The 72,089-nt window shown below is 35.9% G+C and overlaps 2 protein-coding genes, 1 long non-coding RNA gene and 1 other non-coding gene across 4 annotated transcripts; 3 read left to right on the plus strand and 1 right to left on the minus strand.

Annotated features, from left to right (window-relative positions):
• Positions 1-3,408: 3,408 nt before the first annotated feature.
• LOC133807879 (small nucleolar RNA R71) lies at positions 3,409-3,515 on the minus strand. Its single transcript, XR_009879765.1, has one exon. It is a non-coding gene; the product is annotated as a small nucleolar RNA R71 (small nucleolar RNA).
• Positions 3,516-17,401: 13,886 nt separating this feature from the next.
• LOC133805432 (dol-P-Man:Man(7)GlcNAc(2)-PP-Dol alpha-1,6-mannosyltransferase) lies at positions 17,402-33,507 on the plus strand. Its single transcript, XM_062243615.1, has 19 exons — positions 17,402-17,580; positions 18,797-18,838; positions 18,937-18,982; positions 19,367-19,453; positions 20,030-20,085; positions 20,478-20,595; positions 20,753-20,811; positions 21,132-21,203; positions 21,670-21,733; positions 21,828-21,931; positions 22,041-22,112; positions 22,811-22,897; positions 22,980-23,047; positions 24,251-24,319; positions 24,395-24,477; positions 26,542-26,641; positions 29,073-29,138; positions 32,848-32,941; positions 33,024-33,507. The coding sequence occupies exons 1-19, from the start codon at positions 17,458-17,460 to the stop codon at positions 33,105-33,107; spliced, it is 1,494 nt and encodes a 497-aa protein (XP_062099599.1). The 5' UTR covers positions 17,402-17,457; the 3' UTR covers positions 33,108-33,507.
• An 89-nt stretch (positions 33,508-33,596) lies between these two features.
• LOC133805433 (uncharacterized) lies at positions 33,597-34,468 on the plus strand. The gene has a single exon (XM_062243616.1). The coding sequence runs from the start codon at positions 33,774-33,776 to the stop codon at positions 34,356-34,358; it is 585 nt and encodes a 194-aa protein (XP_062099600.1). The 5' UTR covers positions 33,597-33,773; the 3' UTR covers positions 34,359-34,468.
• Positions 34,469-57,561: 23,093 nt separating this feature from the next.
• LOC133807157 (uncharacterized) lies at positions 57,562-58,106 on the plus strand. The gene is made up of 3 exons (XR_009879211.1): positions 57,562-57,700; positions 57,782-57,886; positions 57,973-58,106. It is a non-coding gene; the product is annotated as an uncharacterized LOC133807157 (long non-coding RNA).
• The last annotated feature ends 13,983 nt before the right edge of the window (positions 58,107-72,089 follow it).

The following is a 72,089-nucleotide window of genomic DNA, read 5'->3' on the forward strand; positions in this document are numbered from 1 at the left end:
TTGAAGTAGCTTATCAGATAGAACGTACGTTAGAAAAACCTCTCGTTCTCCCTTTCGTCAGTTCGTTTTACCGTTTGAGCATTTTCAAAGAAATCTCGAGTTTTAGGAGTCGGAATCAAGCGAGGATCGAGGCATAGCGATCCTAGGAAAGATTAGAAGCTTCTTAACCGAAGGATTTGACGGAAAGTACCCCAATTAAAGTAATCGAAGTTTAAGTTTTGAGTTTTTCGAGTTTCTAAGCTTTGAATTAGATTTTGTAAATTGTTAAGTTTTCAGTTCGTTCGAACCTTGGGTTTTGAGGGATTTGGAGCATTGGTAAGCTTGAGAACTTTGAATTGATGATTGGGGAATGTTTAGGTATGAATTTGGAGGCTTTGGAGAGTTAAAAACGTGTTTGGGAATGGCCTAGAGTTGGGGACCACGACCCTGTTCTTGGGGTGCCGCGACCCTGACTTGAAGAAGCAGGTGGGGCTCTTTGTGCCTGCTGGGCGCCGCGGCCCTTGCTTCAGGAAGTTCTGGGGGCCGCGGCCCAAGGTGCTAGGGCCACAGCCCTTGCCCAGTTTTCACCCCGTTTGCATGTTTTGACCCCGGGAACTTAGTTATAGGCCTCAGGAGTGTTCTTACTACTTGGGTTAGTTTGGATTGATGTCCCGGAGGCTAGATATTGGTTTGGAAACCTATGTTGATCATTATTATTAATGATGTCCCGTGTTTGGTTATGATTAGGTGACCGCTAAAGGACTAAAGGTTGATCGTTCTCAAGGGTCGTTCTTTTAATCTTTCTAGCTCGAATATATGACACGCGTGATTGTAATTGAGGCATGTTGGTTGATAAATGTGGACATGGATTGCCTATTAAATGCTAGCGAATGTTGTATACTTGTATATGTACTGACTAGTCAGGGATACTGACCTAAGAGTCAGAAATGACATAGCGTCATGAACGCAAGGCCAAATGAAGATTAGATCTAATCGATATCAGCGTTGAATGGCTCTAAGGCATTAACGCTGGACCGACCCTAAGGTCGACGAACTTATAAGCGCTTGGCTAGTCTGAGACTAGTTACTAGAGCTAGGGCCAATGGCCCAGGTGACTGTTTGTCACATGGCTAGGGAACGATGTTCCATAGTTATGACTCTAGAGTCATGAGGAAGGTTATGTTGGTGACTAATCACCATGCACCTATCCTATTTAAGCTATGAAAGGTTCACTTATCTGTTAAGCCCTGGTGACCCTATCGTCACATGGCTAGAGGGGGTTGTACCCACTTTTGTGACTTTTGCGACTGTCACCTATCTGTGTTTGGACTGATGGTCCTGAATGATTATTATGGTCATTGTTGATATTATATCATGCCATATTGTGTTTTCTTGCTGTGCCTTGGCTCATGGGTGCTATGTGATGAGTCTGTTTTTAGCTTAGTTTTAACATGTGTTTAGGATAAGTTTGAGTCATTTTTGGTGGAGTATGTTGCGGTATTACGCTTGTTTGGGTATGTTTTCAGGAAATAGGAGAGGAAATCGTGAAGTTTGGCAAATGACTGAAAAATCAGTTGAAATTGAGCAATTTGTGCTAAAAGTTGATAAGAAGGGAGCTGAAGACTCATTCGCGGAGAGAATTGGTGGAATTGCAATTTGGAATTGAGATTTTGGAAGAATTTTAGGGGCCGCGGCGCTTGAATGGAGAGCTGCGGCGCAAGGGAGAAACAGAAAGTGCCTAAATCCTGGAATTTTGAAGGGTCGCGGCGCCTGGGGGACGCGCCGCGGCGCTTGCTGAAGTCAGAGAGGGTCCGCGGGATAGAGGATGCGCGCCGCGGCGCCCGAATGCAAGGGCCGCGGCGCGTGTGGCTGCACGTGAATTTCGTCTTTGTTATGTTTTTTTTTAGGGTTTTGGTTTAAAAGGACGTTTTTAGAGTTAATTAGAGATTATGCAGAATTAGAGAGAAACAAGTCATTGGAGGCAGAAGAAAAACATTGAGACCTAAAGTTTGAATTCTTATTCTCTTATGTAATCTCTCTACTCATGTTTATGTTTATATTTAATTTGATTGATGTTAGTATGTCTGCTTTGAACTAATCTTTTTATTAGGGTTTTAGTGGATTCTTCTTGAAACTATGATTTCTTAATGAAATTTTTCTGAATTTCTTTCTTCTGCTGTGGATTATTTATCGTACACTTAATGCTTGTGAATGTTTGATCGTCATTTACATGTCCATATGATTTTAACCTAATCTCTGAAAAGAAAAGGATAATTATGCTATAGATAAATAATCACAATTTCATATTAGACGAAAGTACTTTTATGAGTTGTGTAGTTTAGGGATTATGTGCTTAAAGCCTGCAATATATTGATTACCACAGAGATGAAGGGCATAGTATATTGTAGAGAATTATAGATCCTAATAAGACTATAATATATAATTATAATCTGCTACTACAACAGAATTAAGATATCTTGAGAATTGAGTAGAAATCATAAGTGGAAAGTTGATGAAACTAAAGCCCTAACTTTTGCATCTATTAAATTAAATCAACTCTTATTACTGCATTTATTTAAGTGTTAGTAGTTTCCTAATTTTTAGTAGTAAGTATTTTAATTGTAATCTGAAATTATTAAGTAAATCAATTAGAATTAGAGATTAATTGTTGGTGATTAATATCAGTCTTCGTGGGATCGACACTTAACTTATCATATATTACTTGATTAGACCACGTATACTTGCGTGTTACATTTTTGCGATCAAGTTTTTGGCGCCGTTGCTGGGGACTGTTTTTATTAATATCAATAAGTTAATTTTTGTTCTAAATTGATTTTTTTTTAACATTTAATCCGGATCAAGGTTCTCTTGTGTTTCAGGACTAGTTGGTATATGCGAAGTAATAGACAAAAACAGGTTATACCAATAGACCGGGAAATTGAAAGAACGTGCAGGCAGAACCGGAAAATAAAAAGGAAATTGGAATTCACCATGGCTGATAATCTGGGAAATGGTGCTAATAATGGTCAAGGGACTACTGAGGGTCCAAGGGAGCAAGGAGCACGAACACTGAGAGATTATGTACTTCCTACTGTTACAGGAGTGCATTCATGCATCCGACCTCCAACCATTGCTGCAAACAACTTTGAGATTAAGCCAGCCATTCTTCAGATGGTTCAAACAACTGTTCAGTTTGGAGGTATGCCGACGGAGGACCCTAATTTACACATAGCTAATTTCCTGGAGTTATGTGCTACGTTCAAGATGAATGGGGTGAGTGATGATGCTATAAGACTGGGGCTATTCCCATTTTCATTGAGGGATAGGGCGAAAAGTTGGCTGATTTCCTTACAAGCGAATTCGATTACTACATGGGAGGAGTTAGCTCAGAAATTCCTTGCCAAGTTCTTTCCTCCAGCAAAGGCTGCAAAGTTAAGGGGTGAGATTAATAATTTTTATCAGTTGGATGGAGAGTCATTGTATGATTCTTGGGAGCGCTTTAAGGAGTTGCTAAGGAAGTGTCCGCACCATGGAATAGAAAAGTGGATGTTGGTGCATAATTTTTATAATGGTTTGAACGGGACGACAAGAACAATTATAGATGCTGCGACGGGAGGTGCCTTTATGAGCAAAAGTGCTAATGAGGCATATGAGCTATTAGAGGAGATGGCGATGAACAATTACCAATGGCCAAATGAAAGGGGGCAGCCAAAGAAGGTGGCTGGAATGATGGAAGTGGATGCCATAACCATGCTTACCGCTCAAGTAGCAACCTTGACAAAGCAATTGCAAAAGACCACACTCCCCTCTCAAGCTATGCAAGTTCAAAACTCATGTGAAGTGTGTGGTACAGCCCATCAACCAAACCAATGCCCTGCTACAGACATGAATAATATGCCCATGGAAGAAGTCCAAGCCATAGGAAATTACCCAAGACAGCCTAACAATCCCAATTCCATGACTTACAACCCAGCTTGGAAGAACCATCCCAATTTTTCCTGGTCTAACAACCAAAACACTCTCCAACCTTATCCTCAACCTCAGCCACCTTATATACCTACCCAAAATAGGCCACCCTATCCACAACAATATGCACACCAAAATCCTCCACCGGGCTACTATCAACCACAAAATAGGCCACCTCCACCCATGCAAATGAAACCAGCTAAATCCCAACCTGATGTGCTTAACCAATTCATGACTGAGACTAGGGCATCCATAAGAAGTTTGGAGACTCAAATAGGGCAATTGGCTACTTTAATGACTAATAGAGCTCAAGGAAATTTGCCTAGCACTACAGAAGTTAATCCTAAAGAACAGTGCCAAGCTATTACCTTGAGGAGTGGAGCGAAATTTGAAGGGCCAAAGAAGAGCCAGTCAGTAGAAGATGAGAAGAAGTTGGATAATAAAAAGGTTACTGAAGACCTTAAGGAAGAAGAGGAGAACCCACCTGTAACTATTGAGCATCATGTTAGAGTGCCATATCCACAAAGACTTCGCAAGCATAATTTGGATAAGCAGTTTGCAAAGTTTTTAGAGGTGTTCAAGAAGTTACACATAAATATACCATTTGCGGAAGCATTAGAACAAATGCCAAGCTATGTAAAGTTCATGAAGGAGATTCTCTCAAATAAGAGAAAAATGGGTGATTATGAAACAGTGGCATTAACAGAAGAATGCAGCGCAATTTTGCAACGGAAGCTTCCTCAAAAGTTGAGAGATCCTGGGAGCTTTACCATTCCATGCACTATTGGGGAGTTCGAATGTATGCATGCCCTATGTGATTTGGGGGCGAGTATTAATTTAATGCCTTTGTCTGTATTCCGAAGGCTTGGTTTGGGGGAAGCTAGGCCAACTACAGTAACATTACAGCTGGCTGATAGATCTGTGAAGCATCCTCGTGGTACTATAGAAGATGTGTTGGTAAAGGTGGATAAGTTTATTTTTCTGGCTGATTTTATAGTACTTGATATGGAGGAGGATGAGAATGTTCCAATTATTTTGGGGAGACCATTTTTAGCAACTGGGCAAGCATTGATTGATGTGAAAAAGGGAGAGTTGAAGCTGAGAGTTCAAGGGGAGGAAGTAGTATTTAATGTGTTTAAGGCTATGACTTATCCTAAAACAAGTGATAGTTGTTTCTCTGTTGATGTGGTCGAAGAAGTAGTGGAAAGGAAAACATTAAGGGGGGATCCTCTTGAGTTGAGTCTCACAGTTGATGATGTAGATGGTGAGGAGAATGAAGAGGTGATGAGTTACTTAACTTGGATAAAATCAGCTGAGCCTTGGAAACATAAGAAATTTGAAGAGTTGGGGGCAGGACCAGACAGACCAGTACCATCGATTCAGAAGCCACCTGTATTAGAGTTAAAGGTTTTACCAGACCACCTTCGTTATGCTTATCTTGGGGAGAAAGAGACTCTTCCAGTTATAGTCTCATCATTTCTTTCGGAGGTAGAGGAGGAGAAATTGTTGAGGGTGTTACGGGCTCATAAAATTGCTATAGGGTGGACTTTGGCTGATATAAGAGGAATTAGTCCATCAACAGTCATGCATAGAATTCTGATGGAAGATGAGGCGAAACCGACTATCGACGCTCAAAGAAGGCTTAACCCAACAATGAAAGAAGTGGTGAGGAAAGAGATTTTGAAGTGGTTGGATGCTGGGATGATTTACCCAATTTCTGATAGTGCTTGGGTAAGCCCAGTGCAAGTGGTACCGAAAAAAGGGGGTATGACGGTGATAAAGGATGAAAGCAATGAATTGATTCCAACTAGGACAGTGACGGGGTGGAGGATATGTATTGATTATCGGAAATTGAATAAGGCAACGAGGAAAGATCATTTTCCTTTGCCTTTCATTGATCAAATGTTGGATAGATTGGCGGGGCATAATTACTATTGTTTTTTAGATGGGTACTCGGGCTATCACCAGATCGTAATTGCACCGGAGGACCAAGAAAAGACAACTTTTACGTGTCCTTATGGGACTTTTTCTTTTCGGAAGATGCCATTCGGGTTGTGTAATGCACCAGCCACGTTTCAACGGTGCATGATGGCAATATTCTCTGACATGGTTGAGAAAGGGATTGAAATTTTTATGGATGATTTTTCGGTTTATGGGTCCTCTTTTGACATGTGTTTGATGAATTTGGAGATGGTGTTGAGAAGGTGTGAGGAGTCGCATTTGGTGCTTAATTGGGAAAAGTGCCATTTTATGGTTAGTGAAGGCATTGTATTGGGGCACAAAATTTCTAAGAAAGGAATTGAAGTGGATCGTGCCAAGATTTCCACCATAGAGAATTTGCCACCGCCAATTTCAGTTAAAGGAGTGAGGAGTTTCTTGGGCCATGCGGGGTTTTATCGGAGATTTATCAAAGACTTCTCTAAGATCTCAAAGCCGCTGTCTAACTTGTTGATGAATGGGGTTCTGTTTGATTTTAATGATGATTGTTTGGCTGCTTTCAAGACTCTCAAGGAGAAGCTCATTTCAGCGCCGATAGTATGTACTCCTAATTGGGAACTTCCATTTGAGCTTATGTGCGATGCTAGTGATTATGCGGTTGGAGCGGTTCTTGGGCAGCGAGTGGATAAGGTATTTCGAACTATATACTATGCTAGTCGGACTTTAAATGATGCTCAACTGAATTATGCAACAACGGAAAAAGAACTTCTAGCCATAGTTTATGCCTTCGACAAGTTCCGTCCATATTTGATTGGAAACAAGGTGGTAGTCTATACGGATCATTCGGCAATAAAGTATCTCATGACTAAGAAAGATTCCAAGCCTCGTCTTATTCGGTGGATTTTGCTATTACAAGAATTTGATGTGGAAATTAAGGATAAGAAGGGTACTGAGAACTTGGTGGCTGATCATCTGTCTCGTTTAGAAGTAGGGGTAAATTCTCTTAATAAAGAAGTTCAGATTAATGATGCTTTTCCGGATGAGCAGTTGTTCGAAGTGAATGTTGGTAAGGAGGTTCCATGGTTTGCGGACTATGTAAATTATTTGGCTGCCAAGGTTATACCCCCTGAAATGACAAGGCAACAATTAAAGAAGTTTTATTCGGAGGTGAAGCATTATTATTGGGAGGAGCCTATTCTGTACAAGCATTGCCCGGATCAAGTTATTCGTAGATGTGTTCCTGAGGAGGAAATGTTATCAATCTTAACTCACTGTCATAGTTTGCATTGTGGTGGTCATTTTGGCGGAACAAGAACAGCTGCGAAAGTTTTGCAAAGTGGGTTTTACTGGCCTACATTATTTAAGGATGCTAATGATTTTGTCAAAAGTTGTGACCGTTATCAACGGACTGGGAACATATCAAGAAGAGATCAAATGCCGATGACCGGTATTTTGGAAGTTGAGCTATTTGACGTATGGGGGATCGACTTTATGGGACCCTTCCCATCATCGTATAATAACAAGTATATTTTGCTTGCGGTTGATTATGTTTCTAAATGGGTAGAAGCTGCAGCAACTCCTACTTGTGATGGGAAGGAAGTTATTAAATTCCTTCATAAAAATATCTTCACTCGATTTGGTACTCCAAGAGCTATTATTAGTGATCGGGGAAGTCATTTTTGCAATAAGTGGTTTACCGCTCTTTGTGCTCGTTATGGTGTTCATCATCGCAAGGCATTATTTTATCACCCAATTGCAAATGGCCAAGCTGAAGTATCGAATAGAGAAATAAAAGGTATCTTGGAAAAGACGGTAAATACTTCGAGGAAGGATTGGTCGAAAAAGCTCGATGATTCACTTTGGGCTTATCGCACGGCATTTAAAACTCCGATTGGAATGTCACCATATCGATTGGTGTTTGGTAAGGCTTGTCATCTACCAGTGGAATTGGAGCATAGAGCCTTTTGGGCTGTGAAAAAGTTGAATGTTGATCTCTTCGTGGCGGGGCAGAATAGGCTTATGGAGTTAAATGAACTTGAGGAATTCCGAAATGAAGCTTATGAGAATGCGAAGATATATAAGGAGAAATCGAAGGCTTTTCATGATAAGAAAATATTGAGGAAGGATTTTCAACCAGGTGATAAAGTTTTGCTCTTTAATTCCAGGCTTAAACTTTTTCCTGGAAAACTGAAGTCAAGATGGTATGGACCGTATACGGTAGTATTTTCACTTCCTTATGGAGCAGTACAAGTTCATAGTGAAAAGACGGGAGATTTTAAGGTGAACGGACAGAGATTGAAGCATTACTTGGAGGGACCGGTAGAGACATGTAGGACCGTGGTCGAGTTGGAATTTATTTGATCTGAAGACTAAAGCAGCGTCCGGCTAAATGACGTTAACGACAGCGCTCGTAGGAGGCATTCCTATGTTTGTTTTTAATTTTTAGTTCAGTTAGTATGTAAAAAGCATGAACAGTTTTTAGTTTAGTTGTGGTTGTATTTATTATTTTGTTTAGTTTTTAGTTTTCCTTTAAATGTAATAGAACTGTGGAAATCGTGAAAACTATAAAAAATTAAAAAAATAATTCTTTTTTTTAAGATTTGGAATTGGGAAGATAGGGCCGCGGCGCCAGCAACAAGAGCCGCGGCCCTTGGCGAAGTCAGAGAAGGGAGGCTCGGTACTGAGGAGAGCGCCGCGGCGCCTATGGGAAGGGCCGCGGCGCTTGGCGAATTCCAGAGAGCCCAGAAGATATGCGCGCCGCAGCGCTTGAAGGGGCGCGCCGCGGCGCGCATGCGGTTCCGAAAATTAAAAAGAGGTTTCCCTCTTATTTTTTTTTCCATTCTCCCCATTTTAAAAAAATCCATAACTCCTTTCTCCTCATTTTCTCTCTAGATTTCTTCATTCTACCCAGAAATTTTTCCCTTTTCTCTTCAATCCACATATTAATTCAGCCACAAATTTCTTCTTCTTCTCATTCCCTAATCTGAGTTTGAAATCCCTAAATCCCCAAATTTTCTTCAAGCCCTAATTTTTCAATTTCTATCAATTGGAGTGGTGATTTCATGCTTATTTGGTGCAATTGGAGAGTTCAAGAGGAGATTATCACTGTCAAGTAAGTGTTTCTTCCAATATTCAGATTTTTTGTTGGTAATTTCTTATAAAGAAGGGATTTTTGATTGAAGAGTATAGTGGGGATTGTGTAGTATTGGTAGTGCATTGATTTGAATCTGTTTGAAAGTTATTTGGAATTGGGGAATATTGCAAAAACAGGGGAGGTGCTGTCCAAATTTTCATAGCATATTATGGGACCTAAGAGAAACCCCACTAGGGCATCCTCTTCTAGGAACACCAATAGACCATCTTCTTCAAGGCCATCCACTTCTAAGGAACCCGAACCACCCCCAGATTATGATGTCACCAAATTTGTAAGTAAGGCCGCTTTTGAGCGTTATACAAGGATTCGTAAGAGGAAGGTAATCAGTGAGCGGGGATTTGAGTATACGGAATCACCAAATGAACTCTCAACTTATGAAGAAATTAGGGGGGAAATTCAAAGAAGGGGTTGGGCTATGTTTGCTTCAGAGGATATTACCCATGCCAACTTGTCAGTGGTTTTGGAATTTTATGCAAACTATGTGGAGATGAAGAATGTAGGCGTATTTGTTAGAGGTGTTCAAGTTCCGGTTGGTATAGATACAATTGCTGAATTATATGATATGCCGACATATGAACGGGAGGATGATGAATATCATCAATGGGCTCATGGAGATGATATTGATTGGGTTCATGTGGCGGAAACTTTGAGTATACCGGGAGCTCGGTTTACTGTTGTTGGTGGGGTCCCAAAATACTTGTGGCGCTATCAATTAAATCATGTGGCGCGGGCTTGGGTGCACTTTGTGAGTGCAAGGCTAATGCCGACAACTCACATGTCAAATATCAACAAGGAGAGGCTGTTGTTGGTTTATGCCATTATGACTGGTATGAAAATTGATGTAGGCCGAGTGATTAGGAAGAGTATGAAGGATATCAGTATGTTGACCACTACGGGAGGATTAGGTCATGCTTCCTTAATCACTGATTTATGCCGAACTTATGGAGTGGTTATGTTTGGAAGTGATGTAGTTCGGAAACCCATGTCGGCAATTTCTGCGAATAGGGTGATGGGGTATGAATTACCGACCTTAGTAGCACCACCACCTCGGCAACGTGCTGTTGATAAAAGGCCCCGAGTAGATGAAGTAGACGAAGAGGATATTGAAGCAGGTATGGAGGGTACAATTCCGGAGGAGTTTGTGCAAGAAGTACCGATTGAACAGCCGCCTATTCCACCTGCGGCGGGTAATTTTGATCCCTACATGCATCTAATACAGAATCAGTTTCAGTATTTGGTTCAGCAGAACAACTATCAGATTGCACAGCAGCAACATATGCAGCAATACATGGCGCAGCAAAGTGAGTATCAAATTGCTCATGTGAACCAGCTAAATGCTTTGGTCAATCGGTGGTCTATCCGAAACGAGGAAGATGTGGCTCCATTTCCTGTTCCATCTCCGTTTTTACCGTATCCACCACCACCGCCGCCTCCACCATTTTAAATGTTTCTGGTAAGTCTCTTTTCCTTACACTTTTGTTTTATTTTCTTTTGTTTGCAAACATTGGGGACAATGTTTAGGTTTAGTTTGGGGGAAGAGATTTATTGTTGTCTGAGTCGTGTTTGTGTTGTTTTGGTTTTTCTGTAGTTTTGTTTTGGTTTTAATCGTGTTAGTCATGTTTTGTTAGGGTGTGAGTTGAATCAAGTTACCAATGATTAGCCAATGATACTATGATTGAATGATGAACTGTGTAAATTGAATGGGAATAAAGCTAAAATCAAATCCGTGTGCTTGGTTGAATATTTTGTTCTATTTTTATCAAACACGTAAATAATTGAGAGCTTAATCATGATTTTGATAAATTGTATGTGACGGAATAAAATTTATGCTTGCTAAGTTTGAAATAGGAAAGGAGGATTGGACTGGTTTATCTTAGAACTTGTTTGCTTGTTTTTTTGAGGCGAAATCTTAGATCATGCATGCTTGGAAAAATGATTTAGGCAAATTTTTGGACCGTTTGAGCCTTTCTAGCCAACCTTGATATGTTTAATCCTTAGTTACCCATTGTTGAGCCTAAAGTGACCTTTTATTGATTGACATTTGCCTTGAGCTAATTAATTGAAAACCTGACTATTATTTTGTCTTTCCCTTGTGTATACCATGAACATATGAATGATAATTGGGATTGATTTGTAATGGGGGGTTATGTATGGCGAGGGTTGTTAACAATGAAAAAAAAATACATTTTGAGAGAATTTTAAGAAGAAAAAGAAAGAAGAAGAAAAAATATATATATTTCAATGATGAGATAACATTACACTCCAAATAGTATTATCAAGGAATAAGTTTGGGGGAGTGTAATGTTAAATAAAAGAAAGAAAAAAAAAATTTGTTTATGTAAGTTCTCTCAAAATGATAAGATATTGGGAACAGTGGGATTGGATTTGTGATTTGTATTTAATGTAGCGTTGGTTGGTTAGTGTTCATGGTATATGTTGAGCTTAAATGACTTTCTCATCCACCTTTGCCTAAGCCATTCAGTTATAAACTTAAAAAGACCTACTGATTTCTGAGCATGTTTGGTCTGCATTAGTGGAGATTAGCAAGTATAGCAAGCTTATGGGATTTTATTTGGTTGTGGATTGGAATGGAAACTCAGTGAGCATAAAGGAATTCAATTACATATTATTTGTTAATCATGATTTTGAAAGCTATTATTTTTGTTGTTTGATTGAATGGAATATTTGTTTCAACTGAAATTCTGGATTTTAAGTTGAGTTCCTTGAAGATTATATAAGTAAGTTATTTGTCATAGCTTGAGGCTTAGTATTGTTGTTGGCTTGATTCAAAAATGTGTGATTATGTGTTTGTTTTGGTTTACTCGAGGACGAGTAAAAGTCAAGTTTGGGGGAATTTGATGAGTCTGTTTTTAGCTTAGTTTTAACATGTGTTTAGGATAAGTTTGAGTCATTTTTGGTGGAGTGTGTTGCGGTATTACGCTTGTTTGGGTATGTTTTCAGGAAATAGGAGAGGAAATCGTGAAGTTTGGCAAATGACTGAAAAATCAATTGAAATTGAGCAATTTGTGCTAAAAGTTGATAAGAAGGGAGCTGAAGACTCATTCGCGGAGAGAATTGGTGGAATTGCAGTTTGGAATTGAGATTTTGGAAGAATTTTAGGGGCCGCGGCGCTTGAATGGAGAGCTGCGGCGCAAGGGAGAAACAGAAAGTGCCTAAATCCTGGAATTTTGAAGGGCCGCGGCGCCTGGGGGACGCGCCGCGGCGCTTGCTGAAGTCAGAGAGGGTCCGCGGGATAGAGGATGCGCGCCGCGGCGCCCGAATGCAAGGGCCGCGGCGCGTGTGGCTGCACGTGAATTTCGTCTTTGTTATGTTTTTTTTTAGGGTTTTGGTTTAAAAGGACGTTTTTAGAGTTAATTAGAGATTATGCAGAATTAGAGAGAAACAAGTCATTGGAGGCAGAAGAAAAACATTGAGACCTAAAGTTTGAATTCTTATTCTCTTATGTAATCTCTCTACTCATGTTTATGTTTATATTTAATTTGATTGATGTTAGTATGTCTGCTTTGAACTAATCTTTTTATTAGGGTTTTAGTGGATTCTTCTTGAAACTATGATTTCTTAATGAAATTTTTCTGAATTTCTTTCTTCTGCTGTGGATTATTTATCGTACACTTAATGCTTGTGAATGTTTGATCGTCATTTACATGTCCATATGATTTTAACCTAATCTCTGAAAAGAAAAGGATAATTATGCTATAGATAAATAATCACAATTTCATATTAGACGAAAGTACTTTTATGAGTTGTGTAGTTTAGGGATTATGTGCTTAAAGCCTGCAATATATTGATTACCACAGAGATGTAGGGCATAGTATATTGTAGAGAATTATAGATCCTAATAAGACTATAATATATAATTATAATCTGCTACTACAATAGAATTAAGATATCTTGAGAATTGAGTAGAAATCATAAGTGGAAAGTTGATGAAACTAAAGCCCTAACTTTTGCATCTATTAAATTAAATCAACTCTTATTACTGCATTTATTTAAGTGTTAGTAGTTTCCTAATTTTTAGTAGTAAGTATTTTAATTGTAATCTGAAATTATTAAGCAAATCAATTAGAATTAGAGATTAATTGTTGGTGATTAATATCAGTCTTCGTGGGATCGACACTTAACTTATCATATATTATTTGATTAGACCACGTATACTTGCGTGTTACATTTTTGCGATCACTATGTGGTGCAGGTAAAGGAAGAGAAAAGCTCACCCAGCCTTGAGTGGAGAGCTTAGGTGGTTATGTGTACATATGCGGCCGCTTGACCATCACAGCCAAGACGTTCTCGAAGGAACTAGGGGGTTTACCCTATTTTTGCCACTTAGGTCGGCGGGATTGTAAATTTGAAACAGTAATGACCATTTTGTATCGAGAACAACTTGTGAATGTTTTGATTAGCTCTGCAGAGCAGTTTGAAATGAAAAAATATCCTTTCCTTTTTATTGGTTTTTCCACCTTAACCTGTTAATCACATTTAGAGCACGTTTTTAACCAAAGGACTCAGGTAGCAGGTCAAATTTTTGGTTCACCGTAATTGTTCTGGAGTAACCAGGGCGGTACAAGAGATCCAACTCTTCTTGAAGGATACACTGACACAAGCTGGATATCTAACATCCAAGACTCGAAAGGTACTAGTGGATATGTGTTCACTCTTGGTGGCGCAACTGTTTCATGGAAATCCTCGAAACAAACTATAATCACTAGATCCACGATGGAATTCGAGTTTGTAGCTCTAGATAAATGTAGTGAAGAAGAAAAACGGCTGTGTAATTTCTTGGAGGATATTCCAATATGGCCTAAACATGTGCCTGCAATATGTATATATTGTGATAACCAAGCAACAATTGGTCGGGCACAAAATGTTTTGTATAACGGTAAGTCGACGACATAATACTGTTAGACAACTGATCTAAACTGGAGTTATCTCGATTGATTATGTGAAGTCAAAAGATAACATTGCGGATCCGCTAACCAAAGGGTTAAACAAAGATCAAGTTGAAAAGACATCAGAAGGAATTAGACTTAAGTCCAAAGGAAATTAAGGTCGATATAATGGAAACCCAACCTAGTTGACTGGAGATCCCAAGATCTAGGTTCAATGGAACAACCTAGTTATTGAGACCGAATAGGATCACTATGGGGGATTACCCCTACCCGTTCCAATGGTGAAACAGTGATGCCCGTTGTAAAAGAGGTTAAGCTCAAGTTTTTAATGACCCTTACGCATCGGAAGTTCAAGCAGAGTTATGTGGGATTGCTCTTAGATAAGAGATCACCTATGTGAGAGTGAAGTGGGGCTGCTTCGAAGGAGAATTTTGGAGGCTCAATTCTCTAAAACCTCTTACAGAGCCAGGCAGATGTTCACGGCCAAAATGAACACAACCATGAGAACCGAAACTATGCCGGAAAGATATCTGTGTGAGATATATCATTGTTTACACAAATGACAGAACAGTTCAAAGGCATTGCGTCTACTAATCATTTAGTAAAGTAAATAAATTCTCACGATGGAATGTTCAAAGGCTAACACCCACCTATCCTACACAGGTATTAATCATAGAACTCCATCACCTTGTTGTGTCGAGTTGTGTTGGGTCATTGTTTCTTAATGTTGAGCAATTTCATTCATGTGGGGGATTGTAGGAAAAAATTGAGTGAATGAGAAATTGATGCCTAAAATGGTAATGTTTCGGCAAATCACTTTGATTAAAGATGATATTATCTGAATATTGTGTGATTTATTCTGATTGATTTTGGCGAATCACTTTTGTCAAATTTGAGATATCAGAATATTGTGTGATTAATTCTAATTGATTGTCAGAAAATTACTTTGGGCAACAACTGATATTATCAGAATAGCTGTGATTAATTCTGATTGATTATCAGAAAATCACTTTGGGTAACTGCTGATATTATCATAATAAGTGTGATTAATTCTGATTGATTTTCAGAAATTAAGATTCCAAATTTGTTGGATATTTAGGCATTAATGCACTTGATTCACACACATTTTCAACTCTCCATGAAGCCTATAAAAGGAGGCTTCTCCTCTCATTCTAGGACACACAAATACAGAGTATCACACACTTTGTCTCTTTCTCTCTTCAGTCTTTGTAGTATTTTCTGGTGATAAAAGGAAAGTTTGTTTCGAGTTCGCCTAAGCAGACACAGTGGTGCTTTCGTCTTGCTTGATAGTGGCTGTATCCTGGGAAGTGGTTGCTCACAAATCCTCTAGCACTGTTCAGATAGAGGGGAAAAATCTGCTTTAAAGAAAGCGCATTTTGCGTGCCTCGACTTTGGTTTATTCTTTGAACAGTTTTTTTTTTGTATTTCCATTCTTCAATTAAGTATATTAATATATATATATATATATGTTTTGTTCTTCTCCACTATATTATTTATAACAACTGCACCATCATCATAACAACTAAAAGATAAATTTTGCCTAAGAATTTGAAGTAGAATAAATATTTTTTAATACATTAGCAATCAAATTTCTAAAGACTAACATTATTGCATCATTAGCAGCTACAAAATAAAACTGAAATAAAGAAAATGAGCTTAATTGATACCTTATTCAAGAGAAAGAATCAAGTACACCGTTTTGTTGTGATGGCAGTGGCTCGCGATGCTGGAGTGGTGAGAAGTTCAGAGTTGGCTGAGTTTTGATGTGGAGGATGATGAGTCAGGGGAGGACGTTGCTGTGATCAACGGTGGCTAGCGACATCGTTGCTATGATTAGTGGTGGCTTGCGATGCTGGAGTGGTGGAGAAGCATTGGTTGGGTTGTGAAGTGGAAGATGACTGGTCAGGGAGGACTTTATTGTATGTGAATAGCTATGTTTGGAATTGAGTGAGAGAAAGTATGATTGAAGGGTATACTTTGTAGATTCAATTAAATATTGGGTATAAAATTAACAGTGTTAAAAGGTGGCTAAAAATTAAAGAACCCTTATGAAACTGGGTATTCCACCTAATTTTTACATAATAGATTGCCTTTTAAAAATCTAATTATCAAGCCAGTATTCCACAATTGATTTGGCAACACCAACGAAAGGTCTAAGACCTAAACTGATCTAAAATAAGAGAAAAAATCATAACACATTAGCACAAGTTAAAGTCTTTGAGGACAAGGTGATAGGCAACCATTATTCAATAACAAGTTAAAAAAAAAACAAGCAGAAAGATCAAAACAAAGACACAAAACACACAAGCAAATCGACTATAGCAACAAAACACCCATCCCGAGCAGCACCCCCTTTGGAAGCACAACACCCATGCCATCCACCTCTACTCAAGCACTCATGTCTCGAGCCACCACCCCACTACCAAAGAAAAGCAAGGTCCCCAGCCACACACCCATATATATTGTAAAACGAACCCCAGCCCCCAAAGTGACACCGGAGAGGAAGCCTAGCTACCGTTAGAGGCGGACCACAATGCCCAAACAACGAAAGACAAGCCAAAGAGCCACTCCACCAAATTCGAGCAACTAGCACACCAAGGCCATATATTTAATTTATTTATTTTTAATCCTAAATTTAGTGTAATTTCCCTTAAATTTAAGAGTATAGTTTATCAGGAAAATACCAGTTTGGTCATTGTGTTTTTCTCAAATACGTGTTTGACCCTTATGTTTTGTTAAATGACAATTCAGACTATGTGTTTTACAAAATTGATCAAAATAGTACACTAGACACGATTTTGGTCAAAATATTTTCAATTATAAGGTTAATTAATTCTTGGGTTGTTGGTAATGCAACGAGTTCATAGAAGCGGAGAAGGTGGTCGAGGAGCCAAGAACACAAGATTGTATTTGAAAATATTTAAACTAAAATTGGGTCTAGGATACTATTTTGACCCATTTTATAAAACACATGATTCGAATTATCATTTAAAACTGATTGCGTATTTTAAAAAAATATGGGGGCCAAAATGGTATTTCTCCTAGTTTATTTTGTTATATTTTGGAAAATGTAAAGTTTGGTTTATAAATTTTTTAAATTGACTTAAAATTAGTATAAATTTTAAATTATTTGAATAATCTTCACAAAAAAATTGTAGCAGAGTGTGTTTAGCAATGATATGCCAAGAAATTATATAAAAAACATTGCAATACATTAGTCTGTTTATGTAAATTAAGTAAAAAATATGTGGTTTACTCATATTACACAAACTGTGGATCACTGACATGTAGATTTTAGAAAAACACTACGAATAAAATAATAAAATGTAAAAATCAATTAGAAAGTGGTACAAATAAAAAGTGATATAAATCGTTAAGTGTAAGTTAAAAGTAGCATCAAATAGAAGGCCGAAACATAGCCCATCACCAAGAGCCTTCTTCTACTTCTTTTTCAGTCCTTCACTTTCTTCTCCCTCGTCCTGTGCTCTTGCAATGGCTGTCAGCTTGTCAAAGTTTCTGAAATCCTACGGCTATGATCTGCTCTTGGGTTCTATTGCTGCATTTTATGTCTTCACAGTGCCATACACTAAGGTTGAAGAAAGCTTCAACGTTCAGGTAGATTTCATTTGCTCATACTTCTCCATTCATGTTTGGTCAGCAAGAGCCTGTAGGAAAATGAAAGATTTTAGGAATTGAAGTGTTGGGATTGCTTATTTTTTAAGTAGTAACGATTAGCTACTGTGATATCTGAAGTAAGGCTCTATTTATGCTGGTGCCCATGGAAACGTTTGTTGAGGAAAAAAAGAGAGGATTTTCTGGGTTTTCTTTTTATGTGAAATAAATTCATTGGAAATTTACGTTAACTAGATTTTATAATTATACAAATTACAAAGGAATTTCCTTTATGGACGAATCAATTGATGTCATTTGCTTTCCTGTTGAATAATGAGAAAATACAGGAATTGAAAAGTTTTAATTTGGTTGTGGGGTTTTATGTGGTGATGATATGTGATCACATCAATAATTTCACTCAAATAGATTTACTTTCGACGAAATGGCTTAATTGATCAATGTGTTAGTAATATTGAAAGATTATGGCTAGTTTGTTGTTGCCTTGACTCTGAATAGTTGCTATGTAAAAGCTGGGAGAATTCACAGCTTCACATGAAAGGAAGAAAAGGAATGCCAGTAGTTTGATTTAAAATATAGTTCATATCAGCTAATGAAATAATTGAACATGGTGTATTGTATAGTGTGCACGGTTTCGGATTAGTCTGGATATTTTGCCATGTGAGACAGAGAGAGTGACAATAAAACTTGCTTAAAGAGGAGGCAACTAGAGAAGAAAAATGGCATAGTGTGATCATGACATTAAATGGTGGATTTGCAAAAACTAGACTAGAACTGAAAGAAAAGGAAGCAAAAAAAAAAACTTTAGTAATTTGGGTGTTTTAATGCCTGGGTTAAAACTATTACTCATTGCCTGGGTTAAAATTATTACTCATTGCCTGGGCTGGAAAAGAGATAGCCAGCACTTAGTGGAACTCTGGCATAGCATCACTCTTGTACATTGTTATATAACCTTTTGACATTTCATAATCAAGAGAAACAAGAAGTAATAGAATTTAATTCCATTTTCCTTGTCTGCTGCTCCATTTTTCAACTATTGCTCAGAGAAATAAATCAAAAGAAGTGATTGTTTTGAGATTCGATTTGTAGTGAAAAGGAAGCGTGACATTTTGCTATTTTTTATTGTTGACTCATATTTCAGTTTCTCGGCATCCGTAATTTCTTCACTTGCTAACTTTTCTAAATCATTTCTTTTTTCAAGGCAATGCATGACATTCTATATCATCGGCATCACATAGATAAAGTAAGTTGTTTTTCTGTCTTTACAGAACTTTCTAAATTGTAGTTGGCTGTAAGACATCGGAATTCTGGTTTACTTTTGAATTTTTCTCATTATTACAGTATGATCATTTGGAGTTTCCTGGAGTGGTTCCTCGCACTTTTCTTGGTACGCATGCAATGTAACTATTCTTTTGCTTACGAAATGTTGAAAACTGAAAAGGATACCCTGCATGTTGTATATAATTATTATTGTTCCTTAAAGGCTTTAACTGCATGGTCTATTTATGGTGTCTTATTCTGTACCCAAGTGACATAAGGCCCCTTTTTTTGGTTCCTTGTGCTATCTCAATTCTCAAGTGCTCTTTGTTCATCATTGAGAAAGTCCATCTGTATATGTCTACATATATATGTATATATGTGTGTGTGTGTCCAACAAGATACGTATATATACTCCTTTTGTAACTGAAGTATTCTGAAAAAAAAAAGTTTTGAGATTAGTTTCCTTATTAAACTTCTAATTTACCAAGCAATGTAATCTATATTCCTGTAGGTGCATTGCTTGTATCTACCTTGGCATCTCCAGTCATATTGATGATAAACTTGCTGCACTTCCCAAAGCTTTATGCTCTCTTTGCAGGTACTTCAGACGCAAATATGAAATATTTGTTTGTTAAGATACTTGGAAAAGTGATTGGTTAATATCTTGAACTTTTTTTCCTGTCTTTTGGGTGAAAAGTGAAAATTTCCACTATACATCATGTTGTATCTTTAATGAAGTGATTACTGCAAGTTTGAGAGAGCAAGTGTAATGGGTAATAAGTTGATGTATGCTACAGTTTTCGCATGAATGGTAAAAGGTACTGAGTGAGGAAAAGCAGGTCAAAGTGGGTACTGATAATCTTAAATGCTGGAATAGGGTGTAGTTCCGATGGTGACATTATGTTGGAGTGGTGGCCCATGGCTTTAGTTGATTGGGAGAGGAAAAGGCAGTAAAGAGCTTTTTCCCTCTAGCATTATATGATTTGGCTATGTAAACTCGTATTCATGCACATAAGATAAGCAATTGAAATCAGTAATTATATATGTAATACTATACTGTGACAAGCTTTTTTAAGGAAGAAAGTCGTATTGTAGTTGTTGAAGTTCTAGGATTTGCAATATGGCAAAGAAGGAAATTTAATCTACTCTAATTGTATACTTTTCTGTTATCCAGTTCGCATGGCTTTAGGTTGCATTGTACTATCTACTTTACGCTTTTTCCGTCTTCAGGTATGTTCTTACTATATTTTTATTTGCATACTCTTTATATGTTCTGAGGTTGTCCAGTTTGGCTAGTTATGTATGATGTATCTTGTGAGTTTTGTGGTACTTTAAGTTATAAATATACAAGAGGCACCATTGTTTAACCATTTAGTTTAATACAAGACTCACAAGCACTAAAGAAACTTTGATGCATGTGCTTTAGATATGCTTGATAACTTCCCATGAAGCTGGTAGTTTATGGTACCTGGAAGAGCAATGCTGCATTGATGTCATTTGATCTACCGTTTAACTTTCACTGATGCTCCAAGTTGCCTTGCCCTGCAATCTTGTTATATTTATTTCACTAATTTAAGTAGACAAGTATGAGTGCAATGAGTATTTTGAATTTACGTTATCAGGTCAGAGATAAGTTTGGACAACAAGTAGAAGCGTTCTTTGTAATATTAACGACACTTCAGTTCCATTTGCTGTTCTACTGTTCCCGTCCTCTTCCTAATATATTTGCTTTGGGAGTAGGTAATTACTTCTTGCACTTTAGTTCTTATTTTTAGTCTTTTGTCTGGCTGCTGGTTGGTGATGATTTTAAAGTATTTGTTCCTGAAAAAAAGTGAAGATGCCTAATGTCACAGTATCTTCTACTAATTTAATCTTTATGTTTCATTTTATATTGTAGTCAACTTGGCTTACGCATTTTGGCTCAAGGGGAAGTTTTATTCCGCTTTAAACTCTCTGGTATGTTTCTACTGTAGATATGATTTTTTGTGTGTGTGTGTGTAGCAATGAACATATGGACGTTTTAATTACACTTCATGACACAATTTACAAGTCTCATTTTATTCCTTTTCTAATACCTAACATGCCGTCATTTTGTTCTTAAGGTCATGATATTTGGTTTGAATGTAATGTTTGCATATAATATCTCTATTCTCTTGTCAAATATTTTTGGTGATTTGATTGGTTGGCTTTTTTGCTACTTAAAAAATTTCTTATCTGGGTTATTTTTATTTACCTTTATGTTTTTTTTCTTACAGTTCTTTGTTTTATATGATCAGATTTTTGCTACAGTTGTCTTTAGATGCGATATCCTATTACTTATTTGTCCCCTTGGCTTGGAGCTATTGTTGGTAGGTTCTGTTTCAGACCTGATTTATGTTTTTATTTTCTTTCTTTTTTCCCTGTTTATGCTGTAAAGACATAGTTTCCAGTGAAAATGCTACTGTCCCAGAACACTTTTCGAGGTTCTTTTCCTGCAACTGTTGCTTGTTGTTGGTTGGGTCAAATCATTAGGATATGTGTAGTATTTTACTTATGGAATCTCATGCCCTCATCGTATCTATCGAGTATTCATAGACTTTGCTGCCTTCAACTTTCTTGTTGTCACAGAAATTATCATTGTATCCACAAGGACTTTATTCAGGCAGTATAGTGGTGGGTTGGGGCTGTGATAGATCTAAATAAGAGCCTACCAATTAAATATGAATGCAATAGTATTCCTATTGTTTAGGATGATCTATTATTTCTAATATTTTCATATATTATATCGACATTCGTGACTTCAGACCTGATATTTTTATTTTTGTTCTTTGTTAGACTAAATCAATTTCAATATGGGATACACTGAAATACTGCGTCTGGTTTGCTCTGGTTTGCATAGGTTGGTGTACTAATTTAAGTGTTTCCCGAACATGTCAATTTGCATACTAGACATCCTAAATCAATCACATGGTTTTGAATTCTACACAGTGCAGGTCTTACCATATTGATTGATTCAATTTTGTGGAGAAGGTTATTGTGGCCTGAATTTGAAGTTTTTTGGTTCAACTCTGTTCTGAATCGAAGCTCTGAGTGGGGTGTATCCTTCTAAATGATATTCTTGCACTTTTTTTCCTATTTTTGTACAGTTTTATATTTTTCTATAATTTTCATTGCTATTAGTTTTCCTTTATATTGTTTCCCGTCAGACACATCCATTCCACTGGTACTTCACTTCAGCACTTCCCCGCTCATTGCTAGCTGCATACCCTCTTTTTCTGGTCAGTCTATATTACTTAAAACTTAGTTTCTTAGTGTAGCAATTTGTTATAATTCTATGGTATGCTCAATATTATATCTATGTTTACCCCAAAAACATTGGGCTGATTAATTGATTTTTTCTTGATGTGCATGTTATGTTTTTTTCCTCCATACTGATACATGGACCCTGTAATGTTTATTCTAGCAATGAAGTAGTGAAGCAACTCTTGGCATTTGTCAGAATTTTTTTTAAGCATATTTCATTAACCTTTATACATCTTCATTCATACGAAATCTTTATTTATTCATTTATCTTTCAATTGAAATCATTGATTTCTGGTAGTTGTGTATCATTCATACTTCTTAATATTTTGGCAGTCTTTCTTGATAGTAAGAATTGACCTTGGCTATTTTGTTTTTGGCATGATAACTAATATGAGTAAATTTTAGTTTTATTTCTCATGCATATAAGAAGTGCTTTCAAGTAGCAGACATTGTTTTTGTTTCAAAACAAAGCTGTGCCATAAAATTTACTGGTTTCTTGAAACTTCAAGATGTCCATCTGTCTCTTAATTGAACAAAATGAATAGATTTTATGCTGATTATAAAGCAAGTCAATTTGGGTTTTTATGCTCATTTATATTCATCCTGAGTTATTTTCTTTCTTCTTCCGTACTCCATTTTTTTCTTCCATAAATTGACACGCATTGTCTTGCAGCTTGGGGTCTTCCTTGATAGAAGGGTTCCATTATTCATTCTTCCTGTTTTCTCTTTTGTTTTACTTTACTCCAAGCTTCCTCACAAGGTATAACGCTTATGAATTTGTGAGCTTATTAGTATTTTTATTTAGTTGGAGAGTTGTTAACGGGGTAAATTTTGTGACCCAGGAGCTCCGTTTTATTATTAGCTCAGTTCCAATCTTCAACTTATCTTCTGCAATCGCTGCTAATAGAATGTACGTGGTATCTGTTTTAAATTGATTGCTATATTTTGATATCTTTGCACTAATGATCATTTTGCCTAGTTAGTTGTGTTTTGTTTATTTACAAACTGCTTTATGGTGATGTGTTTTATTTGTAATGTAATAATTTTATAAATCATTTTGTATTTTCCAAGGATCTACACTTTTCTGGCTTTCTGGGCTTGGTTATGCCTTTTTGTTTGCTTAGGTATTGTGGTCATCGGGGGTGGGCGGTGGGGAAGTAAAAGAAGAGATAATATGAGTACTGATCCATAGGTTACGAGAGCAGTTAAGGATGCTGCTGTTTTCTGCAAAAGATCCTTAACATGGGTGCGATTGATTTAGTTGGTGTGTTTTGTTGTAAAGGGGGGTTGAATCTCACAGTCATCTGTTTCTGTTATGTGATTTGGCTCAATCGTTATGGTCAAGAGTGTGGGGTGAGTTTGGCTTGAGTTGGTGCCTTCCGGGTTCCTGCTGTCAGCTGCTTTGTTGTGGTTTAGTGGGGGATAAGCAGTTGAATAAGCTTTGGAGGTCTACGATGTTGGCTTGTTTTTGGGCAATTTGGTTAAAGCGAAATAGCAGAATTTTGACAATAAGTCATCTTTGTGTGATCTTATTTGGGAGAGGGTTAAGTTCTAGGTTGCCACTTGGGTGTATCGTACAAAGGGTTTTGAGGGGTTATCTTTCTTGGACCTCACTAGGGAGTGGAGTAGATTTTTGTTTGTGTAGTTGGGATGTATAGTTGTATGTTTTTTCTGGCCTATCTATATATGCGAGAGGGGGTTAGTCTAAGACAAAGGCCTCTTTATCTTTTTTTTTTTTTTTTTAAAAAAAATTATATGAGAGAACATGTATTTGTTTCCAAATTTTCTTCTTTCCCTCATATTTTATTCCCTTTTTCATTCACCCTTAGGTTTTTTTTTTTTTTTTTGCTTTTGGTTCTGGTTAGCCAGATAACAGCTAGTATTCATGCAATTTTACATGCTAATGTGTGATACAGAAGATTCTTATAATAATGAAAAAAATGAACAAAATTCAAGACTTGTGAAGAGCATTTTGCTCATGGCTTTGTAGTGGAATTCAGTAGCTGGTCGCGGATGCAAATTACAGTAAATGATATTAATAAATATATATTTGTTCAATGCATTTAACACATACTACAGCTAACAAAAAGATGAATTCCTCCACTTCTTGCAGCTATAACAATAGGGAAAAAAGTTTTTGGAAGTTGCTCTATTTTATGATGCTCGGGTTACTTTTAGTCAGGTATGAAGTGATTCTGTCCAATTTATGGAGTAATAGTTTGCATCCTTCTCATGTACTTATTTCTCATTTTTGTAGTCTAGGATGCACTGCTATAACCTTCATGGCATCCTATGAGAATTACCCCAGTGGTCATGCTTTGAGAAATTTGCATCAAATTGGTATGCCCTCTTCTCTCACTGATACTGCCATTGTCTTGTTGAGGTTTCAGAGATGTTGAGCCCGTGGTTTTCCATTTGCAACTTCTCTATTTCCCTCCCTTTTTTTCTCGTTATCTGAAACTTTCATGCTCTTGTGCTCATTTATAAGACTTTGAGCACATGATTAATGATTTTGACATATAGTTTTCTCTACATGGTTAATAAATTTTCTTTCGTTTTGATTGCATTAGTTTCCACAAAAAGAAAAATAATTAGATATTTCTGATATTCTCACTGAAAGAGTAGAATATATTTTTAAGTTTTAACTGTTGTTTTGTGGCAAGCCTTGTAGTTCAGTAGCGAACCAATTTTTTATTTATTTAATTGTTTATTTTATAGAAATGTGTTTATTGTGAATATTTAAATGATTGTTTTATTTTATTATTTTATTAAATTGTTAATTTGAATGTGCGACAATAATTGATTTTTTTTTTCTTGATATTGTGTGTGCATGTGTGTTGTGTGCATGATGGTGTGCGTGTGGGTGCATGGCAAGAAGAGTGAAGAAGGGCTTGTACTTAGACTAGATCATGAAAATAGGGAGTTTTCCTTGTTTAGAAAATTCTACCAAAAAGAGCTAGGGCTTGTACCTAGACTAGATCATGCTAGGTGTGTTTCCTCAAGTCCAAAGAGCAGGAAGTATTAAGAATACTTCCAAAACCATAATGAGAAAACACACCTAGCATGTTTCTATAATAGCACAAAACCATATTCCATACTCATATGCAAATTAAAGAATCTAAACCCTAATTTCATGTCTTTAAAAACAAAAAAAACAAATCCAAGATCTCCTATTTTACGTTATCTCATAAACACAAGAAAAAATTAACACAATACCTATCATGCATAATCTATAGAGAAGAAGATGAATAGAGAATCCAGATCACAATCAAACACCACATCATATACAATCAAACATGAAATCAACACCACAACCCCTAACATGCTTTCATATGAGAGAAGGATGAGAGGAAAAACAACACACTTCTCTTACCTCTTGTAGGGTCATTGAGAATCAAACCTAGAGCACTAGAGAGCCTTCCCTTGGTGAGATTCTAACCCTATGCCAAACATTAGTCAAGATTATCTTAGAGTCAAGAAGAAAAGTAAAACACAATCAAAAGTCAAAGACATTTCCTTAGTGTTCTTCTTCCCTTCTCTCAATCCTCAATTTTCGAAGCTCTCTCTATGTGGGCGGCCAGGGCTTCGAAAATGAGAGAAAGAGGCTTCAGGACCCATTTTGATTACTAGGTCAAGGAAATTAGAATTGGATTTTTCGTAACCTAAACAACCTGTGACTTGAGACCTGATTACACAACGATTTTGGAAAAATGATTTTTCTAGAAAGTTGTAGATAATTGAATTAGCTTTCCAACGATACCAAGATTGCCCAAATCAGATTTCTACAGCTCCAGTTATGTCGATTTTACTACAGCTGGGTCTAAGGTTACGAGAATTTCAAATATGACAACTCCCTTTTCCTTTCTCACCACTCTTCACTTTCTCCTTGTGTTCTCTTTTCTTTTTAATGTGAACACAAACTATCAAAACAATTAAAAGGGATTTTATTCTCTTATTGGTAGAATTTTCTAAACAAGGAAAACTCCCAATTTCCATGTTCTAGTCTAGGTACAAGCCCTTCTTCATGCATGCACACTCTTCTTGCCATGCACGCACACCATCATGCATACAACACACATGCACACACAATATCAACAAAATAAAATCAATTATTCTCACATATTCAAATTGACAATTTAATAAAATAAAACAAAACAATCATTTGAATAAACACATTTCTATAAAATAAACAATTAAATAAAAAAAAAATTGGTTCGCTACAAGTTCAATACTAAGCAGGTATTATATTTTTTCTTGCTCACACCTTCATGTCTTTGGTTTCCGATGGTCATTCTCTTTGATCTCAAACTGTGGTCTGTTTATTTCTTTAAATTTTCCCCTAATAAATGTTCTTTATTGCTTCTTTAAATTGAGCTTCCTTTTGCTGAATAAGACTTCTGGCAGGTCATCTTGCTAACCATACAAAGGAAAAATGGGTACATATTGATACATATTCAGCAATGAATGGAATATCTCGTTTTTGTGAAAATGACTTTCCATGGAGGTATATATGATTCTGGCGTAGTTTAATATTAATGATGATGTTAGTCAATTAAATATTAACTTCTTTTCCAAGCACCTGCAATTCGAATTCAAACTGGAGAATACTTTAATTAGCCAAGAGTTTAAGCATAGATAACCATACACAGTACCATTTTCTTTTCTTCTTTTTTTTTTTTTTAAAAATAAAAAATAAAATTAACAAATTGGGTGTCACACAAGTACTTATCCTTTGTGAGCTTGCTGATTACGCTGGGTGGGACTGTACACAATAGCACAAACCAATTTTGACTTGTTGCAGAAAACCTTAATGAATATTTATTTAACTTAAATTTGTCCAGATAGTTTCCTTTTAGCATACTGATAATTATTTTTGCTATATGCACTTTCAAAACATTAAAGGTGATATTTTTTCCCCTTAAAAAAGAATGGCTTTTAATAAATTTAGCAATTTTACCATGTTTGCATGATTTGATAATGTGTGATGCTGATTTTCAATGAACTGTTTGAGTGACTATGAGAACTGAATTCTGTTAGAAAAGTGAAGTAATATTTAGGTAATTCTTTATTTAGAAAATTCTTAATCTAGTAAAACTAAATTACAGAATGGTTTATGTTAATTGTTAATTATAGGATAGCCAAAATTTTTGTGGTTGATACGTTTTAGAAACTTATAAATTAAGGCATTGTTTTCTCTTCAAGATCAACCCATTTCAGAAAATAACTTTATTTTCTCTTTTATATGTTCCTCGTTTGAGAGAGAATTGTATTTTCTTCTGAGCTAGTGAAATCTTTTCTTCATTATTTCCAATTTTAACTTTAAATTGTCAAACATTCCAATTCTCTAAGCTATAGGTTGCAGGTTATTGTTCACGGAGAATAAGGAAGCCAGTTCAAGTTAGAAATAGATCATAGTCAACAAAATGGTAACAAAGTTTGAAATTGAGAAGTTCAATGAGAATAATTTCTCATTATGGAAAATGAAGATGAAGACAATCATAGGGAAAGATAATTGTTTGGTGGCAATTGAAGAAAGACTAAAGGAGATCATCAAGGATTCAAAGAGGAGGTTGATGGATGGCAATGCAATTTGCTAATCTACATCTTGCACTGGGCCGATGGTGTATGATGACATGTAGCGAGGAAGAAAACAACAAAGGAGATATGGAATACTCACAAAATTGTATGTGGTCAAATCACTACACAACAAAACCTTCTTGAAGAGGAAGCTTTACACCCTTCGTATGATGGAGTCGACTTCGGTGACTAACCACATCAAACCCCCTCAAAACTCTGCTTTCAAAGCTCACAACAATAGGACATGATATACATATTTGTGAACGTGCTGAAATTCTACTCCAAAGTCTACCTAGTTCATATGAATAGTTGTCTATTAGCTAGACATTAGCAAAAGTTATGTCCCATTGTTAAGTTGTACAAACCAGGTAGACTTTGGAGTAGAATTTCGACATTTTCACTCATTTCTATATTATGTCCTATTGTTGTGAGCTGCGAAAGTAGAGTGTTGAGGATGTTTACTGTGGTCGGTCACTGAAGTACTCCATCATATGAAGGGTGTAAAGCCCCTCTTCTTCAAGAAGATTTTGATGTTTAGTGATTTGGCCTTGTACAATTTTGTCCGAGTATCCCATATCTCCTTTGTTGTTTTCTTCTCGACTACACATGCCATCATACACCACAGGCCAGTGCAAGATATAGATTAGGAATTGCATTGCCATCCATCTCGCTTCACTTTGCATTGTCAGTGATCTCCTTTGGTCTTTCTTCAATTGCTGCCATACAGTTAGCTTTCTTCATGATTCCTTTCATTTTCCACAATGAGAAATTATTCCCATTGAACTTCTCAATTTTGAACTTTGCTGCCATTTTGTTGACTATGGTCTGCGTCTAACAATAACCCGCAACCAATAGCTCTCATATCACTGTTAGGGAATTGGGATGTTTGACAATTTAAAGTTGAAATTGGAAATAATGAAAAAAATGTCACTAACTCGGAAAAAAAATCAAATGAGATAACTCATAAAGGAGAAAAATAAAGTTATTTTCTGAAATGGGATAATCTTTGAGAGAATACAATGCCTTATTTTATAAGTATCTTCGATCAATCACAAAAATATGTAGCTATCTTATAATTAACAATTAATATAAACCATTCTTTGATTTAGTTCTACTACAATAAGAATTTTCTAAGTAAAAAATTACCTAAATATGATTTTACTTTTCTAACATTGTTTCAACTTTAAATTGTCAAACACCCCAATTCCCTAACAAAATCAGCCATCCAAATAAATTGCAACATATTGAATTTGAGAAAAGAACGAGCAAATTGATTCATATTTTAGTACATGCTTAGCAGTCAATGACAAGTTTAAGCTTTGTGTATCAGTTAATAAGAGTGTTACTGTAATTTGTAGGTACTCTAAAGAAGAAGAGATTCCTCTGGGAGAAATGTTCCAGAGAAATTTCACCTACCTTATAACGTGAGTTTCTTAAGTTTTCTGTCTTCTCTTTCTTTCAATAGTAAGTGGCAGTTCATTTAAAACTATTCTTGCATCATACCTTTGGATACTAATTACTCATGACAGAGGTGAATAAGTCAACAAAAAATAATGAGTGTCTATTTCGAAGATTGTTGCTTAGTCAACAACAAACTTTGATAAGTTTGCTTAGTTAACTGGGTTCAGATTACATCAGGGAGTAAACTCAATAAAGGCAACTTAACTCGAAGATTTTATATGAAATTGGCCTTTCCTGCACTTGTACCTTTTTTTTTAACAAAAACTTATTTTTTTTATAATTAAATAAATCTCTTTCTTTAATGAGTACAATATGAACACTTTTTAGTACAAAGTCAATGGCATTGTTGCATTATCTACTGTGCTATGGCATGAACAGTAAAGTATAGGAAATTTGTTTTTCATATTTGACACTGTTTCCTATTTGACACAGTGCCCCATTTGGCAAAGCTGAAGCTTTTGCTTATAGCTAAAAGTAGAAGATTTGGCTTATTTTTTATGTTTGGATAACTATGATACAAAATTCTTTTTATGAGTAAATTATTTGCCCACTTCTCTTCCGGACCCTGATGAGCATAACTCAACCTCCAAAAGGCTGACTTACAAGAAAACTCACTAGAGTCGGGAAGCCACACTCTCCTGTCCTCCAGAATCGCCGACAAGGCAACATAACAACTAGAGTAACTGAGCAAGGCTAGAAACCTCCCTATCAAACTAATTCCTCCTAAAGCGAAGGTCTCGCCTGAGGCCTCCTAAGCTCTCTGCACACCAGAGACAACCAAATCTTTGATCAAACAGTTATTAGCCTTGGATAGCAGAAATAAATCAGGAAATTGAGACTTTAAATGAGCATCATTGATCCAAAAATCCTCCCAAAAGTGAATCTTATCCCTCTCCCTGCCTTGAACCTGACTAGCTGACTATAGTCTTCATACAACGCCAAAATATATTTCCAAGGACCACGAACAGACAACATCATCCCTCTACCAGTATCCCAAAAGCCTCCATCCACCCCATACTTGCTCTTCACCACCCTATGCCACAAAGCCTTGCTTTCCAAAGGAAACCTCCACAACCATTTCATGAGAAACGCATTGTTCCTCAAATCCAAATTACCAATACCAATAACACCATGACTTCGCGATTTACAAACTTCCCGCCAAGAGATCAGGTGGTTGAAACCCGACTTAGCCGCACCTTCTCATAGAAAATCTCGCACCAATTTCTCCATAATCCCCACTACACCCACACCCTTAGGAATGTGAAAAGGCAACATATAATACACTAGAATAGAAGATAGAATCGACTAAATGAGAGTCAGCCTTCCACCCCAAGATAGGAAAGCACATTTCCACCCATCCAGACGTTTGGCACATCTCGAAACAATGGGCTCCCAAAATCCTTTGGATCGAGGGAACGCACCCAAAGGCAACCCCAAATGCTTCATAGGCCACTGCCCACCTCACACTCCCCTATCTCGAAGGTCCACTCTCATCCAAATTAATCCCCAACAACTGACATTTCTGCAAATTAATAGACAGCCCTATAAGCACCGCTAAAACCCTTCAAAATATCAAGAAAAACTGACAACGACTCCCCATCGTTCTCAAAGAAGATCGTATCATCAGCGACCTGAAGGTGACTGACCTCTCCTTTATCCTTGCCCACTGTAAACCCTCTAAAGGTTGAAGCGCTCTTAGCCTTATCCACCATTCTGCCCAAGACATCAACCATCAAAGTAAACAAGAAAGGTGAAAGGGAATCCCCTTGGCGGAGACCCCTAGAACCCTTAAATGTCCCCCTCAGTCTCCCATTTAAGAACACGGAGAAGGACGTAGAAGACAAACACCCAATCATCCACTTCCTCCAAACATCACCAAACTCTTTCCGGGACAAAGTCCAAAAAGCCCCAATCCACACAATCGTAACAAATAGGCCTCTGTTTGAAGTTCGACCCCGTGAATCGACCATTATGGATATTGGGATCCATTAATTTCAATTCACTAATCAGCTCATCAAACATCTTCACGCTCCTCGTGTTAGACACACTATTAGGTTTCTCATCACCCCTCCTAACCACATTAAAGTCACCCCCGCACACCAATAACTACCACAAATAACGCTCAATCCAGCTAATTCATCCCAGAAGCTGTCCCTTCTTCCATACGCAACAGGGTCGTAGACACCAAAAAACCACCAAGGATCCTTTCCTTCGACCTCAATGTGAATAGAAACCGAAAATTCCCCCCACCAAGGAATCAATAACATTGATCCTCCCATTATCCCAGGCCACTAAAGTACCTCCCGATCTCCCTGAAGCCTGCTTATAAATCCAAGCTCTAAATCTAGATCGCCAAATGCTACCCACAAACCTACTATCTACTGTTGTCGTTTTCACCTCTTGAAGAACAATTAAGTCTGGACTAGCTTTACAAATAGTTTCTTTAATCGCCTTCCGTTTTTCTTTGTTACCACAACCCCTCACATTCTAAGAAAAAATCTTCACGAGCAATTTCGACACCCCGCAATTTTCTTCTTTCTTTTCTCATAACTGACATTAAACTTCAACTTCCTTAGTTCTTGATGGCTCTTCTTAGACAGAAATATGGTGCTGCTTACTTCTTTGTCCTTTTGATCATTAGCTAGCAACATAACACCCAAAGAGTCCATGACCTTGTGAAGCCTGCTCGATTCATCTGACTTGTCTTCTTTCAAATGCGAAGACAAGCATATATCCTGTTCCCCTGCTTCTTTATTAATTTCTTCCTTCCCTTTCGGGGACTTGTCTAGATCCACTGCCTGAAACTCAACGAGCCCCATACTAACATCGCGAGCCTCTAACAATCTTCTAGCATTTCCTTCCTCCCACAATCTTCTAGCATGCACCACCATATCTTCCACTTCCTCCATGTCTTCTTCAGACTCGATATCCAAATCCTCATCTTCAGAACTACAAGAATTAGATTGACCATCTACCAAAGAATAAATAGTCTTCCTCTTCCAAATCTTGTTCAGTAACCTTTAAACCCTCTTCCTGTCTTTCCAAGAGAAACGTACTTTCTGCATCTGTATATTTTGCCTTTCGAGAGTACACTTTCAGACATGTATCCGCATCTTCTAGTTCCGACCCTTCCTTTCCCGAATTCTGAAGTAAAACACAACGTTTCCAATAAGGCTGGGCAATCGAATTATCCCAGAAATCAATTTTCCCTTGAGTAAAGCCCTCACGGTCCTTAGGACTAACAACCTGAATAAAATTCTGAACAGGACCATGAAGAACTCGGCCTTTCCCATTCCCACGAAGGCCCAAATCCTTTCCATTCAGACTTGGATTGAAGAGAGCCCTTAAATAGAGAGAATCTAACTTAAAAGAACAAAGCCCATTTTCCAATATCAAGGCCCAGCCCAAATTACAACAAGATAAAACTAAAAAAAAGCACTTTTTATTTTTTACCCAAACACTCTCAAAAGTGTTTTTTTAATCCTAGAAGCTAAAAACAACTTAAAATAAGCTTAGCCAAACGGGGCTAATGCCTGAGATAAAATAGAAAAATCTGGTTCTAGTTTCAGCTTTCGTTTGATGTCAATTTCTGTTTTATGTATATTTATATATATGTTTGCAGCTGAAATTAAAATATGTTGGTTCTCACTTGTGTATCTTCATTGATAACAGAGAGCATCCTGCTGTGAATGGATTCAAATGTCTATTCACTGTTGATGGGTTCTCAAAAGCTCGTTTTCAACATGGATTCCCACCTATTTCAGTGGTAGAAACCTTACCTTTTTATCAATCTCACTGTTAAAGATTACCCTTTTTATTGAATCTTAGCTGTTTTATACCAAATGCAGGTCAGAGAGCCCAAAGTTTATGCTCATGGAAATGTAATTAATGAAGATGTTATGAATAGAAATTGGCCGGGATGTTCATTGTAGTTTTGGTTTGAAACTCGAGTACTACAATATGCTTTGGCTACACCTTCCAACTCATAAAATGGCAGGTCAAGAATGGTATTACTCTGGAGATTGCCGTTTGAGGGATCATCTCCTTTCGTCATAAAAATATTCATTCTTAGAGTTAAGAGTGAATCCAATATCAAATCTGTGTAATACTAATAGGTGTTTCAAGTGATCCCCAAATTTGAATTGGAGCATATGCAATTTTTGAGTGAGTTTTGTTGTTTTGTTTTAATGTTCTCTGACATTATCTATGCCCAATTTTGGATGGTTCTTTTTCTTTCTTTTTTGAGCAATGAATTCAGACTTAGTTATTTAGAAAACGAAGAATTTTCTGCTTGGATTTGTTTAATGTGTTTTTCATTACCCTTTGTTTGAAGTATGGAAGGGGGAAGAATTTTCTTTGCTTGACGTAAGATTATTTAGCCTTATCTGTCCTGTAGGCTCATTGACTACATACAGTAGACTAGTCGTCAGTCAAATCATGTTTGTCATTTGACAATTTCCTAGAAATTGAGAGCCCATCAATGAATTCTTCTTCATTACTCCCTGCACCAATAATAAAAAGCCAATATTTTTTCATCTTACATAGAAAAGCATCAAGACCCTTTCTCTTTACATCATCACCCCTCAAACCCAAGCTTCATGGCCAACTATGGAACTGTCCAAAGGCCATCCACAACCTCAGCTCCTCCTCTCATAGGTGAGCCTTATGATCCAAAAAACTCCACAAGAAAGAACTTATCTGTATCTGACCTCAAACACCTTTGGCCTTTCAATATCCCCACAACCACAGAAGCTGCAACCATTAGAATCATCAGAAACCTGGGTGACTTTGGATTGTTCTATGCTCTTTTCATATGGATTGGCCTCTTCATATCCCTTATCCCAGAAAGAAAAGTCTCCTTGATTTACTTGGTGATTATGACCTATATAACAGCTGTGTACCTTCTGGTGTTAAGGGCACTGCCCAAGTCTGTTGACCTCGATAGGTTCATCGACAAAAGAGTAGTCCTTTTCATTCTAGCCATAGTGACTATGGTTGAGCTCATCCTAACAAAGGCTGCTGTGCATCTTTTTGCAACTTTGGGTATTGGTGTTCCAATAATTTTGGTTCATGCAGTTTTAACAATCCGAAATGAACTTTCTGCGGATGGTGAGGCTTCTGATGCTGTGGAAGTAGTTCCTCTTAGAAACTCCAATGAAGCAGAGTCAGTTGATATAGTTTGATTATTTTTTAAGATTTTGGTAACCAGTGTGGAATTAAATGTTTAAGTGTGGAATTAAATGTTAAATTTTTAATAAAATTTCACCAGATCTGTGTACTGGTTTATTCTAAATTTGAATTTTCTCTACATTTGGTAAGGCAGTTTGATTGACTTGGGCTTGGAAGAGATGAATTGAAGTCCATTTATCATACAAGCAATCTCCACTGATGGCGGATAAACTATTTCTAGTTTCTCCCAAGTCCTCAACACGCTTAGTCCAATTATTATGCTATCCTTCTTAACTTCTTAATTTCATTATGGGTACGTTTGGAAAGTTACTCTGTAATTGAAATTGGAATTTTGTGTAATTCGGAGTAATTATTTGATTTTGTGTGTTTGTCAGGCTATGTAATTACACAAGTTTTATGTAATTGGAAGTAATTGAGGGGTCATAATTATACTTTCTAATTCTCATAACTCATATAAGAATTGTGTATAATTACACTATGTAATTACTAATGCGTATCAATTTTAAAATGTTTATTACATAATATTATTTTTTGTGTAACCTAACTGTTTTGCTAAATATGATGATAAGAATGCATAAGTAATTACCACTTGACATTCAAACGCATATTATATTTTAAAATAGTGTAATTAGTCAAATATGTAATTACTACTCAAGTACTTACATAGTTGTTTCCAAACACGCAAGGGTGCACTTGGAAAGCCACCCAATAATTGAAATTTGGTGTAATTCGAAGTAATTACTCAATTTGACATGTTTGTCTGACCATGTAATTACACAGTAATTATGTAATTGGATGTAATTGAGGGGTCCCAATTACAGTCTCAAATTCTCATAGCCTCGTAAGAATTGTGTGTAATTAATTACTAATTACTATCAATTTTAACTAGTATTTATTACATAATATTATTTTTCTGTGTAATTGTTATTTGTTTTGTAAAACATGACAATAAGAATTCATAAATAATTACCACTTGACATCCAAATACACATTGTATTTTAAAATATAGTATGATTACTCATATATGTAATTATTACCATAGTAATTACACGCCTTAGTAATTACAGTTGTTTCCAAACACATCTTAAATAAACGTTATTTTATACTTATATGTCTTAGAGCATCTTCAATGGAGTGCTATAAAAGTTGTGCATAACTATTTTTTAGTCCATCTCCATAAAATGGAACTCCAACGATGGTCTAAAATGTGTGCCAGATTTGGTACATGCTAAAAGTTGTGCCAAATTTGAGACAAAATATAGCATGTGTCAAATTTGGCTCACAATAAATATCAAATTTTTTAATTACTCATTTGTCACTCATTAATGTGATTTATTAATTGAAAAAAGTTTTTAAGTTTTAATTTATCTTTTAATAATAAAAAATTAATTGTTTTGTATATTTTCAATAAGTATTAATAGCTATATTAACTTTTTTTAGCTAGTTTGCACCTTGTGTATTGAAGTACAAATACAAAAAATTGGCCAAATATAGCATTGAAAAATATTTTGAGCTAAATTTGACACAAAAAATACACCATCCATTGAAGATGCTCTTAGGTATCTCATTTTTTTATTGAAAAATATTTCATTGAAAAATATTTCATTAATGGGATTTGGTAAGTAAAAGTATTTCATTTGTAAGTAAGTTTATGATATCGACGTGGTTGATATATAAATGTTGTTGGGAATTGTGCCCTGAAAACATATGTAGTAGACATTGTTTTATGAAATAAATAAATGAATTGAATTTGTTATGCATATATTTTATGGACTATATTATTCTGTAATAATATTATGTAAATATCAGGAAAATTTCTAAGTTCATATATGTGATCTCAAACACGTATTGGTACAGGATGATTGTATTTGAGATAAATGAACTTGAATAGTCCGCAGTAAAATAAAGTTGTGGAATCTTTATATTAATTACTGCAAGTATGGTCCACTAGTATTATGAATACATGTGACCTAGATCCGGATCACTAGTGTGGTAGGACACTTTAGTGGAGGTGCTTTATATATTAGAGAATATATAGAACTGGACCAGATATTTTTATTAATATTTAGTTAAATACCGTTTCGAAGTATTAATTAAATATATCAACTGATGATCATATACAAATAGATCTTAATCCTGAAGTTACTATGAACTCCTGTTTATGTTATATGAGTTCTTTAATTCACTTGTTAGGGTCTGTCAGAATGATCAGGCTAGAAACTTTTGTTTTGGGAACTCATTAATGTAGATGGCTGGGGACATAGTATACAGATATGGAATCTATGCCTTCTCGCAAGAGATTGAATGATGGTTCTCTTAAGGACTTTTGGGACTGAAAGGTTATTGAGCTCAAATTCATAATTTAGTTATGAATTTACTTTCACTAGTAAAGTCAATGGTACTTAAGAAAACAAGAGATAATTAAAAGGGTATAACGGTAATTTTATTCCCAATTAATTATGAACCATTATTAGAGGGTCAAGTTGTATGCAATGATTACATCAATGGACGCTTTATAATTATAAAGTACTCAGTAAATGAAATGTCTATAATTACAAGAGTGCAGTCTCATATTTATAGTGGAATAATCATGAGATTAATAAATTAAGATTATTTAATTAAAGAGTTTAATTAATAATCTCAAATTTATTGGAACTTGGAATTATAGGTCCATAGGTCTCCATAGCGGCTCTATCAACACTATTCAAGGTAAGAGTTGATATGAAGGGAAAAATAGTTTAAAGACATATTTGAGAAGAAATTTGTTCTTCAGGCCAAATATGCAATTATATGATAATAGTGATTAATTAATTAAAAATTAGTTGTAGTTAACAAAATTAATTAATATTTAATTATTGTATAATTTTCAAAATTATATTAAATAATTAAATTAATTTCAAAATTTAATTAATTATAATTTTCGAAATTATAATAAATTAAATATTTATTTTCAAAAATATTGGATTTAATTAATTGGTAGAATTAATTAAATATCTTTATTTGAGTAGGAGATAATAATCTGATAAGTTCAAATTGGATTTGAATTTAAAAGATTAATATTTATTCAAATAATTAATTTAAATTTGAATTCAAATTTTAATTAGTTATCAGGAAGTAGTTTGAACAAATAATTATATAAAAAATTGAAAAAAAAACCAACATTTACACGTGCACACACAGTCCACTGTGTGTGGCGTGTAGGGCTATTTTTCAGGGATAGAATTTTCATTTTTAATTAATTAATTAATTAATGGATAATTCAAAAATTAGTTTTTAGATTTTTTCATTAATAGAATAATTAATTAATTAAAAAGTAAATTGTAAGTTGGTTACCGATTTATTTTTTAAATTTGAATATTTTCTTTTAAGTATGACTAATCAGAAAATATTCAGAGATCTAACACAATTCAGAAAATTCAAAAATAAAGAACCAATTCTTAGGCCTATTCTCCTGATCTCAAATCACAAATAAACTATCATTCATTCTCTAAGTTCCCACATACTTCACACACTTCTTGAGGTGTAAAGAACGCTGTGGAAAATCTTGGTGTGAGTACGTGGGAGCGGCTTAGATAGGAAGTTCGTTCTAAATACGAAAAAATAGCAAGAACACTTGATAAGTTTTAAGAAGTATGAATTCTGTCATTAATTTTCTTATGATTAATGTATGTATATTAATTGATCCACATATTTAAAGGTAGTTTAAATATGATACAAAATTTTTGTTGTACACTAGGTCAACCCCACAACTTTTCCGCTGCGTATTAAAAAACTCGTTCCTATCAAATGTTTTTTATTTGAATCATAAGTGGACCATCACCCCGTAGGATGTTGAACATATTCTACTTATAACAAATTGTTATTAGCTTTATAAAATTTAGACAAAGTGAATAAGTGCATAATGTGTCAAGCTAGCATAAGTTTTCATATGTTGGATTGTTTCAAAGAATTTGCAATCTTGGGAATGATTTTGCAAGTAAGCTTTAATTTGATTGGGTGAAATGAAATTAGAATGTTAATAGAAATTAAATAAAAATGATAATTTTTTTGTTGTTTGTTTGAATATTGGATTTGTATATGGATAATTAATAAAATTGTAAAATGATTATTGAAATTTACTTTTTTTTTTCAATTATTGAGATTTAGTTTGACTTTGAAGATTATTATTTTTTTTGAGTGAGGTTTATTAAAAATGTTGACTTAAGAAAATTGTAACTACATAATTACATAATGTTTTTAGTTTAATAACAAGTATCCCTTTAAATTAAGAAACAAATAATTAAAAAATAGAGAAAATTACAATCTTTACCGCAAAAACCTACCGCAAAAACCTAAATTATTTCTTTTATACAATTTAACGGGAATTTTATCATTTTTATTATTCGTACTTTTTTATTTCATTTTTACGGACTCCCTCCGCACCACCGGCGGGAAGATGCGAAGTAGAAAAAATCAGCCGGAGAATTTGGGGACTCGATTCTGGGATTGGCGGTGCGGAGAATCAAGATGACGTTCGCAACCCAAGTGAGCGACCCAAAAATTTGTTGGAATTTCAAGAGGCGTAACCATGAAACCACCAGCTGGGTCATCAGGATTTTTGAGACTTTCTACCCGAGTCCATCGGTCTAGCTCCTTCGTTCGATGGCCAGATCATACGACAACAAACTCTCACCGTTCTTATTCTATTAGCTGGTCGAAGCTTCTGCTGCCTCCACTAAATTCACGTGATTGTACGGTGACGACCGGTACAGTGAAAAGTCGTAATGACCCAAGTCCGGTGAACTGACCTGTCGTGATTCCCATATGGTTGTTGTTCGGGTCTTCGAACTCTGTTTTCCAACGTGTGTGTCTCCAACTCGATCGCCATGTTTGTATATAACCTTACGTTGCATAAGTTTCTTATCATGGCTAGCTATGGCCCTTATCTCACGGTGTTGATATGAACTGAATATGGTCGACTCATAAAAAAGAAATGTGTTATATGTGAAGAGAGTATTGGTTTTTGATGGTGGACTTTAAAATCAACTAATATTATATATATATATATATATAATTTTAGTTATTTTTTAAAAAATGCACTGTTAAATTTTGTAACGTTTATTTATTTTATAGCTGCAGTGGGTTGCAGTATGTTGTTATAAGATTGTTGTCGTGTTGCATTTAACCTGTTTTTTAAAATGTTGGAGTGAGTTTTTTGATATTGCTTTTGTGTTTTTTTTTTTAATTTTTTTTTTAACTGCAATGAGCTGCACTGTATTATTGTGAGGTTTTTGTCGTGTTACTTTTAAGTTATTTTTTTAATATTGTTTTTTTGTGGGTTGATGTTTTGTATAAATGGTATTTTTTTATAATTTTGAAATTTTAAAATCATATTTTAAAAAATTTGAGTTAGTAAAAATATTTTAAAAAAATAAGGGAACGAAAAAATATAAAAAAATCATAAAAAATCCCTAAAAATATCACTGTAGTTCCATACGTATTTTTAATTAATTTAAATATGTTTAGTCATTTTTTTAATTTTAAATACATTTTTAGTGGATTTTTATATTTTAAAATCAATTTAGATTTTTTTCAGAAATAAAAATATGAGTTGGACTAATCAGAATGAGACACGTGTCTGTTCTAGCAACACTTAACAAAGTTAACATAGGCAGGAGATAGTGAGGAACGCACGCTTCTAACAACATTAGGTATTATCCTGTAAAGAAAAGATTGGGTATATAAGCTTTACAAACTAAAAAGTAAAAACATTAGTTTATGCCGCATTTTTTCCTTAATTTATTCATTGGTGAGTATAGTTATACATGTTTATTCACAATCAATATTAATTTTAATTATCTTAAAATTTCAAATAATTTATAGGAAATTTCTTTGGACCTTCAAAAAGAGCCCTACCGGTTTTGGTGCGATTTTTTTTTATGACCGTGTATATTGTAGTTATTTAGAATATCTGCAAATTTTTTTTTATGACCGTGTATACTAGTTTTCGACACTGTAAATTATTCAGAATTTTCTAAAAATTTGCAGGATGTTCTAAATAACTACAATATACATGATCATAAAAAAATCACGCCAAAAACTATTCACGGGTTAAGAATACAAAAAAATCCTACCGATAAGGCTCTTTTTGAAGTCCCTACCATATAATTATCCTAATTTATAATACTGAAGAAACAAAACTTTGACAAATGGAAAAAAGATAGTGAAAGTAATAATTATTTTTCAGCGATGTCTTTGATATTCTTTCTGCTAACCCTATCAATATCAAATTTAGGACCAGGAGTAGTTCGAAAGGTCAGTTATTGATCAGGCTTGTTGGCTCTTGACCTGCGGAATTCTTAATTTTAAAGGTTTAAAAGTGACACTACTTTTATACAATGTGAAGATAAATTTGTTGTATTTTAATGTATATGAGTAATTATTTTGTAATAGCTGCATATATATGAACTAAAAACAATTATGTGAGCTTGCATGACTTTGTTTACCAATATTATGCATCTTTTGAATTTAAAATCACGAATAACTAGTTGGCTAATATTCTTCATGATACTAGGTTGTACACATAAAAGTATTCGTGTATATTTACCTAATTGTAAGATTTTTAAAATGTCAATCACTATTCTTAGTATCTGATTGGGGTTAATCGATCTTATCTATTATTATTAGAGAAATTGGTGGAAATAGACATCTTTTATAGTATATTTTGCACAATAACCTACTTTCAAAACATTTTAGCTAAATGCCTATTTTATTAATGAATTTTTTGTATTACCCATTTTACCCTTAAAATAAAATAATAATAAATTAAAATAAAAATCCTAATAACTATCATCTTTTTCCTCTCACCCATCCACCCACACCCATCCACAACCACCCACTATCATCCCCCGCCACCACCACCACCACCACCACCATTGGCGACCACTGCCCCCTACCGCCGGCGAACACTGCTCATCACCAAATGCTGCCATGTCTCCAAAATTCTAGCCACCACTCATTCAAAAGGTTGGTTTATAAAAGTTTTTTTTATATATAAAATATGAGATTTTTGATATTATTTTTGTAGATTTAAAATGCAAAATGATGGTTTTAGTATATTGAAAGTATAAGTAAGGATTTAGGTTTATTTATGAGATTTTATGGAGGTTAAAGTTTGAAAATCTGAAAAAATTAATAGTGGTTTCGGCTATTTTCGAGATAGAGAAATCCAGAATTTTTTAACAGCTTGTCTAATTTTTCGACAAGGAGTCTAATATTTTAGACCAGTTGTCTAAATTTTAGACCAATAGTCGTATTTTTTCGACCCCCTGTCTAAATTTTAGACCATCTGTCAAATTTAGACATGTAGTCTAATTTTTAGACAGATCGTCATATATTTTCAACCACCTGTCTAATTTTTAGACGGGTTGTCGAATTATCAGACAGGTTGTCGAATTTCTAGATTTTCAACTTAATTTTCATTTTTTTATATAACTTTTTAATCAAAGTAATACCAATAACTTTTATTTTCACCTTCTTGGGGCTAATATTATTCTTGGGTTATTTGCTCCACCATTATAATCGGCTTAGTTTGCCATATTATGGTCATTTTCATTGTGAGATCTGCACAACTCTTTGAGTGATTGCTTGATCTCTAGGATATTTGTCCTTTTTAACCATTAAACGATAAATTCTGTCCCCTTTAAAAAAAAATGTTGCAATTGGTTTCTTCACAATTTTTATGCACAACAAGGAGATAGATTGTTCAAAATGCAGTTGTGAAAGTAACTATATTTCAATATAGATTAAGTAAGGTATTTTAAGATTTCAGAACCATGCATTCCTTGTACAATTAGTGAGAAACAAACTATTTTTTTACAAATTATGTTGTCTTATTTTTCTGAAAAGCATAATTGTATTGCGTAACTGATAACGGGTATGGTGATATCAAAACAATTCTTAAACAAATTGACAAAGAAAATAAACATTTCAATTTTTGTCTTGAAGGATTTAAGATATTTTTTTTAGTATAAAGTAGGCTTTATGCTTCTTCGTGGCTAAGCAGTAAACCAAGTGATTTGATATTTCTATATGATATATCCAAGTTAGTTTTGACAAAAAAGGAGAGACGAATGGTAAAGAGTTGTTGGAAAAAGTTAATTTAGGTTAGAGAGTTGAATATGATGAATGAATAATTGTAAATTTAAAGCTAAATTGGAAAGTCTTGCATAGAAAATTTAAGCTACATCTCTATACTTAATTGCCAAAGTGTTGTATTTCATTTATATAAATCTATATGTATGTCCTTATGAATATATATATATATATATATTCAAAACAATACACATAGTAGAAAACATAAATCATACAAGCATGTGAATATTATAAAGATACGTAATACAATAACAAAATCATTAGAGTGCTTACAAGATGTGTAGCAGAACAATGACTACTCCCTTTGGATTTCCTAACCTTTTGTCCTTGTTGAATGCTAGGTATTGTAAGGAATCCAAACTGCTTTTAAACAAAACCACAGTCTTCCAAGTTTTTCTCTAAAACAACCTAGTGTTTATATGGGCAAGTCTCAACACATGAGAAGAGAATTCCTAGAGAAAAAACTAAGAGAGAGTTGGCGGCTAGGTATAGAATACTAGTAGTGAATTTTTACCTTGTCAAATTCATCTGACCTAATTCATTCTATAACTGTAACGTCTCAAATTACCTAATGAGGCTTATGGCCTTGATTAGGGAGCCGGGATGACAAACTATGAAAAATTATGTGTTTATGTGATGTATATGTGTATCATTGTATGATTATGTGAGTTATATTATAACATGACTTGATATGCATGTTTAAGTGTATTAAATATGCATGTGGGCCTGTTTCTTATCAGAAGGGCAATTTTCATAATTTGGCCCGTTATGGGTATATTTGGCATATATCACATATATGTGTGGGACCACATTATTATGTGGATATATTTGGGTAACTTGGCACTAGGCGATCCTAGGGAGCAAGTAGCGGGAAAGTCATAACGAGACCAATACTTGACTCGGGGTGAGTCAAGGGGTATTTTGGGTATTTAGTAAATTACCGGGATATTGGGTAATGTGAATAAATATTTGAGGGTATGTTTGGAGTTAGTGAGAACTGGAGGGAATTATGGGGATTTTGACCATTTTACCCTCAAGGACATTTTTGGTACCCGAGCTTTGGAATTTGCTTAAGGTTACTTGAGCTTTAAGTAACCTGACAGAAATAAAAATCACGTTCAAACACTCTCGTTCTCTCTCCCTTAGTCTCACTTGACACTCGTTAGCATTTTCGAAGGAAACTTGAGTGTTAGGGCTCGGATTCAAGCAAGATTAGAGTCATAAAGATTCTATGGAAGATTAGAAGCTTGATAGCCGGAGGATTTAGCTGGAAAACAACTTAATCAGAGGCAATTTAAGCTTTGAATTCCTGAGTTTCTATTTCTTTAAGTTTCTTGAGTTTTGATTTGGATTTTATGGTTCGATGAGTTTTTGATCCATTTGGTTGGTGGGTTTTGTTGCCTGGAACATTTTGGGGATGTTGTGAGATTGAATTGTGGGTTTGGTACGGTTTTGGGATGAGTATTTGGGAGGAATTGAATCAGAGAAATTTGGGTTTGTGGGGTCGCGCCGAGGCCCTGTTCTTGGGGCGTCGCGACCCTCATGAACCTAGGAGCCTGGGTGGTTCCCTGTTGCAGGGTCGCGCCACGGCCTGTGTCCAGGAAAAAGGTGAGCCTTGGGCTCTCTGTCTTAGGGCGGGTCGCGGCTCAAATGTTGTGAGCCGCGATGCTTAAGGGGTTTTTGGGCCCTGAGGAGGTTTTGAGTACGGAAACTCAAACCTACGGGCTCGGGAACAATCCTACTACCCGATTTAGTAGAATTCGACGTCCTGGAGGCTAGGACTCAGTCCGGAAGCCTTTATTTGCTCGTTATTGAGGAGATTCTATACTTGGTTGTGACTAGGTTATTAGAATTAGGATCGTGCTCGAAGGTCGTTCCTATTTTATATTACACTCGGACCTGAGGTAAGAAAACTGCACCCAATACGTGGTGTACGTGATTAGGGCTTGGCTGGTTGTTAAACAAGGATATGAATAGGGCATGGACCCCTGAGAATGTGCATGATTATGATTATGATTATGCCTGTGATTGTTGATTAAGTATGTTGAATCCTCTGTTTCTGGATATTTGTTATATAATGAATGCCTGTTCGCATTATCTGATTGAGAAAGGCTTGACTTATGAGTCAAGGACGGAAATAGTGCTGAGTGCTGGTCGAAAAGCATTGACTTATGAGTCAAGGACGACAATAGTGTTGAGCGCTGGTCTAAAAGCATTGACTTATAAGTCAAGGGTGGCAATAGTGCGCTGAGCACTGGTTGATATGGTTAGATCTAATCAGGAGCGCATCATACGCTTGTCCGACCCAATGGTCGCGGAAGATTAAGTGCTAGGTACGTTGGGCCAGCTCTAGGGCTAGTTATACAGAGGATATGGAAATAGGCCCCGGGGTGACTTATTAGTCCCATATCTTAGGGCATTAAGCCCCAGTATGATTCGTTAATCATTTAATTAGGGCAGTTGGCCCCCATATGACACTCCAGCCATTTATATGAATGGTATGCATGCATGAGTAGGGTTATTACTGCTAGACATGCTTATTATGGTTTGGTAACGTGTTATTCACTGCTTATGAGCATGTTTAAGTTTTCTTGTTGGGCCTTGGCTCACGGGTGCTATGTGGTGCAGGTAAGGGGAAAGGGAAACTGGACCACCCATGAGTTGGAGAGCTTCGATGACGACGTGTATATATGTGACCGCTCGAAAGACTAGGGCTAAACCCTATTTTTGCCGCTTAGGTCGGCTGGTTATAACTTTTGAGTTGTAATTACCCTTTTGGAACTGTAAACAACTTTGTAAATGTTTATTATGGGATCTCATGTGCAACTTAACGTTTTAACGAAATAACCATTCCTTTTGATTGAAATTTTTAACCCTAAACCGTTAATCACGTTTAGTACACGTTTATGGTCAAATGAATCGTTTAGTGAGCCTAACACAATTTAAAATACATAGTGTAACGGTTTTGGCTAACGAGGGCATTACAATAACACTAGTATATATAGGCAATTAGCTAGGACATAAAATATGTTTTAGTTTCCCATTTTACTTTTAATTATTTAATAATTATAATTAATTAAGGGGAATTTGAGTATTGATGCATAAAAGGAGGTCCTATAACAAAATTATTCCATGCTAATTAAACATCACCCTTTTATTCTAGTATTCTCCTAGATTCCCAAAATGCCCCTAACATAAATTTCCATCTCTCTATCTCTCACATTTTCCCTTCTCTCAAGCTCTCTCACTTAAAAAAAACTAGGCAACCACCATGTATTATCTTGATCTATAATAATTTTGGAGCTCATCTAATCAAAGATTTGAAGTTGTTCTTTGTGCAAGTTTTGAATCCTATCAAGGCAAGAAACTCCATTTTGGGTTTGGGATCTAGTGGCACAAATCTTATGGGTAATTATATTTTCATTATATGTAGTGAGGAAACTTGTTTATTTACATTGCTTTAACTATTTTGAACATATTTGTATATGCGTTTTGGATTTTTTTTACAGTTTCACAATCGGATTAGAACTGAGTTTTTCTGGGTTCTTTGTTTGCCTCGATAAGTTTCGATGAAACTCAACATACCTCGATTACCCTCGATATTCCTCGATGGACCTTAATAGGGACCCGTAGTGTACTATAGATGACCACCTCGATGTACCTCGATATGTAGAGAAAATTTTCCATACTTGGCCACCTCGATTCGCCTTAATTGTCCTCGATGGACCTTGATAGGGACCTGAAGTGTCCTATTGATGACTACCTTGATGGTCCTTGATGGACCTCTATATGTAGGGAAAATTTCCCATACTTGGCCACCTCGATTAGCCTCGATTGTCCTCGATGGAACTCGATAGGGACCCGAAGTGTCCTATAGATGACCACCTCGATTAACCTCGATGGTCCTCGATATGTAGAAAAAATTTCCCATACTTGGCCACCTCGACTAGACTTGACGGTCCTCGATGGAACTTGATATTTTGCAGTTTTTTATGTTATTAAATTTTTTACTTTTTTGTTTTGTTTTTTTTGTCAGTACATATTCGACTATTTCTATATTTGTTGCATACAATGGTGTTTGAGAACTGTTATATAAGGATTGGATTTTCCGAGATGCTGAAAATCAAGTTCTCCTTTTGGAGAAGAGTGTGACGTACGAGCAACTGGTTGAAATTCTATATGATGAGCCTTAAGTTGATAAATGTGTATACGACTTAAAACTTGAGGTCCCATACACATGCCTCTAACAACCCTTCAAACCTACCGTTATGAAAAATGATAGGCATGTTTGTGCATTCATGGACTTAGCATCGAAATCTGTTAACAAGATGATTCCTCTGTTAGGAAACTTATACATGATCTTTATTTATTTTCATGTAGATCTTGTTTACCCGAAAAATGGCTACTGATGATGTGGCAAGGATTTCTTACACGTGGTTGGCACGTGGCGGAGGTGCTGTTCGACTATCGACCAGAGGCACATCGCTTCGTCGGGCTTAACTATTAGATACAATCAGGCTGGTCGTATAATTTGATTTATTTCCTTCTAAGATTGTGATCCTATAATAATTGTATTGAATATTTCCTCTTTATGACCTTGATATGCTGTTATTAAGGAAAGTTAAGGCCCATGTAACCCTCCTTGAGCCTATAAATATGCATGAAATAGCTCAAGGAATGGACTTTTGATCTCTGAATCTTTTTGCTAAGTATTGAGAGAAAGAGAGCTATAGTGTGATTATTCATAGTTTTATTGTAATTCCTTCAAGGTTTGTGAAACTCAAGAACCCTAGTTCTTTGATCACGGCTTTGAGATTCAATATTAATAATAGCACTAAGTGGACGTAGGTCATTACCATTCTTTGGGGCTGAACCACTATAAATCCTTGGTGTTTTATTCTTTTCCATTAGATTAAATTCTTAATTGTCATTTTATCTTTTGTCGTATATTTGACTCTGTGTCGTTGGCCAAATCAAGGTTCAACATATCTAATATTAAACAAGTTAATATTAGACAACCTAGAACATGTTTCTAAAATTGAATTCAAAGAGAAATAATGATAAGAATACTTACATTATACGCAGCGGAATAATAGAGTCATTCCTTCAGTTTCTCTAACCCTTGTATCATTTCCGTCGCAGAGTATTACCAAGAAACTGAACCGATCTTCAATTTTCTTCACAGCCTTCCAAAGTATTCTTAGAATCACCTAGACTAGAGTGGAAAATTCTCAACACATGAGATAGATACAGAGAGAAGAAGAGAAAAGAACAATGAGGCTCAGAAAAATGACTTATGTTTAGAGAGAATCTAAAACCTATCAGCAACTTGTGATTCAGAAATCTGTGTTTTGACTTCTGATTTCAACTCTCTCTTAACATTCCTTTTATAGACTCAATTAGGTCATTTATTTAATTAAAAAATCAATAAAATAATATCCAATTAACAGCCCTAGGTCGAAATTATCATGGGCTTTAGACCCGTGAAATTTCCCATTTGATTATAAGCTCATTGGACTTAAAATCAAGACCTGTATTATTTTCTATTGATTTAATTAATTAAACGAGTATTCAAATCCTTTTCAAATTAATTATTTATAATTTTAACCTTGATTTAAACTTATTTATTAATTTAGATACCGATTTATCTTAATTAATAAATCTGCCCTAATTTCTCTTTTCTTCTCTAAATTGTACAACTCTGTGGAACTATCCAAAATTGGCCTGGTTAAATTTGATAATTCTAATTGATAACTAAATCAATTAATTGAGACTATCTAGATGATTTTATCCAAGGTACAGTGGGGACCATGGGCCTATGAAATCAAGCTCCAATAAGTTATCATAAATCTAACAAATAAATTTACTAACTTATTAATTCCTCGTGACTCCACTAAAGACTCAGAATTGCACTCTTGAATTCATAGAACGCTCTATAAAAAATATAGATACGCTATTAATTATCCATTGTTACAACCATAATTGTCACTCAAGCCTCTATAGACGGTCTACAATGAGATAGGACTAAAATATCGTTTTACCTCTCATTGTATTTTATCCTTAAACACTTAGTTCCTTGTAAATGATATTTCAGTAAACTAATATTAATTACTGAAATGAGATCTCTATCATTTAACATCTTGAACCAAACTAAAAGGAAACCATCATTTCACTTATTCATCAGAAGTTATGGATGTTCATATCTATGATTAGCACTCCCACTCAATTATACTACCGAGTTCCCAAGATGTAAGAATGGGCTAGTCCGTAGGGTAAGCTGGTAACAAACAAGTCAAAGAACTCAAATAATATAATCAGTTAGAATACTAACCACTCAGAATTGAGATTGAATTGACCTATAGTCAACTATATGATATGACTAGAATGGATAACAACGGTATGTTTACTTATCCTATTAACTGTAAATATCGGACTAGTCCGATGTAACAAATACATTCGATCTTATCTACTTTGCTAATGTTCTGGAAAGAACATAACACTGCAATGTGTAAGTAGATCATATCGTAGATTGTCAAGTCAGTGTAAATCCTGTGCACTGACTAATCTTAGGACTAACTTATTTTGATCATATAATCATATTTATATTCCACTGTGATTACATCACTATAAATACGATTAGCTATATGCTCGAGATTTAATATAAGTTAAACAAATAATCATGAAAATAAAACATGTGAGAAAAGTGATTGACCAAGTCAAAAATGATTTATATTCTTTTATTGATAATAAATGAGATTACAAAGAAATTAGGTTTTAATTAGGGCATAAAACCACAACATCCTCCATGCGCAACATTGGTTAAGAAGGATTGTTTAGGAAATGCTTCAGCCTCTCCCAGCATTAATAAAGAAGTTTGATTTGAAGAGAACATTTCTCCCCCATGTCATGATTTTAGGGGAACTCAAAGTGAGGTTGGGACATTTGTTCTAGAGACAAATCCAAACGTTATTGTCCATGATGATATCCTTGTTAGAGGTCTGCCATATGTTCTTAACACAACGGAGTATGAGCCCTATGGCTACGATCCTTATGTCTACAATGATCTAGTTGCTAATGCAGCATTAGTTGATGGTCTAGATATTAGGGCAGATTTTCCAACGCAGAGTTCAAATGTTATGGTAGTTGAGGAATGCAGAAGAGAAGATCAACAAACACTTGGGACCAGTAGTAGTCGTTCGGGTCCATGTAGAACTGAAGATAGCAATATATGGAGCTCTCCTTTGGACTTAGGTGAAGATCGTAGAACTTGGAGTGCTCCCATGTTTACCAAAGAATATATAGAGGCTTCACATCGATATCATCCTTCCTCAACAACACATCTTCAGGAGAATTGCACCTTGGCAAGTTCTTTCAGAACAAGCTCGAATTAAAAACCAAGGCGACCATCTTTGCGATGAAGAATAATTTTGAGTTTATGGTGAAGAAATCTGGTACTGATATGTGGTAAATTACCTGCAAGGATCCTGATTGTGGTTGGAGATTGAGGGGAAAGAAAAAAAATGTGGTCTGAAATGTTTGAGATTACTGTCTACAACAATGTACACACTTTCTCATAATAAATCTAAGAGAAGGACCACTGTAATGCCCAAAATCCCTAACGCGGTTTAATGGCTGGATTAGTAGGCCGGGAGGGCCATAACTGTTTAATTATGCCATTAAATGATTATATGCATGTATATGTGAATTATATTATAATATGATGTTAAATGCATGCATGTGGGTCCACATTTCATTACAGGGGTGTTTTGGTAATTTGGCCCATTGAGGGCATAATTGTATATTTGTATGCATGTCGGTGACCTATTATTGAGATCACATTATAATGTGGGTTTGTTTGAACTATTCGGCATGAGACGATCTTGGAATATTAATTAGCGGTCTAGTCATAACAGGTTTAAGTTCAGGGCTCGGGATGAGTCTCGGGGTGATTTTAATGATTAGAATGTTGCCGGGAATTAAAGGGTAACAGGATGTGAATTATTGGTGTTTCAGAATATCGAGAATAGTGGGAATTGGAGAGCGTTAATTATGATTAACGAGATAGGTTAGAAATACCAATTTTTCCCTTGGGAGCCTTTAGAAACCCTTAACTGACCTAGGGGTATTTTGGCCTTTTCACCCCTAGGATAGATATAAGCCATTGAAGGCTGTAGAAAGGTAGTGAAAACAGAGCATAAGTTGAAGCTTCTCCCGTACCTTTTCTCCTTCTGTTTTCTTTGTGATTTTTGAGCCATTTTGGAGGATTCAAGCTTGGGAAGTAAGTCTTGGGAGCTTGGGAGTGTTGGTTTTAATTGATTAAATCAGAGATTATACACAGCGGAACAACAATCAAATTGTCAGTTTAATCTCAAAAGATTTCTAGATCTACTTCTTCACATGCATATATATATATTGAATCAAAGACATGAATAGAAAAATTACCTCAGGTCCTTCCTTGCTGCTATCTTTTTGTATGGCTAAATCCTTGAGATCTCACACCAAGATCATCCAAAATATTCTCAGCACACAAAGAACGAGTGTGGGCTCGCTATACAAACAATTGGCAAAAAATTATTTATCAGATGTTCTCAACACATGAGATCTGATAAAGTTTGGACCTAGGTTTTGTGAAGAACAGTGACTTTTGTTTGTATCACTGTTCTCTTTCTCTGAGAGAGATTTCTAGATATTTTTCTATTCCTGAAAAAGTTACGTTCTGTAAAACTAATATCATATATTTAATATATCCAATATATTAAAATATTTGTTATTTTAAACAAATTCAAAATAACTGATCAGTTATCAGATTTTTGTTTAAATAATAATATTTTAATCATATTAAAATATCTCATTATTTATTTAATATTTAAATAACTAAAATTGTGGAATCAAGAAACTGAACACACTCTCTTATGCGTGTAGCACATGCTAGTGATGGCATGTGATTTTTCCCAATTTTTATTATTATTTAAATACCAAAAATCTCAAAAATAAATTAATTCAAAATTAATTATATTTTTGTTAAATCAAATAATTAATTAATTCTTAATTAATTAATTACACATAATTAAACAATAATTATGTTTGATACACAGAAAACTATTTTACTTATCACATAAGTCCTTTTTGCCCATTTTTGTGTTTACCTTTGTCAGTGTTTGTTTGAGCCATTTCGGGGACCATGGACCTATAACATTAAGCTCCAATAAATAAACTAAATAATTAAACTCTTTAATTATAATAGTTAATTTATTAATTCTGATATTACTCCACTATAAATTCAGAATTGCACTATTTATGTTATAGATATACTTTTACAGAAATCTTTTCTTAAGTCGTCCATTGATATAACCATCTTACAATAGTTCAACCCTCTAATTAATTAGTTCATAAATTAGAATGGAAGAATTACCATTTTACCTTTCTAATTTACTTCTTATTCCTTAAGTACCATTAATTCACTAGTGAATAATTAATCTATAATCTAATTATAGATTTGAGCTCAAAATTATTCAGTTCCAGAATTAACCCTTAAGGGAACTAATATACGATCCGTTAGGAACGATTAGATTCTGTATTGTTGATACATGTTCCCAGCCATCCATGATATTAAATCTGCAAAACAAAAGTCACTAGCCTCATTCTTTGAAGAGACCTTAACGAATGAATCAAAAGATTTAATAAACATGAACAGGAGTTCATGAACACTCAGGATTTAGGTTGATCTATAAATGATCATCAGTTATGATATGAATTACAAGTCTTTATTGTTAAATGGTTTTTTGGATAAAGACTTTAATTCATATCGGTTCATGTCATATATAATCATATTATATAAAACACCTTTACCGAGATGTCTTTCCACATCAATAATCTGAATTTAGATTATTTGTATCATTATGATACTCAGTAAACCGTACTTACAACTCCAATTAAAGAATTCCATAACTTTAATTTGTTGTTGCTGACTATTTTTATTCATTCATGTGGTCATAATTCTCTCGTACTAATACAAGATCACATCCTCAATAATGAATATGGAATTTTTCTGATATTTACAAAATTATTCAAACAATAATTTAACAATCTAAATATAACAATAATAATAAACTATTGCATTTATTTATTCACAGAAAAACAAATGTCTTTACATGCTTTTAGGACACACTCCTAACAGGGAGTGTGTTCCACCATTGGAGAGCATCATAATCTGAGCTTGTGGTAAGTTTCTAGCCATTAAAATCCCTGCTTTGCTCTGTTTTAGCTCTGGTTTTCAGTTGGGATTTCTAGGTTGAATGATTGGTTTTGTTGGGAGTTTTGGCTAGGGTTCTTGTGGTTGTGATGCTTGGGGTATGCGAGAATGGTTTTTGGGTTCATTTGGCATCAAAAATGGGATTTGGAAGCATTGGAATCGAGTTAGAACTGAAGGAGTCGAAGAAGGAGGTTTCAGGGGAGAATCAGTCTAGGGGTAGCGCTACAGCGCCCATCAGAGGGCGCTATAGCACTACACAGGATAAATGTTGGGCAGTTGGGTGTTCTGAGTATAGCGCTGGGGCGCTAGGGAGCAATGCTGTAGCGCTGCTCTGTTCCTCCAGAATCCCGTTTTGAGTGTTTTTAAGGGTTTTTGGCTCGAGGTTTCAATCCTTAAGGCCCGAGGTCGAATCTACTCACCATGTGGGCACGTTTTGAGGTCCCGAGAGTGGAGTTTAGGTTTAAGACCATTTCATTGTTGATTTTCATTAATGGAGGTTATAATTGGTTGTGATTAGGTAACCACTAAGGGATCAAAAGGTCGATCGTTCTCAGGAGTCGTTCTTATTATATTTCTCGCCCGAACCAGAGGTAAGAAAACTGCACCCTGTGTATATGACATGCATGATTGTTGTTGAGGCATGTTGGTTGATAAATGTGGACATTGATTGCATATTAAATGCTAGCGGATGTTGTTTACTTGTGTATGGCACTGATTAGTCAGGGGCGGCACTGGTCGCGTATCACTGACCTAAGAGTCAGAAACGGCATAAGCGTCCTGAATGCAGGGCTGAATGAAGATTAGATCTAATCGATATCAGCGTTGAATGACTCTAAGGCATTAATTCTGGACTAACCCTAAGGTCGATGAAACTTATATGCGCTTGACTAGTCTAGGACTAGTTACTCAGAGCCTAAGGCCTAGGTGACTGCTTGTCACATGGCTAGGGAATAGTGTTCCATTGTTATGACTCTATGGTCATGAGGTAGGTTATGTTGGTGACTAGTCATCATGCACCTAACCTGTTTAAGCTAGTGAAAGGACCACTTATCTCTAAAGCCCGGTGACCCTATTGTCACATGGCTATTGAGAACTGAACCCACCTTAGTGACTTTTCCAATTGTCACTTACCTATTTTGGATTGAAAGTCCTGAATGATTATTATGATCATTGTTGATATTATATCATGCTATATTGTGTTTTCTTGCTGGGCCTTGGCTCATGGGTACTATGTGGTGCAGGTAAAGGGAAAGAAAATCTCACCCAGCCTTGAGGGGAGAACTTAGGTGGTGATGTGTACATATGCGGCCGCTTGACCACCACGGCCAAGGAGTTCTCAGAGGAACTAGGGGGTTTACCCTATTTTTGCCGCTTAGGTCGGCGGGTTTGTAAATTTGAAACAGTAATGACCATTTTGAGTTGTAAATAACTTGTAAATGTTTTTGATGGGCCCATGAACAGTTTTATGTTATATCGTAGTCATGCATCTTAATCATTAAAATCACATATAATCTCCAGTATGCCCTCCAGGCACACTAATCAAGGCCCTTAAGCCTAATTAGTGAATTTGGGTCGTTACAATAATAATCCATATCCATTCGAGAGGCGAGGGGTTGATGATTTGGGTTATAGTGATTTTGACGATCATCCTATGGAATTGCTCGATGAAGCACAAGAAGAGTTTGTTGATGATCCTTCAAAATTTGATAAATTGGTTAGAGATGCAGATAAACCATTATTCAATGGTTGTCTGAAACAAAGATTACCAACGATGGTAAAATTTTACAACATAAAAGCAGAAAATGGAGTTAGTGATAAATGTTTTAGTCAATTTTTAGCTGCTTTTAAAGAGATTTTGCCGTCAAAAAATTGCTTCCCTGAGTCTACGTATGAAGTGAAGAAAACTTTAAATTGCATAGGCTTGAAGTATGAGAAGATCCATGCATGTCCGAACGATTGTGTGTTATATCGTAAAGAGTATGCAGACATGGACACTTGCCTAGAATGTGATTCACCCTGCTACAAACCTAACAAGAGTAAGGAGATTAGGAAACTTATTCCTCAGAAAGTGATGTGGTACTTGCCTTTGATTCCGCGGCTTAAGCGATTATATCGAAGTGCAGAACACTCTAAAAACTTAATATGGCATGAGACTAGGCGAGTGAAAGATGGTAAACTTTGACATCCTGCAGATTCGCAGGCTTGGAAAAAAGTTAATAACTTAAATCCATAATTTAAAACTGAAGCAAGACATCTTCGTCTAGATATAGCTGCCGATGGTGTAAATCCACATAAATCTCTAAGTAGTAGGCATAGTTCGTGGCCTGTCTTCCTTGTTATGTACAATCTTCCTCCGTGGTTAGTGATGAGAAGAAAGTTTTTGATGCTCACGTTAATGATTTTCAGGCCCAAAACAACCGGGACACGATATAGATGTTTATTTGGCACCATTAATTGATGATTTGAAAGATTTGTATGAAAATGGTGTTGAGGCATATGACGGTTTTAAGAAAGAAGTCTTTAACTTAAAAGCTGTTTTATTGTGGACTGTTAATGATTTCCCAGCTTATGGTAATCTATCAGGGTTAAGCACAAAAAGTTACCAGGGATGTCCAATATGTTGCACTAACACAAAGGTTATTCGTCTGTCTAATGGGCACAAAATTTGTTATATGGGTCATAGACGATATTTGCCCCTAAATCATCATTATAGGGACAAAAAAAAAAGCATTTGATGGTGATAAAGAACAAGGTGTTGCTCCTTTGCCACTTTCGGGGCAACAAATTCTTAAAGAAGTAGAGAAAATTGATTTCAAGTATGGAAAAATGCAGAAAAATAAGAAAGTAAGTGGATGTTTCCAAAGGAAATCAATTTTAAACTTTTATTAGAGTAGTGATTTTCTTTTTGTTGTTTAAACTTTTTGTTATTTCTTTTATGTTTCAGTAATCACATAGAGTTATTACGGTCGATGATTCCAAACAAGATTAAAAATAAACAAAAATGGGTTATAGATGAGCATAATAAAACATTTTGCCAGTGGCTGAAGAATACAATTTTGAAGAAGTTGGGAGAAAAAAATCATGGACTATCGACTGAGTTGAAGCGCATATCTCTTGGAGCAAGCATTGATGTAATAAAGCATCAAGCTTACATTGTTGAAGGGAAACGATTTCATACTAAGTCAAGAGATGATGCTCGGCTGGTTCAAAATAGTGGAGTAAGTGTAGTCGCAGAAGCTATGCATTTTTCCAGTGCAAAAGATAATAACCCAATTTCAGGCACAATGACATACTACGGGGTTGTTGAAGAAATATGGGAGCTAGATTATTCATTATTTAGTATTCCTCTTCTTAAATGTTCTTGGGTAGACAACAATACTGGAGTTAAAACTGACGAACTTGGATTCACTCTGGTTGATTTAAGCAAGAAGGGAAGCAAGAACGATCCTTTTATCATGGCTTCCCAAGTGAAACAAGTGTTTTACATTCTTGATCCAGTTAATGATAAATGGTCCATTGTTTTATCAGTTCCCAAGCGGAAGTTCTCAGAAAAAGAAGAGTACGATGAAAATTATGATTTATATCATGACTGTTTCATTGCTGGACAACCGATACATGAACAAGTTGAGAATATTCAGGAACATGATAATGAAAGCGATAGCGATGATCGTGATTATCTTAGAACCGACATCGGAGAAGGAATATGGGTCGATTGTGAATTGACCAGAAATAAAATAAGAAAAAGAAGAAAACATGTTTAGTAAGTTATATAATTCATTAATACTTGTGATTATTTATTTGTATAATGCATTAATACTTGTGATTATTTATTTGTATAATGCATTAACACTTGTGATTATTAATTTGAATGATGCAGATGGCGGATAAAAGAGATGACAAAGAGAAACAACAAGGTCGTGGTAAAACAAGAATGAGTTACATGACCCAACAAAAAGCCAAAGGAATCAAGAAAAATCTTCAATGGAATGATTTGGGACAACCAATAGGTGATGTGTATACAAACATGATATCATATCTTGGATCTAGAGTACGAGCCACGATTTCTATCAACTCAGGTGATTGGAGGAAGGTCCATCTTCATCTAAACACAAATCCCTATCACCAAGCCCACATTTATCATCAGTTGGATCTCACGTAGTCATCCCCGCTGAAATAACTCAACCAGAACCTTCAAATTGGTTAACAGATAACCAATGGGACAAAATTGATCTGAGTCTAAAATTTATAGTGAAGGAGTATTATTCCAATAAAGGAATAGATGGGGTTGTACAAGTTCCCGTTGACCCAGAGTTTATAGGAGAACGCGAGGCTATCTTCATCACTTCGGAAGACGTTTATCAAGCAGCCTCCATGGATAATATTGGATCCTCAGCTATTCTGTTTGGTATGAGGTATGTATCAATCTGTTATGTCATTACAAACTATTATAGGAGTTTGAATATATTAGATATTCATCCGTAGTGAAGTAAGTTCTGAGATGAAATTGTGTGCTGCGGAGATAACAGAAGGTTGAGAACATGCGTGTCTTAGTGAAGTAGGTTCTGCGAATTTTGTGTGCTACGCCGGTGGCTTATGGTTGAGAACATGCATGTTGTTTGTTGTATGTTTTGTCTGAATTGAATTTATAGGTTCTAATAATTTTGGATGTGCTATAGAAACAGAGGAAACTCTGCCCAATTTTTTTTTGACGATATTAATTTATTAATTGAAAATGTAATATGAATGATTGATTATATTAATTTTGGATATGCTACAGATGCATTTGGGAAAGTATGCACCCAAATTCACGACAATTATATAAATTTTTTGACACCGAACATCTTTCTATTGGCAATGATGAAAGTAAAAACTATACGGTGGATCTTATAGCCAAATGGATATGACTATGGATAGACGAGGCCAAATATATTTCATTCCTTGGATTGTTGAGTAAGAACGAACTACTTAAACATTATCACTACTATGGTTGAATTTTAATTTTATAATAATCATATTTTATTATTATTTTAGTCGACATTGGATGTTGGTGCTCGTGATGATGCGGGGGATGACCATAATTTTGGATCCTTTAAAAAATCATAAATCTCCACCAATAATTACGGAGGTTATGGGAAAGTAAGTTCTTCAATTGTAATGTATGCATTATTAATTTTTAAAAGTTGAGAGCATAATATGTATTTAATTAATTTTAATTTTTGTAGAGCATACGCACAATGTTTGGAAAATGAATACATCGACACATTTACAAAATTGGTGAGAGGTTCTTGTCCAAAACAACCTGAAAGTCATGAATGTGGTTATTATGTACTAAGATACATTTATGATCTTGTAAATGCACCGAATCCTGCAGAAGTTATCAAGAAGAAAGTATGTTATATTTTAAACTCTTTTTTGCTTAAGAAAAACTAGATATAGTATTTAATTATCTAATCTATATTAACTTTTCAATTTTGCAGTGGTTTGACAAAAAACAATTCAATGTCAAAGAGGATCTACTACCACTACAAAGTGATTGGTTAGCTAGATTAATGCCATTTGTTTATGAAATCTAAATTTTTGTATGTATGTAAGATTAAAGTGCTAACTTATATTGGTTTGAATGATTAGCCAATTATTTTGTATTAGATATGAAATGTATATATAACAATTTAACAAATTAGTTATACTATTGAAAATAATTATGTATAATTAAAATTGAAAATTAATTTTTTTTATTAAAAATGCTGGGTTATCAACCGAAATTGAATTTTTTTTTTAATGAGAAGCTCTTTTCTCTGCGGTTGTAGTAAGCCAACCGCGGAGAAAAGAGAGCTTTCTCTGCGGTTGTAATAAACAAACCACAGAGAAAACTCTCTTTTCTCCGCGGTTTGCTTATTACAACCGCAGAGAAAACTCTCTTTTCTCTGCGGTTGGCTTACTACAACCGCAGAGAAAAGTATAGCTTTTCTCCACGGTTTGCGTAACACTTTTCTCTTCGGTCGAATACACTGCGCATTTCAATAATCTCGATAACCGCAGTGTATTGAGTAAAAAAACCGCAGAGAAAAGCCTTTTTTGTAGTAGTGTGGGTCTGAAAGCAAATTTCCTAGATGTCCAAGTCCTTGGTCATCATGAATTTCTTGTGGTTGATAGTGATGGTGATGGTGAGGTGAACTTGGCCACAAAATCATGCTCCGGTTGCCTATTGCAAACCATTGGGATATCGTGTGTCCATGCATTTGCTGCAGCAAGAAAAATGAGTGTAAGCATATACTCATTGTGTTCCCCTTACTACAGAATCGGGTCATGGAGGGAAACTTATAAGGAAACTATTTACCCTGTTGGTAACGAGGATGAATGGGTGATCCCTAATCACATCAGAGATATGGTTGTTGGCGTCCCTGTTGAGAAAAATCCTATAGGAAGGCTGAAGAAGAAGAAATTGGGTAGGCCGAAGAACAACCGCTATCCTTCTAGAGGGGAAAAGGTCATCCAACCACGTAAGTGTAGTAGATGTGGTGGTAGTGGGCACAATAGGAAGTCATGTAATGCTAGGCTTTAAACATTGTCCTATCAATGTGTTGTTATTTTGTTGTATGCAAACTTCTGGTGTATGAATTGATGTCACCAGGATATTTTTGTTATTTCATTTAGGCTTTTCTACTGTTATTTTGTTGGTTTTGATCTAAATAAAAAAAAAACATACCAATTTTTCCATGTCTACCTCGACATGCCTTAATGGGGCCTAGAGGTCTATAGAGGTACCATCAAGGCCCATCAAGGTAGCTATGCTCATTGCTTGGTTTGGCCCCATCGAGGTAGCATCGAGGCCCATCGAGGTCGCTATGTTCATTGCTTGGTTTGGCCCCATCGAGGCCCATCGAGGTCGCTATGTTCATTGCTTGGTTCGGTCCCATCGAGGCCCATCGAGGCCCATCGAGGTAGATTTATTTTAACATTTTGAGGGTCCTTAGATGGTGTTTTCGAGGCCCATTGAGGCAATTTTTTTGACCTATCAATTTTTGTCGATGCAGACATGTTTATGTGATTTTAGTTGTGTTTTTTAATACTAGTTAAAATTTTGGGTCGAGCCTAATCGATTTCTATCGAGGCAGATCGAGGTAGAAAATTAGTGATATATACATATTTTTTTTGAGTATGTACAAAAAAAATAATGTTCACCCATTGGACCATATACAAAAAAATATAATCACAGTGCCAATGTCTGAAAGAATAAGTCCACACACCATTTGATTTTGAAATGCTGCATGTGTTGCATCACTAACGGTATCGAGTGGTAGCCTGGCAATCAAATGCTCGATATGTTTGATGGCATACATACCACAATCCCTACTGCATATAAGTGAATTTGTGTCAATTATAAATAAATTTTGTATAATTAAATTCAATAAACATATTTCAAATACCATTAATTAAATAGGGGAATTCTTTGGTTTCTTGCCAGGTTGCAGCTGGAGCTCGTCATGGTCGTCAAACAAGCCAGACATGAACAACAAAGAAGGCATCAATAAACACCAAGGCTTAATGACTTTCACCAACAGAGACTGACTAACCACGATATGGTTGGAATCATAGCGCCACAATGGAATGGACACTTCAATGGCGACCCAATGCTATGCTTGTGGGATGTGCAAGGAAAAATATACTTCATCAACAACTGCCTAGGATACGAGGTATTGATCTGGGTCGCCCTTCAACAATTTAAGCACGTCCTCATCCCATGTATACTTCTCCCCGGTTAGCTTGAAATGATTCCAATGACCTAGGCACAGTTGGGGGAAGGTGGTGTTCATGATAGCAGCAAACTGCCGAAATACAGCGCGATAAAAGTGGCGTCGATGGCGTAGCATATGCAGAGCGACATCAATATGCTGAAAAAATATGTAAATTCTTCAGTACCATAAATATGTTTAAGGATTGAATATAAAACATAGTTGTAATTTACATACCGAATCATAAAGCCAAGTTCGAATGGTATGCAACTGCAAGAACCATGCCACGCCGTGCATCCCAGTATGGACAAATCGATCCCTCTTGTTGTCAATCTTCCCGATCATCCACTTATGGAAACTCTTCTCTTGCTGCTGGTCACACTTCCTCAAAGGGTCCCTAACTAGTGCATGTTTATCTGATCTTGGCCTCTTCGTAGGGTCAGTGAAGTCATCATAACGCTTAGGCTTGCATTTCTTCCTGATAAATTCAAGGCCAGCTGCCTCCTCAGGCTGTAACACTCGTACACTAGAACTATCGGCATCACTGGAAACAACAGATGTCTGGGCCTGTGGAGTGGAAGGTGGATCATCGGGCTCGTATTCATGAGGAATAACATCTGACTCTGTATCTGAGTGGTCGACTCTGCTCCCTAGATCGATCAGAGATCACTGAAATCAACTGCGCCAACTGATCCATGATCGTAGTCTGATTCTTAAGTAAATTCACCTAGCCCTCCTCAACTCTCTTGAGCCTCTGCACAAACTGCGCATAATCAGACTGACCCTCCTCAATCCTCTGGAGCCTCTGCATCAACTGCTTATAATCAGGCTGGGAAACCTGACTAGAGGAAGGTGCAGCAGCCTATGTAGTGCCCTCCTCAACCCTCGTGACATCCTCATAAAAAACAGAAGTTGCCTCTGCAACCTCCGCTAGCTTCTCTGCTTTCTCCTCGAGCTCTACTTCCTCCACTGCAGTCTCAGCCTCCATTAGAACTGACCCCAACTCAGGCAATAACTGACCATCAACATCTGAGAGGCTATTGTAGTAGTCCACCTCACCGGGACGTGGATTCAACATGGAAAATACCACCAACTGCATTAACAAATAACATATGTCACAAATACTTTAACAAAGTAAACCGTTAATAAATTAATTTGTCACATTTAAGAAGATAAAGTTGAACTTACTCGAGTCTTGCCGAACAACGGAACCAACTGGGCTATGGAAGGAAATATATCGGTCTTGGTAGACCAACTAAGCATCCTGGGAATCTAGTTCCCACTCTTTTCACTGAATTTCCTCCCAATATCTAGCATGGCCTCAAAAGCCCATTACTGAAGTGCGGGGGCATAGCCATAGAAACTGTACTTGGACTCCTTCTGTTGTATCTCTGCACCCTCTTTCTTCTTGTCCTCGTAGAGTTTCAATTGCTTCTTCATGTCTTTTTGAACTCCTCTAATCAACTTCTTAAAGGACAACTTCCCCCATGGATACTTAAAAAAGTAATCAAGATCCTCAACCAGCTTCAATGAATCACTCCATATGTTGGTTGTCTTCTCAGGGGCATACAACATCCCCTCTATCAAGTAGCATAAACCTAGCTTAAATGCATCTTCTGAGTTTGTCGAGGCCTTCAGAGCATCTTCCAACTGACCTAAACTAACCTTCGCCTCACCATTAAAATATTCCTGGATGATTCGATCGCTTGAAAGATGCTCTTTCAACTCATCTGGGGACAGTGTGTTTCCAAAATTTAGGCTAGTAACTGGCCAAACTCCACAATACCGAATCTACATAGACTGTTGCCCACATAGAGATGACCCTCTTCAAGCTTCTTGTTTTCACCTTACGCAACACCAACTGGTGCAGTAGAACCCCAAAAAAACTAAAGGCCTTGGCATTAAAGAATTGTCCCAATGGGCATGCCTTGGCCCGTTCAATCAGTCCATGCCTTTGAAAATGCTCTATAAGGGTATCCAAGTAAGCACTACCCCTATAAGTAACATAAGTAGGAAAGTGCTTCTCCAACAACAAAATAAGGTTAGGCATCTAAAACAAAAAAAAATGTTAATAACATTTTTAAGCAATCTGGTAACCATCAAGGCCCATCGAGGGTTGTTGAGGCATATCGAGGCAATAGATATTCAAAGAAAAACTATTTTTATCGAGGCACATTAAGGCATGTTGAGGCAGATCGAGGTACAGTTAAATAAAGCAATCATCGAGGCGTGTCGAGGTACATCGAGGCCTGTCAAGGTAACCTCTACATTTATGTACAATCGAGTTGCATCGAGACATGTCGAGGTCTATCGAGGCATATTCAGATTCTATATATAAATAGTCCTATCGATTTCTAGTGAGGCCTATCAAGACACTCAAAATCCTACAAATTCCCAAAATTTTCACTTTATATCGAGGCATGTCAAGGCCCATCGAGGCCATTTAGACTCTACACCTAAATAAGCCTATCGATTTCTATCGAGGTCTATCAAGGCATGTCGAGGAGACATCCCTCGGATCTTGTCGAGGTCAATTGAGCCCCATCGAGGTCTATCGAGCTAGTACAAATCCCACATCTAAAAATTTTATGAACAACCCCGATCGAGGTCTATTGAGGCCTGTTGATTTCTAGCGAGGTGGAGGCAAAAATTTGAAGAAAAAAAAACCCTAGATTTTTCTATGAACAGCCTCGATCTAACCTATGAACAAAAAATCAAAATAGAAACAGGCACAAACAAATAAACCGAGAACTGGATCGAGGACTCACCTTCGCCTTCTTCTGGGTGGCTTCTTCAAGGTATGGGTCGTCCCCTCCGACTCCGTCACCTCCCCCGTTCGTCCCCTCTGACGCACCAATGACCACAACAAAGATCTGAGCAATGCCAATGGAAGATTTGGGGTTTTTTTTTGGGATTCTTGTTTCAAGACTGAGAGATTAGATAAGAGATTTGGGGTTTTTTTTTGGAAGGTTTTGGTTTTGAGAACGAGAAAGTTACGGAGAGAATAGAGGGAGACTGAGAGAACAGAGAGAAAGAGTGGGAAACAAATGCCAGGGGTATTTTGAGAACTAAGGAAAACAATACGATCAAATTGACATATCAATACTGGGTAGGATAATTTTGTTATGGGACTCCCAATTTATTGCATAATTACCCAAATTTCCCTTAATTAAATACTTGTCAAAACTAACTAATTATAATTTTGATCATTATTTAATTCATTTTATTAATATTAACACCAATCTATCAATATTAACACAATTATCCTAATTGGCTATAATACTCTTTTTTTGAGACTTTGCAATAAAATCCTCAAAGTTTCTTCTATTTCTTTCCTCACAAAATAACAATAAATAATTTAACATTATTTATTTCCATTGAACTAGTCAATATGATAATTTTATAATTAATAATTAAATTAATCATTCAAGACTATAAGATTCATTTTGATAAGAGATGACATGGGGACCATAGATCCATGAACTCAAGCTCCAAAAAGTTACCATAAGTTTATTTATAACAAATAATCTCACTACTTTATTAATTCCTCTTGACTCTACTATAGACTCAGACTTGCACTCTTGAATTCATAGAACGCTTTACACCAAATGTAAATACGTTATCCATTGTTATAACCATAACCATCATTCAATCCTCTATAGAAGATCTACTAATGAGATGGGTGCAAATTACCATTTTATCCCTCATTGATATTTTATCCTTAACTCCCACTAAGTTTCTTGTAAATGATATTATGTAAACTTAATTACAGAAATGAGTACTCTATCATTTAACACTTGAACAAAGCTATAAGAAAATCATCGTTTCACTTCTTAAAGAGAAGCTATAGATTTCATGTCTATGATAAATACTCCCACTCAATTATACTACCAAATCTCCAATGTGTAAGTATGAGCTAGTTCGTAGGGTAAGCTGGTAACAAACAAATCAAAAGACTTGAATAATACAATTAGCATAATATTAATCATTCAGAATTAAGATTGAATTGACTTATGGTTAATGTTGTGATATGATTAGATTAGATTGTATAATTACGATACTTACTTATCTTTTCAATAATCAATATTGGTCCAGTCCAATGTAACAAAATACATCCAATCTTATCTACTTAGTCAATGTCTTAGATAAGACATCACACCCCGAATGTGTAGGTATATCATATCGTAGATTACCATATCAGTGAAAATCCAATGCACTGACTTAATCTTAGGACTTGTTCTTTTGCACATATAATTAAAATTATAATCCACTGTGACCTAATCACTATAATTGTAATTATTTATATGTTTAGGATTTTATAAATGTGTATATTATTATAATAATCATGTAGTAAAACAAGCAAGCAATACAGTTGTCAAACTAAATAATTTATACTTATTTTATTGACTATATAAAAGCACGTTACATATCTGACATGGTTTTATAAAGGCATAAAAACCAACACAAAGAAGCTATAAAACAAAGCTTAGTCGGGAATTAGATTATGCTTTTTATTGTAAATTATCTCCAAACACTATTAAAATGACTTTACGTGACTTCTTATAATGGACATTATAGATGTAAGATATTAAATGTGTGAAGAAGTGTTTTACGTCTTATTTTGTAAGACATAAAAAATTCTTATTTATGTCTAATTGTGTAAGACATAAAAACACATGTGAGACATTGATAGTGAGCATTATAAAATTCGAGTTTGGAATGCACGTCTCACGTGAGAAGATGTAAGATGTGCATTATATATATATAAAAACATATGTAATAAAGACAATATGTACTTGTCTCTCTCCTTTCTCTTTTCACACATTTCCCATTTTTATATTAATAAATAAATTTATTAATTAAAATGAAAACAACATATGTAACTATCTCCCACTCCTCTCATCATATCACGTTTCCAACTGACACTTGTATATTAAATAAATAAATATAAATTCAAATAAAAAACAAACTATAAACTTTCTTTCATAACCTCCATTTCTCCTTTATCAGCTGCCTACTTCATTTTCTCCTCTCAAACTCTCTTATTACTTCTCCCTTTCTAGTTTCTTCACTCTCTTCCCACCTCTCTATCTCTTTGTTTCTCTTTTACTCCCTCTTTTGTTTCTCTTTCACTCCCTCTTTTGTTTCTTTTGGAGGTGTCGGCGGAGCTAGGCTTGCGATGGTCTTTGATGGTAAGAGACATCTTGACTTGCTGCGGGACTGGGCTTGTCGCGACATTGGGCGTGCAAGGGATGGATCTGGGCTGGTGAGGATGTGCGCAAGGACATGGCAAGATCCGTGAATGGGCTTGTGTTGAATTTATGATTTAGTTATGATTATAGGTATATTGTTATTGTTCATGTTTATCAAGAACATAGATTGTTTTTGTATATTTTCTTTTGTTAAGGTTTATTAGGTTCTGAATTGCGGGAAATTATTAAGTTTCTCTTAAGTTTTGTGATTAGATAATTATTATTGTAGGTTGATTTTCATTATTGCGAGTGAAGCTTTTAGAAATATTCAAATTTGAAAACAAGTTTTGCATTTGTGGGTTTTATACATTTTGAAGAATAGTGATATAATCTTGAATTATATAATTTTTTTATTAAAGAAATTATGTACACTGTCATATAAAAAATTAAAATTATAACTATTTAGCTGAAAACACGAAAAGGGTGCACCAGGGACTACCAAATTTTTTTCCTAAAATATAAATAGGATAAAAATAAATAAATTTTATTTATTTTCGCATACATGCCTTTGAGTTTGTAAGATGTAGTTTTGGGTGTATAGACAAATTTTAATTTTGAAAGAAAGAATAGTCATCGATTCATCTCAATAAATAAAATGACTTTGAATGGAGTAGGAGTAATACTGCAATTGGAAAAAAAAATGAACGTTACTCATGGTCACAAGAATGTTAGTGCTATTTCACAATAATATCTTATAACATTTTGTTTAATATTGAGAAAATAATAATATTTTTTTACTTGTTCATTTGTAAATGTAATAAGTGAAATAATAAATAGTATTTTGTCCCTCGAATTATTAACACTATCTGATTATACCCCCGAATGATTCGCGATGTTTTAAATTCCCCTCGAACTATTCTGTTAGTGAGTTGTGGGACTTCTGTTACTTTTTGTCATATGTGACTAATAAGAATAGTTCAAGGGGAATTTAAAACATCGTGAATCATTCGGGGGGCACAATCAAATAGTGGTAATAGTTTAGTAGCAAAAATGTTATTTATTCTAAGTGAAATATTATGTTAGATTTCAAATTAATAATGTAAAAATCATAATCTTCGTATATAAATAATTTTTATATATAAGATAACTAAATGTAAAGTTAATAATCAAAATAAAATTTATAATATGAAATATGGTGAATAGGATATGCACCTCATCCTTTTTTTATATATATATTTAATTTGTTTTATGTGTATATGATCTTTTTAATTTGTAAATATTTAATTTTTCTAACAAAAAAGGAGAGGTTTATATCCCATTCAACGATAGATAAGGATTTTTGTAATAACCTAATCCACAAATATCTTGACTAACCATAAAATAAAAAAGCTCTACTTCCCTAGGCTGATTTCGAATTTACCAAGCCCAAAATCTTATTGGGCATTATGTAGACTCGATCCATAACACTTTTTAATAATACCATAATTAATTTATTCTTATGCAATCACCCCCTTTTCCACAAACAAGGCTACTAATATCATAAACCTATACTATACTATAATAATCATAACTACTAAAAAAAAATAAACCTTATTCTATCACCACAACTCAAGCTAAATATATTATTTGAAAGTAAGACAACCTACAGTAACAAAAATAAAGAGGTCTAAGAGAAAGGTAACCTCGGATACTACAATTCTCTCATCCTTAAAGAAATTTCGTCCTCGAAATTTGACTTACCAAAAATCTCGGGATACTGTTCCCTCATATCTTCTTCCAATTCCCAGGTTGCTTCTTGCTCACTACTATTGCTCCACAGAACTTTTACTATAGGGATACTTTTGGACCTTAACTCCTTAGTTCCCTTTTCTAGAACGCGTACTGGTCGTTCTACATAACTCAAGTCCTATTTCAACTCCAGAGCTTCGTGGTTCAACACATGGGACTGATCAGATACTTATTTCCTCAACATTGAAACGTGGAACACATTATGTGTTTCTGCTAGCGATGGCAGCAACGCCAAATGATATGCTACTTGCCCAATTTTTTCCAGTATCTCAAAAGGACCTATAAATCTTAGGCTTAGTTTTCCTTTCTAACCAAAACGCATAATCCCCTTCATGGGTGACACTTTCAGAAAAATATGGTCACCTACTGCAAACTCTATGTCTCGCCTCTTAGAGTCCGCATAGCTTTTCTGACGACTTTGAGCAGTGACCATTCTCTGCCTAATCTTTTCTACCGCTTCTGTTGCCTCCCTTACTGTGTCTGGACCCAACAGTTGCCTTTCACCTACGTCGTCCCAATGAAGTTGGGTCCTACACTTACGCCCGTACGACATATCAAAAGGTTCCATTCCTCTCGTGGTTTGATAACTGTTGTTGTAAGTGAATTCCATAAGCGGTAGATATTTACTCCAATACCCTGGAAAGTCTAAAGTACAAGCTCTTAGCATGTCTTCTAAAATTTGTATAGTACGTTCTGACTGACCATTTATCTGAGGATGGAAAGTTGTGCTTAATTTTAACTTACTCCCTATAGCACGCTGTAAACCTTCCCAGAATTTGGATGTGAAAATCGATCCTCTGTCAGAGATTATTGTCTTAGGAACTCCATGCAACCTTACTATTTCTGCCATGTAAATCTCTGTGTACTGCTTTGCATTATACGTGGTACGGACTGGTAGAAAATGAGTGAACTTTGTAAGTCTGTCTATGATCACCCATACGGAATCATACTGCTTCACAGTCCTAGGCAATCCTATTACAAAATCCATTGCTATGTCCTCCCACTTCCATTCTGGAATCTCCAACGATTGCAATGTCCTTGCAGGTCTCTGATGCTCAACCTTAACTTGTTGATAGGTTAGGCACTTTTCTACAAACTCGGCTATGTCCTTCTTCCTTCCCAGCCACCAATACATTGTCTTGACATCATTGTACATTTTAGTCGAACCTGGATGAAGTGAATAAAGAGTAGTATGTGCCTCCTGCATGATTCTATTTCTCAATTCTGCTTTACCTAGTACACATACTCAGTTTCTATACCGCAATGTTCCTTCTTTGGTCGTTGAGAAATCTGCATCCTCTGAGTTTTGTAAAAGAGTCAGCTTCTTGAGAAGAAAATCATCTCGTCGTTGCTCCTCTCTAATATCCTCTAGCAACGTGGACTTGATTGTGAGATTGGAAAACTGTCCCATAACTATTTCAATCCCGGATCTTATAACATCGTTTCAGAAAGGTTCTTCCATTTCCTTGAGCATTGCAACACCCCCATAATTACGCCTACTCAGGGCATCTGCTACCATGTTGGCCTTTCCGGGATGGTACAAAATCTCATAATCGTAGTCTTTTACCAATTCCAACCATCTTCTCTATTTCATGTTAAGCTCCTTTTGCGTGAAGAAATACTTCAAACTTTTATGGCCCGTATAAATTTTGCACTTTTCTCCATAAAGATAGTGCCGGCAAATTTTCAACGCAAAGACCATTGTAGCCAACTCCAAGTCATGAGTTGGGTATCGTTGTTCATACTCCTTTAGTTGTCTTGAAGCATAGGCGATAACTCTGTCATTTTGCATCAGCACGCATCCTAACCCTTGTTTTGATGCGTCACAGTACACTACAAACATATCTTGGTTATTGGGTACACATAGCACTGGTGCTAACACGAGTTTTTCCTTTAGTAGTTGGAAACTTTCTTCACACTTCTCTGTCCACGTGAACTTCTGTTGTTTCCGTGTCAATTTTGTTAAGGGTGTGACTATTCTAGAAAACCCTTCCACAAATCTCTTGTAGTACCCTACTAATCCTAGGAAACTTCTTACCTCTGAGGCATTCTTGGGTTTAGGCCAGTCCCTAACTACCTCTATTTTTGCAGGGTCTGCTTCTATTCCTTCTTTTGACACAATGTGGCCTAAAAATACCACATTTTCTAACCAGAACTCGCACTTCTTGAACTTTGCATACAACTGGTGCTCCTTTAGTCTCCTTAGTGTCAATCGAAGATGTTCCTCATGCTCAACCTTTGTCTTAGAGTAGATCAAGATATCATCTATGAAAACCACTATGAATTTATCTAGGTAATCCTTGAAAACCCGGTTCATTAGGTCCTTGAATGCTGCTGATGCATTAGTTAGACCAAAAGACATCACCAAAAACTCATAATGTCCATATCTCGTCCTAAAAGCTATCTTAGGAATATCTTCTTCCCACACTCTAAGTTGGTGATAGCCCGACCTCAGATCTATCTTCGAGAACACTGTAGCTCCTTGCAGTTGATCGAATATATCATCTATACGAGGTAACGGGTACTTGTTCTTGATCGTTACCTGTTAAGATCCCAATAATCAATACACATACGCATGCTCCCGTCTTTCTTCTTGACAAAAAGTATTGGCGCACCCCAAGGTGAGTAGTTGATTCTTATGAATCCTTTTTCCAGCAGCTCTTGAAGCTGTAACTTTAGTTCCTTTAATTCTGAGGGTGCCATACGGTAGGGAGCTTTTGAGATTGGTGCTATCTCCGGTGCCAATTCTATTACAAATTCGATCTCTCGACTCAGAGGCAATCCCGGTAAATCCTTGGGAAATACTTCGGGAAATTCACAAATGATATGGACATTCTCTGGATTTAATTGCGTCTTCCGGGACTTGTCTACCATGCTGACCATCAATGCCTGGCAACCATTGCTCATGAGTTTTTGCGCCTTAAGAACTGAGATTATAGGAATTCTAGTTTTGGATACATCTCCTTTAAAAATGAATTGCATTCCTTCTTCTGTTTTGAAAATGATCGTTTTACCTTTACAGCCTATTGTCGCTCTGTGTCTCGATAGGCAATCCATACCAAGTATTATATCGTAATCTTTAATGTTCAGCTCAATTAAATCCACTGGTAGTTCTTTTCCTTCAATTTTGACTATCGCGCTGCGAACCCCTCTATTAGATAGTACCACCTCTCCCGAGGGTAATTCCGTAACGAACTGACTACTAAGTTATTCGTAAGGCTTTTCTAGTTCGACTATCATTCTATGAGAAATAAAAGAATGTGTAGCTCCAGAATCAAATAATACATTACATAATTTACCAGAAATAATAAGTTGACCTGTCACAACCGTGTTACTGGTCTCCGCTTCTCCTTGGGTGAGAGCAAAAACTCGTGCAGGAACTAACTTGTTGTCCTTTTTCTGCTCCTTTGCCTTTGGACAATCTTTCTTCATATGCCCTTCTTGACCACAATTAAAACATCCTTTCTTCAGGAACCTACATTCTCCTAGATGATTTCGCTTACAAGTTGGGCATTGTGGGATTTCAACATAAGGCTTTTTGGTACCACCGCTAGATGCCACTGATTTACCCTTTTTGTCTACCTCCTGAGTTTGACTACCAGGGTGCTTCCTCTTATAGTCTTGTTGCCCAGCATTCCCTTTCTTTGCATCTCTTCTGGCAGCATTTTCCTTCTAGATAGTCTCCTCTGACAGTTCTGCTTCTAATGATATTTCCAAAGTTTCAACATATGTGGTTACCCCTCTAACCAGCTTTACATCTCTAGCAATCATAGGTTTTAGCCCATTTACGAATTGCTGAATCCACAATGTTTCTGTCGGCACAGTGTCTGGTGCAAACTTAGCCAAACGGTCAAATTTTCTGGCGTATTCAGTTACAGATGAATTTCCCTAGGTGAGGGTAATGAACTCGTCCACCCTTATGGCCAAGATAGCAGGGTTGTAATACTTCTTATTAAAGACTTGCACGAAATCATCCCATGTCATAGTGGCCACATTTCTGGTCTATGCCACTACGTCCCACCATATGTAGACATCTCTCTTAAGGTAGCTAGAGGAACACGAAACCTTGTCTTCATTGTTCACTCTCATATGCTCGAGTATAGATTGAATAGACCGCAACCATTCTTTTGCTTCCAACAGATCAGACCCGCCGTCAAAGTTCGATGGTTGTTGTTTCTGAAGTGCTCATAAACAACCTCAAAGCAAGTTTCAGCCATTTGTAAGAACTGTGCCAAGGGTGCCATCTGTTGTGCTTCTCGTTGACGATTTTGGTGGAGTTGTAGCTGCCTTTGCAATTCTTCCTCTCTCCTTTGCAGTTCTGCCTTTAGTCGGGCATTCTCCTTTTCCATATTTGCTCTAGCGGCTGCAGCTGTGGCGTCTTCTACTCTCGGAAGGACTTCAGCCATTCCAGGTTCTTCTTGCATTTCTTGGGCTTCCCGTATGTCGGGAATTTCTTCTTGACTAGGGGCAGCAACTCCTCTTCCGCTTCCGCGGCCTCTACCTCTTCCGCGTCCTCTACTCCTTCCACGACCTCCGCCTCTTCCATTAATTCGTGCAGAACGTCTTGGCTCGAGATCCATCGATTTATATTACAAAGAAAAAGGTCAAAAGAGCAAACACCAAAAT

Source organism: Humulus lupulus, chromosome X, assembly GCF_963169125.1.
Source record: "Humulus lupulus chromosome X, drHumLupu1.1, whole genome shotgun sequence".
NCBI classification, from domain to species: Eukaryota; Viridiplantae; Streptophyta; class Magnoliopsida; order Rosales; family Cannabaceae; genus Humulus; species Humulus lupulus.

Coding starts and splice junctions, on each gene's coding strand:
- LOC133805432 (XM_062243615.1), top strand. CDS start 17,458: ATGGCTGTCAGCTTGTCAAAGTTTCTGAAATCCTACGGCTATGATCTG. Junction 19,454..20,029: donor GCTTTATGCTCTCTTTGCAG/GTACTTCAGACG, acceptor TCTGTTATCCAG/TTCGCATGGCTTTAGGTTGC. Junction 20,086..20,477: donor TACGCTTTTTCCGTCTTCAG/GTATGTTCTTAC, acceptor TTACGTTATCAG/GTCAGAGATAAGTTTGGACA.
- LOC133805433 (XM_062243616.1), top strand. CDS start 33,774: ATGGCCAACTATGGAACTGTCCAAAGGCCATCCACAACCTCAGCTCCT.